This window comes from Aegilops tauschii, chromosome 7, assembly GCF_002575655.3.
Source record: "Aegilops tauschii subsp. strangulata cultivar AL8/78 chromosome 7, Aet v6.0, whole genome shotgun sequence".
In the NCBI taxonomy this organism is placed as follows: domain Eukaryota; kingdom Viridiplantae; phylum Streptophyta; class Magnoliopsida; order Poales; family Poaceae; genus Aegilops; species Aegilops tauschii.
Genome location: NC_053041.3, coordinates 533,878,404 through 533,950,492, shown reverse-complemented (window position 1 = coordinate 533,950,492; position 72,089 = coordinate 533,878,404). Strand labels below are relative to the sequence as shown.

At 47.3% G+C, this 72,089-nt stretch overlaps 1 protein-coding gene and 1 long non-coding RNA gene across 5 annotated transcripts; one reads left to right on the top strand and one right to left on the bottom strand.

The window, feature by feature from the left end:
• The first annotated feature begins 15,293 nt into the window (after positions 1-15,293).
• LOC109753044 (uncharacterized) lies at positions 15,294-24,940 on the top strand. 4 transcript variants are annotated; one of them, XM_073505025.1, is made up of 8 exons: positions 15,294-15,718; positions 15,781-15,900; positions 16,394-16,480; positions 16,583-16,669; positions 16,771-16,860; positions 16,963-17,049; positions 22,054-23,743; positions 24,340-24,940. In XM_073505025.1, exons 6-8 carry the CDS (start codon positions 17,008-17,010, stop codon positions 24,663-24,665), a joined length of 2,058 nt encoding a protein of 685 aa, XP_073361126.1. In that variant the 5' UTR covers positions 15,294-15,718; positions 15,781-15,900; positions 16,394-16,480; positions 16,583-16,669; positions 16,771-16,860; positions 16,963-17,007; the 3' UTR covers positions 24,666-24,940. The 4 variants fall into 4 exon arrangements, with proteins under 4 accessions (XP_073361126.1, XP_040250483.1, XP_073361125.1 ...); XM_040394549.3 differs by lacking the exons at positions 16,394-16,480; positions 16,583-16,669 and having other exon boundaries at positions 15,814-15,900; XM_073505024.1 differs by lacking the exons at positions 16,394-16,480; positions 16,583-16,669.
• Positions 24,663-25,309, bottom strand: LOC120968089 (uncharacterized). Its single transcript, XR_005762183.3, has 2 exons — positions 25,019-25,309; positions 24,663-24,812 (listed from the first exon to the last, which is right to left on the bottom strand). It is a non-coding gene; the product is annotated as an uncharacterized lncRNA (long non-coding RNA).
• Positions 25,310-72,089: the final 46,780 nt, after the last annotated feature.

Here is a 72,089-nt window from a genome sequence, read left to right as displayed (position 1 = left end):
GGAAGAGCTTCACTGCCTCGACCTCGTCGCCATCGTACTCGCACCGGCCCCGGAAATCTTCACTGCGCCGCCGCCGTAGCTGTCTCCCACCGCCAAGTTAGGGCGTGGGAGATCTAAACTGACGAACCTCTCCACTTCCAATCCCAGTTCGCTGTGTTCTTCGTCAAGGGTAATTAAAATCTAATTTTACTGCCCTACTTTGATTCTCATGATTTCCACAAAATCTTCAAAAGGTGTTTATTCTTCAACTTCCCTACCCTTAAACACCTAGTTGCATCTGCTCTTGATTTGTTTCTCTAAGCTATGTTTTTCTTCAAGATTCCTCAATTGTGTGGATTGTCCGCTTAGTGAAATTCCTCAAGACTCCCATGGTCAAATTCCTCAAACTTGATTCATTTGAAAAATTTCTGAGAACGCATATGACCTCTCCAAATTCTTCGCACCTATACTCTGTTCACAGGTACAAAATGTCAGCTGCTGAATCACTAGGTTATCATCAACTTAACTCATTTACAGCATTCCTGGAAGATAAATTGCATACTTCCTCAGAAACACCAATTGTTCAAAATCCTCAAGTGAAGAAAAAGGCTGATGGTAAAAGACCTCAAAAGGGAGGAAAGAGGCCAGAGATAAACGCTGCGTTTGAAATCCCTGAAGACATTTATGCTGAGTATTGCACACTTGATGAAGCCACACATGGCAAAGAAAACAAAATTCAGCGCAAGATGCGCATTCAGAGGATTGAGAGGAGATGGGCAAGGGAATGGAGGGAATATTGATATGTTACTCCAAAGTACATGAAGAAATTCGCTGTACACCCTCCATGCCCAAGACCTCCATTGGTTCCAGGCCAAAAATCTAATCCCACAAGCATTAGGCGAGGTGGTGAATTTCCCAAGGAATTGGCCAAGCGCCAAGCCAAGTTGGCTAAATTGGCAAAGGAAGCAGCGAAGAAATTCAATGAAGATTCTGCTGCTGCTATTGCTGCTGAGGCCTCTGCTAGCAATCCTAAGAAGGCTTTGCCAAAGAAATTAGTTGTGAAGCCGAGTTCCTCAACAGCAATGCTCTCACAGCCAAGTACAAAGCCCTCACGGGCAATTCCTCAGGCAACCTCTTCAAGGGCAACACCAATTCCCTCTGTTGCCACAAAATCCTCAACTGCTGCTGCAAAGTCATCAACACCTATGCATCTTGCAACGTGACAAAGGACCGCATGACTTTCTATTGCTTCAGGAGCATCTGCAAGTTCCTCAGCTCCACCACAGTCCTCAACTGGCCCATCCTTGTTGAAGAAAAAGTCCACTGTTGGACGTGGCTCGAGGCCAAGTCCTCACAAGAAGCAAGTTGTTTTTCAAGTCCCGTCTAATGATGATGAAGCTGATGATGAAGAACTTGCTGAGATTATCATAAACAAGCAAGAAAGGGCCGCTAGAGCCAAAGGCAGTGATGTGCCTCTCATGCTGGATCCGAAGAAGATCCTTGAGTTCATTGATCTATGGCACAAGGATCCGAACACTCCTCTGCCTGACTTGAACCTCACTTTTGGTCAAGGTCACATGTTAACAGCCTTCATCAATGAAGAAAAATGGAAATTTGAGAAGGCCAGACAAGTCAATAAGGCTCAGTACAAGAAGGAGCGTTTTCTGAAGAAAAATGTTGTATACATGTCTCCTGAAGAACTTGTGGCTCTACAAAAGGAGATCAAAGACCTCAGTGATGAATTTGACAGATACCATGCAGATTGGCTAGGTGCCAAAGTCAGATTCGTTAGACTCTCCAAATCCCTCAAGCTCAATGTTGCAAACTCCATTGCAACAAGAAATTCCTCAGACTGTAGCATCTGCTCTCCCTACTGAAGAAAATGCTAGCACAGCTAATGAAAATCAGACTGTTGATGACACTGAGAGTACCAGGGCTGCTGAAGAGATTCTAGTTTCTGAACAAACTGCCAGGGCAACCACCAATGTTGCACCTGGAGAACAACCCAGGCCAGCTGACGAATCTGCTGCTGTGCCTGAAGAAACTGAACAAGACAGGGCAACTGCATCAGTTGTGCCTGAAGAAAATGAACTCACTTCATCTGCTCCTCCTGCCAAACCATCTAAGGTGATGCAAGTCAACCTTCCTTTTGCATCAGAATTGAAGAAAACAAAAGCTGCGGAGAAGGAAGCTGTGAAGAAAAGGAAAGCATCAATGACTGCAGAGTCTTCAGCTCCCAAGAAAGTGAAGACTTTGACAAGTTCCTTCACTAACCCAATTGATGTTGTTCCAATCTCTGTTGTACCTTCCAAGGAACTCATTCCTTATGGTGAGGAATATGTCATACCAGATGACACAGATGAAGAGAATCCTTCTGCTGCTTCTTCAGAGCAGTTGGATGAAGAAATTGAAGTGGATGATATCCCTTCAACTCCACTGATATCATCGCCCATGCCTCAATTCACAATTGAAGAGGCATGCCTTGAAGAATTAGTAGAAGAAGATGAGGATGTGGACATTGGTTCTACTACACCAGTTCTGAATGATGACTATTGGGAAAGACTTCATCCCAATTCACCATTGACCACTCCTCTGCATCAAATTCCTCAGTCCCCTGTGCAAACTGAAGAAATTCATACGGGGTCTGAAGAACGTCAAACTTCACTTCTTTCCATTCCAGAAGAAATTCCAGCTACTGCAGCTGAAGAAATGGAGACCAAGACTACTGCTACTAAAACTGCTGCTGAAATTCCTCAGCCTGTGGCTCCAGAGGTTGTGCGCCAATTGGCTGTGAAGCCTTCAAATGTAAATCTTCAGCCCAAGCCACTAAATCCTCATACAAAGAAGCAGAAATTCAAGGCTGATGATTTCTTTGCTGAGCACCATTTCTTCACGGATTTCAATCCCTATGAATCAGCAAGAATTCGGCGCAAGCGGTTCTGGATAGACAGTCAGATGAACTTCTATTCATCACTCTTATTTGATAAGGACAAAGTATTTTAGCACTGTCAAATTCCTCATGCGGATATGGAGTCTCTCCTATGCTTCCAACCTGTCCTGAGTGTTCTTCATGACACTGGGCTTTTAAAGTTCTGTGCTGACATCTGCAATTGGAATGAAGAGCTAATTCTTCAATTCTATGCTACATTTCACCTCACTGGAAATGTGGATGATGTGAATTCACGGGTGCTTGATTGGATGACTAAGAATACGCATTACAAAGCCCCGGCCTCCGAATTACTTCATGCCATTCCAGTCAGTCCTCCTGCTGAAGGTGGAAGGCTCATATATGAGGAACCTAAACTTTTAAATCATCTGATGCAAGTGTTGATGAAGCCTTTGAAGGCTGGCCAAGCTCCAAGGACCACATTCCTCGTGAAGGAATTGCTATATGTGCCAAGGATAGTATACCGCATTCTGACCAAAACCGTCAGTGCAATCAAGGGCCACAACTCTGATGAAGAAGAGGTTGTTGGCATCATGAAGAATCTGCTGTTCAATATCATACATGGCATTCCTATCAACTACCATGATTTCTTCATGAGGACTTTGGCTAATGCTGCTTGTCACCTTATGAGTTGAAGCCTTATGCTCCCTGGATCATGAAATTCATCAGATCAAGGTCTTCAATTCATTACAAGGTTGATTATCAAAATCATCTCAGCTATTTGCCTCCTATTAAAGTCCTCAAAAGGACTATTTCCTCAGCTGATGAGAAAGGCAAAGCTGCTATTATTGATGAAGGCAATCATCCATTGGATGGACAGTTTCGCAAAGCTGCATCTTATTCCACCAATGATGACTCTACAACTCAAGATTCTGTCGCAAAAGCTTCAAAGCAAAATCCTCAAGCCACTGCTCCACGAGTGATGACTGATTGTGAGCTTCTCTTAAGTCTTCATCAGAAGGTCGATCGAAATCACAAGTGGTTCAAGTGCCAATTTAGCTCAATTCTTCTGAACATGACTGTCACGCAAAACATTGTGAAGAAAAACCATTACTACTTGCATGAAGTCTTTGATCGCACTTGGGCCATATTGTCTCACCTCTACGGTGATGAAGATCTCAAGCAGATGGGCTTCCAACGGGACTTTGACTGGTCTCAGCCTCCTTCGAAGAAATTAAACAAGGTCAAATTTCCTCAGCTCGTCCCCAGTTCCTATTCTTCATCACGCGAGACGGATGAAGCTGAAGACTTGAACGACACTATGGTAGGCCCTACCTCAACGGACGACCCCAACAATGCTGGTGCTCCTCCATCAACATCATGATGGTATTTTTCAGGGGCGTTAGTCCTCATTTTTTGTCCCTTTTGGTCATTCCATGACAAAGGGGGAGAAATTTGAGTTAGTCTTCAAGCGGGTCTTATATATGGGCATTTTTTTGTTAAGTTACAACTCTTGCTCTTCTGAGGTGTTTGCTCGGATGAGTTGTAACCTTAAGTCCTATAGTGGTCTGATACTTTTGAACTGTTTTTCTGCATGCTTATTTCCTCAAGTAACTTAATGCACGCATGCTGAATTAGTCAGACACCATATTTCATCATGCATTTCAAATTCTTCATATTATATGTCAAATGCATGTATGAATTACAAGATATAGAGGGAGATCTCCATGATATTACTCTACAATGTGCATTTGCTATCCAAAGCAAATTCCTCAAATATGCACATCTTCAGGGGGAGTTCTTCTATATCTTGCAATCAAATTACTCAATATCATTATTTACACTACATATGTTTATCCCCATTGAAAACTTAACCTATTTGTCATCAATCACCAAAAAGGGAGGGATTGTAAGTGCATCTAGTGCCCCTTAGTGATTTTGGTGTATTGAAGACTTATAGGTTAAGGGACTAATGTGTTTGTGAGTGTACACAGGTTCTATAAGTCTACGAGGAGTTTGATATTTCCGATGAAAGTCAAACCCTAAAAATGAATGTCTTCAGTTGAAGACTTTGGTTTTCTTGAAGACTTTGAAAGTGAGGAAATTGGTGTGACCTTGAAGACTTCGATATTGATGTGAGGATTATGAAGCGTGAAGACTTTTTGTTTTCATAGTTTCATTTTCTCTTTCTTGGCTCATACAAAACACTGTACTGTTAAAGCGGGTCGAGGTAAAACTAAGGAAAAGTTTCCAAGTGATGCAAATCTCAAAATCCTACACCTACCCAATCCTTTCGTGTGAAGCCATTGGAAATCTCATACAGTTCAGCCAATTTCTTTAGTGACAGAGACGAAGATCTTCTGTTCTCTGAGGGATTTGTTCTAACTGAGGAGTTAGGAATTCGCGAGTGCGGATTGCCTACAAGTGAGGAACATGATAGCCCCGAGGAATTTGAGAGCTCAAATTTCTGACCGTTGTTGTGCTATGCGCTGAAAGTGCGTTATATCGACTAGAGGGGGGTGAATAGGCGATTTTTATGAATTCTTCACTGAGGAATTTGCTAGTGAGGAACTTAGCGAAGAACTACTTGCAGCGGAATAAGTACTCAAAAGTATGCATAGCAGAACACAAGCATGGTCATCATGATGAAATGAAGACAAGCACAGAGTACAGAAAGCGTAAACACAGGATAACACAGGATGAAGACAAACAGACTGAAGAAATTGAACTGAGGAAATTGAGAAAGTCTTCAGTCAAAGTCTTCAAACACAGATATGAATAAGTGCACAACACAGTTATGAGGAAATGAAAGAGTTGAGGAAATAGAACCAGTTGGCTTGGTGAAGACAATGATTTGGTAGACCAGTTCCAACTGCTGTCTCAGTTGTACATCTGGTTGGAGCGGCGAGGTATTTAAACCTGAGGACACACAGTCCTCACCGTATTCTCCTTGAGCTAAGGTCAGACAGACCTCGCCCAATCACTCGTGGTAAGTCTTCAGGTGACTTCCGAACCTTCACAAACTTGGTCACTCGGCGATCCACAATTCCTCTTGGATGCTCTAGACCATGACGCCTAACCATCTGGAAGAAGCACAGTCTTCAAAGGTAACAAGCGTTGGATCCACGCAGGATCAATCTCTTCAGTGATGCTCAATCACTTTGGGTTTGTAGGTGTTTGGGTTTGGGTTTTCCTCACTTGATGATTTTCGCTCAAAGTCCTCGGAGGATGGGATGCTCTCAAATGACAAGTGTCAGTTTCTCTTAGAGCAGCCAACCAGCTAGTGGTTGTAGGGGGCGGCTATTCATAGCCTAGGGAGCAGCCCAACATGATAAGACATAAATGCCCTTCAATGATATGACTATTAGGTGGGTAGATATTTTGGGACAGCTGGCGCATAGCACAGCAACGGTCGGAAATTTGAGTATCAAATTCCTCAGGGCTATCATGTTCCTCACTGTGTAGGCAATCCGCACTGGCGAATTCCTAACTCCTCAGTCAGAACAAATTCCTTAGAGACTAGAAGAACTTCGTCTCTGTCACTGAAGAATATGACTGAACTGTATGAGATTTCCAATGGCTTCACTCGAAGGGATTGGTAGGTGTAGGGTTTTGAGTTGAGCATCACATGGAAATTTTTCCTTAGTATTTCCTCGACCCCCTTTAACAGTATGGTGTTTCCTATGACTCAAGAAAGGGAAAATGAAACTATGAACACAAAAGTCTTCATGCTTCATGTTCCTCAAATGAATACCAAGTCTTCAAGGTCACACCAATTTCTTCACTTCCAAAGTCTTCAAAAAGTCTTCAGAAATCCAAAGTCTTCAGTCGAAGAACTTCATTTTTAGGGGTCGACTTTCTCTATAAATATCAAACTCCTCATAGACTTATAGACCTGTGTACACTCATAAACACATTAGTCCCTTAACCTATAAGTCTTCAATACACCAAAATCACTAAGGGGCACTAGATGCACTTACAATCTCCCCCTTTTTGGTGATTGATGACAATATAGGTTAAGTTTTCAAACGGGATAAACATATGAAGTGTAAATACTGATATTGAGGAATTTGATTGCAAGATATAGAAGAACTCCCCCTGAAGATGTGCATAGTGAGGAATTTCCTTTTGAAGCAATACACACTTGAAGAGTAAAATCATGGAGATCTCCCCCTATATCTTGTAATTCATACATGCATTTGACATAATATATGAAGAATTTCAAATGCATGATGAAATATGGTGACTGATGTAATTCAGCATGCGTGCAATAACATTAACGAGGAATAAGCATGCAGAAGAAACAACAAAAGTATCAGGCCACCATAGAGTTTAAGTTTACAACTCGATCCAACAAAGTCATCAGAAGAACGAGAGTTGTAACTTAGAAAACAAACGCCCATATAGATAGACCCGCTTGAAGACTAACTCAAATTTCTCCCCCTTTGTCATTGAATGACCAAAAGGTTTGAAAATGAGGACTAACGCCCCTGAAGAATATCAAGTTGATGAAGGAGCGCCAGCGTTGTTGGGGTCGTTTGTTGATGTAGGGCCTGCCGCAGTGTCTTCCAAGTCTTCATGCTCGTCGGTGTCACGCAATGAAGAATAGGAGCTGGCCACCAAGGACGGAATCTAGACCTTCTTGTATTTCTTCGGTGGAGGTGCAGACCAGTCAAAGTCCTCCTTGATACCCATTTTCTTCAGATCTTCTGCGCTATAAATGTGCGACAGAACAGCCCAGGTGCGGTTGAGGGTTTCATGAAGGTAGTAATGGTTTTTCTTCACCGCATTGTGGGTTGCAGTCATGTTGTGAAGAATTGAACCAAACTGACGCTTGACCCATTTGTGATTGCGATCAACCTTCTGGTGAAGACTGAGGAGAAGCTCACGCTCAGTCATCACCCTAGGAGCTGTGCCTTGAGGATTTGGCTTGGTTGCGTTGGCGGCAGAGTCATGGGTGGCAGGGTCATCATTGGTGGAGTAGGATGCAGCCTTGCGAAATTGACCATCCAATGGACGAATGCCTTCATCAATAACAGCAGTAGCCTTGCCCTTTTCATCAGCTGAGGAAAATGTCCGTTTGAGGACTTCAATCGGGGGCAAGTAGCTGCAATGGTTCAGTGTATCAGCTTTGTAGTTGAGTGAAGACCTTGTTCTGATGAATCTCATAATCCACGGAGCATAAGGCTTCAACTCAAACGGTGAAATTGCGACATTGGCCAGAATCCTCATGAAGAAATCATGGAAGTTGACGGGAACGCCATGAGTGATATTGAAAAGCAGATTCTTCATGATGCCGACGACTTCTTCTTCATTCGAGTCGTGGCCCTTGATAGGACTCAATGTCTTCGTCAGAATGCGATAGACAGTCTGAGGCACATATAGCTATTCCTTCACAAGGAATTTAGTTCTTGGGGCCTGACCTGGCTTCAATGGCTTCATCAGGACTTGCATATAGTGATCTGTAAGCTTAGGTTCACTGTAGACGCACGAGCAGCTTCAAGGGGAGGACTGAGAGGCAAAGCACGAAGCAATTCAGTAGCTGGTGCTTTGTAGTGAGTATTTTCAGACATCCAGTCCAGCACCCATGAATTCACATCTTCAGAGTCTCCGGTGATGTGCAGAGTTGCATAAAATTGAAGAATGAGCTCTTCATTCCAATCACATATATCAGTGCAGAAATTCAACAGTCCAGCGTCGTAAAGAACACTGAGCACTGGCACGAAGCACGGCAGAGATTCCATATCCACGCGAGGAATGTGCTCATGATCGAAGAATTTGTCTTTGTTGAACAGCACCAAGGAATAAAAAAATTTCTGGCTGGCAGTCCAGAAACGCCTCTTCCTAATGCGAGCAGAGTCATAGGGGTTGTAATCAGTGAAGAATACGTGCTCGCCGAAGAAATCTTTAGCCTTGAATTTTTGCTTCCTTGAGAATGGATCCTTTGGCTTGGGCAGAGGAGTGTCAGTCAGTTGCATTACAACCTCAGGAATCGCAATTGCAGGTTCTTCAGGCTGAGGAATTTCTGGTTCCTCTTCAGTGGCAGCCTGGGTCTTCAATTCTTCATTTTCATTTTCTTCAGCACTAGTGGCTGGAATTTCTTCATGAGCTTCATCAGATCCCATTTCGACTGTAGTTGCTGGGGACTGAGGAATTTGTTGCAATGGTGTGAAGAGTGGAGAGTTGGGGTGCTGACTTTCCCAAAAGTCATCATTCATCACTGGTGTGGTACAGCCAATGTCCACATCTTCATCTTCTATTTCTTCAACGCCGGCCTCTTCAGCAGTAAACTGAGGCATAGGCGAGGAAACTGTGGGGGTTGAAGGGATTTTATCCACTTCAATTTCTTCATCCATCTGCTCTGACGAAGCACCAGAAGGATTTTCTTCATCAGATCTGCTAGGGATCACATATTCTTCATCAAAAGGGACGATTTCCTTTGATGGCATGGAGGAAACAGGAACAACATCAATTGGATTAGCAAATGAGCTTGTCAATTTCTTCATCTTCTTCGGTGCTGAAGAATCTGAAGGAGCTGATGCTTTCCTTTTCTTCACTGCTGCATGCTCTGCAGCCTTGGTCTTCTTCACATCTGATGCAGATGGAAGAATTGGAGTTGGGGTAGGCGCAGGAGGAGCAGAGGAATGTGGTTGATTTTCTTCAGGCACAACTGATGTAGTTTCCCTGACCTCTTCATTTTCTTCAGGCGCACCACTAGTGGATGCCCTGGCAATTTCATCAGCGGCTGGAATGCAGTCATCAACCCTGGAACTCACATTTTCTTCAGTAGCCTGAATGTCATCAGCGGTGCTGGCATGTTCTTCAATTGGCTGAGCAGATGCTTCAGCCTGAGGAATTTCTTGTTGCAATGGGGCTGCAACATTGGAGGTGAACTTCTCACTCAGTTTAACAAACCAGACCTTGGCTCCTTTCCAATCAGCATAGTAAGCATTGAAATCATCGCTGAGGACTTTGATTTCAGACTGGATCTTCACAAGTTCATCAGTTGTCATAGAGACAACGTTGTTCTTCAGGAATTTCTCCTTCCTGTACTGCGCTTTCTTGAGCTGCCTGGCCTTCTCAAATTTCCATTTCTCTTCTTGGATGAAGGCAGTCAGCATATGACTTTCGCCAGGAGTCAACTTGAAGTCAGGCATAGGAGTGTTTGGGTCCTTGTGCCAGAGATCAATGTAATTGAGGATCAACTTTGGCTCTAGCGGCCCTGACTTGCCTATCTCTGATGATTTCAGCAAGTTCTTCATCATCAGCTTCGTCTTCTTCAGAGGACACTTGGAAGGCGACCTGCTTCTTGTGAGGGCTTGGGCGAGAGCCTCGTCCAGCAGTGGTCTTTGTCTTCAGCAGAGAGGGTCATGTTGAAGAATTTGGTGCAGCTAAGGAACTAGCTGAAGCTCCTGAGGCAATAGAGATGCCTGTAGTCCTTTGGCACGTGGCAAGATGCACAGGTGCTGAGGATTTGGTCGGAGCAGCTGAGGACTTTGGAGGAGCAGGAGCAGCGTGAGGAATTGGCCATGAGGACATTGACGGTGAAGCACTTGGCTTACGCGCAGGCTTCTTTGCCATGGATTTCTTCGGCTTGACAGAGACCTCAGCGGCAGCAGCAGCAGCAGAGTCTTCATTGAATTTCCTCACTGCTTCTCTAGCTTGTTTAGCCAGCTTGGCCTGGCGCTTGGCCCATTCATCAGGATAATCTTCGCCACGCTTGAGGCTGGTGAGATCAACTTCTTGGCCAGGTGCCAACGGAGGTCTTGAGCATGGAGGATTGAGTGTGAATTTCTTCATGTACTTGGGAGTCACATATCTGTACTCCCTCCACTCTCTTGCCCATCTCCTCTCTATCTCTGAATGCACACCTTGCACTGATTTTTATCTTCCTCAGGGGGTGTGCAGTACCCAGCATAGATGTCCTCAGGGATTTCAAATGCAGTGTTGATCTTAGGCCTCTTTCCTCCTTTCTGTGGCTTCTTTCCATCAGCCATTTTCTTCAGATGAGGAATTTGAACAATTGAATTCTCTGAAGAAGTATGCAACCTTTCTTCAAGGAACGCTGCAAATGAGTTAAGTTGATGAGAACCTAGTGATTCAGCAGCGGACATGAGTACTTGTGAACAGAGTATAGTTGCGAGGAAGTTGAAGAGGCCATATGCGTTCTCAGAAGATTTTTCAAAAAGAACAAGTTTGAGGAATTTGACCAGATGAGTCTTGAAGAATTTCACTAAGCGTTCTTTGTCTTAGGTTCCAGAGTTGTATAGATCGAAGATCCACACAATTGAGGAATCTTGAAGAAAAATTATTGCTTAGAGAAACGAATCAAGAACAGATGACATGTGAGGTGTTTAGTGTGTGAAGAATTTGAAGAATAAACACCTTTGAAGATTTTGTAGAAATCATTTGAATCAAGGAGGGCAGTAAAAGTAACTTTTAATTACCCTGAACGAAGAACATGACGAATTGTGAGGTAGAGATGAGAACTTCGTCTGTGCAGATCTTCCACTCCCTAACTCGGCGGAGGAAGATGGCTACGGCGGCGGCGGAGTGAAGATTTCCGCGGTTGGTGCTAGTACGGCGGCGACAAGGTCGCGGCAGTGAAGCTCTTCCTCACCGGCGACGATACCAATTGAAAGTGCGTTATATCGACTAGAGGGGGGGTGAATAGGCGATTTTTATGAATTCTTCACTGAGGAATTTGCCAGTGAGGAAATTCCTTAGCGAAGAACTACTTGCAGCGGAATAAGTACTCAAAAGTATGCATAGAAGAACACAAGCATGGCCATCATGATGAAATGAAGACAAGCACAGAGTACAGAAAGCGTAAACACAGGATAACACAGGATGAAGACAAACAGACTGAAGAAATTGAACTGAGGAAATTGAGAAAGTCTTCAGTCAAAGTCTTCAAACACAGATATGAATAAGTGCACAACACAGTTATGAGGAAATGAAAGAGTTGAGGAAATAGAACCAGTTGGCTTGGTGAAGACAATGATTTGGTAGACCAGTTCCAACTGCTGTCTCAGTTGTACATCTGGTTGGAGCGGCTAGGTATTTAAACCTGAGGACACACAGTCCCGGATACACAGTCCTCACCGTATTCTCCTTGAGCTAAGGTCACACAGACCTCGCCCAATCACTCATGGTATGTCTTCAGGTGACTTCCGAACCTTCACAAACTCGGTCACTCGGAGATCCACAATTCCTCTTGGATGCTCTAGACCATGACGCCTAACCGTCTGGAAGAAGCACAGTCTTCAAAGGTAACAAGCGTCGGATCCATGGAGGATCAATCTCTTCAGTGATGCTCAATCACTTTGGGTTTGTAGGTGTTTGGGTTTGGGTTTTCCTCACTTGATGATTTTCTCTCAAAGTCCTCGGAGGATGGGATGCTCTCAAATGACAAGTGTCAGTTTTCTCGGAGCAGCCAACCAGCTAGTGGTTGTAGGGGCGGCTATTTATAGCCTAGGGAGCAGCCCGACATGATAAGACATAAATGCCCTTCAATGATATGACCGTTAGGTGGGTAGATATTTTGGGACAGCTGGCGCATAGCACAGCAACGGTCAGAAATTTGAGTATCAAATTCCTCAGGGCTATCATGTTCCTCACTATGTAGGCAATCCGCACTGGCGAATTCCTTACTCCTCAGTCAGAACAAATTCCTCAGAGACCAGAAGAACTTCTTCTCTGTCACTGAAGAATATGACTAAACTGTATGAGATTTCCAATGGCTTCACTCGAAGGGATTGGTAGGTGTAGGATTTTGAGTTGAGCATCACATGGAAATTTATCCTTAGTATTTCCTCGACCCCCTTTAACAGTACAGTGTTTCCTATGTCTCAAGAAAGGGAAAATGAAACTACGAACACAAAAGTCTTCACGCTTCATGTTCCTCAAATGAATACCAAGTCTTCAAGGTCACACCAATTTCTTCACTTTCAAAGTCTTCAGAAAGTCTTCAGAAATCCAAAGTCTTCAGTCGAAGAACTTCATTTTTAGGGGTCGACTTTCTCTGTAAATATCAAACTCCTCATAGACTTATAGACATGTGTACACTCATAAACACATTAGTTCCTTAACCTATAAGTCTTCAATACACCAAAATCACTAAGGGGCACTAGATGCACTTACATGCGCTAGCTATCCCAAAATATCTTATCCACCTAACGGTCATATAATTGAAGGGCATTTATGTCCTATCATGTCGGACTGCTCCCTAGGCTATATAAATAGCCGCCCCCTACAACCACTAGTCATTGAGAGGATCCCCTCCTCCGAGGACTTTGAGCGAAAATCATCAGTGAGGAAAAACCCAAACCCAAACACCTACAACCCAAAGTGATTGAGCATCACTGAAGAGATTGTTCCTGTGTGGAACCGACGCTTGTTACCTTTGAGGACTGTGCATCCTCCAGACGGTTAGGCGTCATGGTCTAGAGCATCCAAGAGGAATTGTGGATCGCCGAGTGACCGAGTCTGTGAAGGTTTGGAAGTCACCTGAAACTTACCACGAGTAATTGGGCGAGGTCTGTGTGACCTTATCTCAAGGAGAATACGGTGAGGACTGTGTGTCCTCAGGTTTAAATACCTAGCCGCTCCAACCAGACGTACGACTGTCACAGCAGTTGGAACTGGTCTACCAAATCATCGTCTTCACCAAGCTACTGGTTCTATTTCCTCAACCCTTTCATTTCCTCATTCATGTGTTGATGAACTTGACTGTTACTGTTTGAAGACTTTGACTGAAGACTTTCTCAATTTCCTCAATCCTAATTCTTCAGTCATCTTGTCTTCTGCCTGCTTATCCTGTTTACACGCTACCTTTGCTCTATGTATGTTTCATTTCATCATGATGACTATGCTACTGCTTTGTTATGCATGCACCTAAGTACTTATTCCGCTGCTTGTAGTTCCTTATTTAGGAAATTCCTCAAGTTGAATTTCCTAAGTGACGAATTTGTAAAAATCGTCTATTCACCCCCCTCTACTCGATATAACACACTTTCAGGTAGAAACAATGCAATACAAACATAACCATAATCAGACCATTCATGACAAACTTCCTTCAAATAGTTTACTTAACTTCCATTTTATGTTTCATATATCTCACTTAATTTCCGGGCTGCAGTTGGTCTCTGCACCATCAAACAATTCACCTATTTTTTGTTGTATTAGTTGCTTATCTTCTTGGTCTCTTCAAATAGTTCACTTGACTTCCATTCTAGGTTTCGTATAGTTCGCTTAACTTGTAGGTTGGAGTTGGTCTCTAGGCCAATTGGCGCAATGGGTCACCTGGTGGTATTGAAGATCCAAAAAGAGATAGATTCATCTAGCTACTATATGGACCCTAAGGTCCTCATGGAACTACTCACACATAGTCATGGAGGCTGCAAGGTTGATGAAGGAGCCTCCGGCAATGGATTCCCCTTCCGACAGATCTCCGGAATAGGCCTCCAGACTGGATTTTCATCAAACGGGAACTTGCGGTGGCAGAAAAATTCTTCTATAAATATGGTAGAGGGTTTCGTAGGAATTTATAGCGGTGGAATGGACAAAGGGCGATTAAGGTGGGCCCCACACGACCTAGGGCGCGCCCTAGGGCTAAGGCGCGCCAGGTGGTTATGTGCCCCCCTGTTGCTCCTCACGATCTCCCCCAAAGCTTCTTGGGTCCTTTGTTACCCAGAAAATCGAATTAAATCAACAAGTTATTTTGACCTCCGTAGATATTGATTTCCTGTAAAACCAAAATCATGCAGAAACAAGGAACTAACAGTAGGCACTAAATTAATGGGTTAGTCCAGATTAACAATATAAATGGTATAAAAAGTATACAAAATTGATAATATAACATCATAGAACAACAAAAATTATAGATCCGTTTGAGGTCTATCAGCCGCTAGTTGCAAAACACCCCAATATCAATTGAACAGATGGAGTAGCCTTTTTGTTGAGGTGTGTTATACAATACTTGAAAGAAAAGCAGTGATATCAATTGATCATGGAAGATACAGAAATATGCTTTCCAAATTGTTCTAGCAATAACCCAAGTTTACACCTTCGCACTAGTCTCATCACAGGCACACACCTCATGGGCCCACGAACCAGAAATCCATCAGAAAATTTGTGGCGCCGAGCAACGCCGTGCGCAAACACAATCCATCCAAAAACCATTTGGTCCTACCTCTCATCCACCTACCCGAGATGCACGTCCTCCTCACATCACCACACCCCGCCTCACCCTAAAAAATGAAACACACCTCCCCCACCACGTCATGTATCTGCGCAGCCCTTTTTCCCATTCCCCGCCACCCATCTCTCACTCGACGCCCCGCACCCCGCATCACACGGATCGCAGCCGCGCTCCTAGTCCCAAACCGCACAGCTATAAAGCCACCTCGCCCCACATGACACAACCATCAACATTAGACCTAACTATTTTCTCCCCCGCCCGCCGCCGCCACCACTCTCGAGACCTAACTATCTTCTCCTCCAACCTCAACCACCAATATTCTCTAGATCTAACCATCTTCTCCTCCACCCTTCGCCGCCACCACCACTCTTTAGACCAAACAATCTTCTCCTCCACCGCAACCACGAACATTCTCTAGATCTAACTATCTTCTCCTCCACCCACTGCTGCCACCACCACTCTCTTGATATGTTTGCCCTCATAATTGTGATCCATCGTCTATGTTTTCCTCTTAGTTCAGATTTGTGGTATTCCAAGGCACCTACGCACTGCACCATTCGCGTATTCCCGACGAACCACAGTCGCTGCCCAACTATTAGGCCATGCTCCATTTACATCTCGAACTAAGACAACGAGATCCAAAGTCAAAGGTAAGGAAAATTAATTTATTCACTAGGAGAAAAAAGGTTTCTACTCATACCATTTTTTATAGGGAGCAAATTAGAACTAAATGCATGTTACCCAGGATTCTGCGGAAATCTCATTATTCAAGTGCAGTAAGTGCGTTAAGATGCCACTTTTGAAACGGAGAAGGCGAGGTCTAAAATCCAAGGTAAGGAAAAGTAATTTACTCATTAGGAGCATAAAAGGTTTGTCTTGATACCATATTTGTTTTTTCTAGGGAGCATATTAGAACTAAATGCCTATTTTCCAGGCTTCTGTGAAAATCTCATTGTTCAAGTGCAGTAAGTGCGTTAAGATGCCACTTTTGGAACGGAGAACACGAGGTCTAAACTAAAACATAGAAAAAGTAATTTATTCACTAGGAGAATAAAGGTTTCTGTTGATATCATTTTTGTCTTCATACCATATTTGTTTTTTCTAGGGAGCATATTAGAACTAAATGCCTATTTTCCAGGCTTCTGTGAAAATCTCATTGTTCAAGTGCAGTAAGTGCGTTAAGATGCCACTTTTGGAATGGAGAACACGAGGTCTAAAATAAAATATAGAAAAAGAAATTTATTCACTAGGAGCATAAAGGTTTCTGTTGATATCATTTTTGTTTTTCCTAGGGAGCATATTAGAACTAAATGCCTATTTTCCAGGCTTCTACGAAAATCTTTTTGTTCAAGTGCACTAAGTGCATTAAGACTCCACTTTTGGAACGGAGAAGACGAAATCTAAAATCAAAGGTTAGGAAAAGTAATTTATTCAGTACGAGCATAAAAGGTTTCTGTTGATATCATTTTCGTCGTTTCTAGGGAGCGTATTAGAACTAAATTCCTATTTTATAGGCTTCCGTGAAAATATCATTGTTCAAGTGTAGTAAGTCCATTATGATACCACTTTAGGAGCGGAGAAGACGAAATCTAGAATCAAAGGTAAAGAAAAATAATTAGTTCATTAGGTGCATAAAGGTTTCTGTTGATATCATTTTTGTTTTTCCTAGGGATAATATTAGAACTAAATGCCTATTTTCCAGGCTTCTGCGAAAATCTCATTATTGTTCAAGTACAGTAAGTGTGTTAAGGTACCACTTTTGGAACGGAGAAGAAGAGGTCTAAATTCAAAGGTAAGGAAAAGTAATTTATTCAGTAGGAGCATAAAGGTTTTTTGTTGATACCATTTTTGCTTTTTCTAGGGAGCATATAAGAACTAAATTCCTATTTTACAGGCTTTCGTGAAAATCGCATTGTTCAAGTGTAGTAAGTGCTTTAAGATGCCACTTTTGGAATGGAGAATACGATGTCTAAAGTCAAAGGTAAGGGAAAGCAATTTATTTAGTAGGAGCATAAAAGGTTTCTGTTGATACCATATTTGTTTTTTTTCCAAGATCGTATTAGAACTAAATGCCTATTTTCTAGGCTTCTATGCAAATCTTATTGTTCAAGTGTAGTAAGTGCGTTAAGATATTCGACTAGAATTATACCAAGGTGATCTTTTGAATTATGTGTGACTAGAATTATTCCAAGGTGATATTTTGAATTATGTGTCTATGCTGATGAAGTTGTATGAAGTAACCAATCAAGGGCACATCTATCCAACACAACAACCACCTCACTAGGGATTCACTAAAAAATTCAGCCTATTGTTACTAGCTTCTAATTCAGCCTATTATTATTTTTTACTGTAAACTATAGGGAACACCCCCCCCCCCCAGCACTTTAACTTTATTGCCAAAAAGAGTTACAGATTACATGGATTACAAGAGGTAATCAAAGTGGTAAAGTAAAAAACTAGAGAACTAAAAAACTAGTGAACTACAAGACAATACCTTAAGGAGGCAGAAAAGAAATCCATCTCAATAACTCATCTCTAAAGACATGTTTGATTCTATGCTGCATGAGAGTAATATCATGGATGAAAGCACTTCTCCATTTATTAAAGCTAGGCCTTTCATGACTGAACACCTTAGCATTTCTGACTATCCAGATGTTCCAGCAGGCAATAAAAACCACCTCAGTGAAGAAAGCTTTTGCAAAATCTCGTTTAGCTTGCAACACAATGTTGCTCATATCATCTCCTTGTGGCAAACAGATTTGAAGATAATTCCAGACTCTCACACTAAAATTAAAGTGGAAGAAAAGATGGCCTCTGGTTTCCCTTGTCAGCAGAGGACAAAGAACACAATTAACCCCATCATCCATATGCCAATGCCTCATATCGACCATATCTTTAGTGTTAAGCATGTCCATGATCAACATCCAAGCAAACACTTTTATTTTCATTGTGCATGATGATTTCTAGATCCATAGCAGTAGAGGATTAAATGACAAGGTAGAATGCATGAAGGAATAGAATATCTTAGGTTTAAAAGCATTGCATGTCCCCTGCCAGTACCATATATCATTTGCATCCAAATCTCTATTGTGAGTGGTCATCATTGCAAGAATTGCCATATATTCATGATATGCCTATTCAGACAAAGGTAAATGAAACATCTCTGAGATATCATTTGCTTGAAAGGCTTCAGCTACAGTTATCCATTGATCTTACACATAAGAAAATAGCCTTGGAAACCTTGATTGCAATGTTGTCACAGAATCACCAAGCTTCCATCTGTCAGAACAAAACAGAACTGAATCTCTAGAGTTAATTTGCACCCAAGTTGTGTTTCTGAAATGATCCAGCATTTTGCATATATCTTTCCACCAAAAAGATCCACAGCTGGCAGTACCCTCTAGTACCCTCCCATGATAATATGTATTCCAAACAAGAGATACCCATGGCAGATCCATCTTGTTCAAAAACTTATGCGTATGCTTGAGCAATAGAGCAATATTCTGGACCCCAAGTTCAAAATCCCTACCCCCCCCCCCCTTGCTTTTAGGCCTACAGATCAGGTCCCATGCTGCTAAATATGGAGATGGCTCATCTCTATGCTTTCTCCATAGACATTGTCTCTGGATTCTCACCAGTTGTTAAAATTCTAGGGGGGGCTAACAAACTGCCAAGATAGAATATGGGCATAGAGGACAAAGCAGAGTTTAGAAACTGCAATCTTTCACCCTGATTGAGGAAGGAGGAACTTGTTGTCATTCTTCTTTCCAAGCAATCCACCAATGGCATGAAGTCAATCATCTTTGGCCTAGTTACTAGCAATTTTTTTTATGCAATCGTCATGATTTACCTGCCATTTTATTGTTAAGCACTTATTTGCTAAGAATTTAATGACTTACCAAACATAATATGTTTTTATTATGGTAAGTTAAAAAAACATGAGACAATTGATTCTATTTTATGGATGATGGATAGGAGAAAAATCATAGATGAGAGGAAAAAATCAAAGAGGAGAAGGAAAGGGTGGGACGTATATAAGGAATGTTGAACGAAAAAGGGGTGAAATGAGAACCTTATGTTCTTTTTAAGTAAGTAGAGAAGATAGATATTTTATTGTTAAGTACTTATTTGCTAAGAATTTAATGGCTTACCAAACAGAATATGTTTTTTCTTATGGTAAGTTAATAAAACATGAAACGATTGATTCTATTTTTAGGGAGAATTGATAGGATAAAAATCACAAATGGGAGGGAAAAATCAAAGAGGAGAAGAAAAGAGTGAGATGTATATAAAAAAAGTTGGATGAAAAAGAGGTGAAATGGAAATCTTACGTTCTTTTGAAGTAGTTGAGATATACCAATATAAAAGACCCAAAAGGACGTATCAAATCAATCTTGACCATCAAACCAGTTCAATCAATGACCTAGATTGCCCCAATGATGAGCGTTTGACGTGTTCAATGCCCAATTCATATTATACCAAGTATCAACATGAGCGCTAGTCATACAATTAATGCGTATATAATATCCTACCTAATATATGCGCGCAATTAATATCCTGTCTAATTTCAAAGCAATCATGATTTCATGAATATTTGCTGATGTAAGTATTAAAAGTGTATTATTATTATTATTATTATTATTATTATTATTATGGTAAAGAAGAATGAAACATTTTTTTGAATATCAGTATAGACACAAGCGCTCATATACACGCGCATACACTCACCACTATGAACACACACACGCACATCCTACCCCTATGAGCACCTTGAGAGACCGAGCTGGCATATCATCTTGAGATTTACGAAGTCATCGTAGGCTCCTCGTTGTCGATGTGAATGTCTCCTCTGACTGAAAGCGCATCGCCGGAAATCCTAAATTAAATTCAGGAATAATGCGAGCACCAAGACTTGTACCCTGATGAGCTGGAGATACCACTACCTCTAATCATCCAACCACATGTTGGATCACAAAGAATGAAATGTTTTTTAACATCAACACAAGCGCTCATATATACGCGCATGCACTTACCTCTATAAATGCACACATGCACACCCTATCCTTTTGAGCACCTCTGAGAGACTGAGCCGGCATATCATCTTGTGATTTTACGAAGTCATCATAGACGTCTCGTAGTCGACGCGAACATCTCCTCACATTGAACGCGTATCACCGAAAATCCTGAAGCGAGCATTAGGACTTGAACCCTGGTGGGCTGGGGATACCACTGTCCACCTAACCATCCAACCACAGGTTGGTTCGCGAATAATGATATGTTGTTGTCCAACAAAATTTGTTTCGCGAACCAACATGTGGTTGGATAATTAGGAGAACAATAATATCCGCTGTCCAACAGAGTTTAAGTCTCAGACTTGAGAGTGGTGCTTGCATTTTCATGGATTTATTTCAAACCTTCCGGTGATTTGCGTTAGGTGGGAGGTGACGTTCCCGATAATTAGGTGCTCATACGAGTAAGTTGTGCATGCATGTTTTGATAAGGATGAATGTACTCCCACCGTTCCTAAATATAAGTCTTTTTAGAGATTTTAAATTGGCTATCACATACGGATGTATATAGACATATTTTAGAATATAGACTCACCGTATATACGTTATGTACGAAGAAAATAAAATTGTTGCCCACCCACCCACTCACCCACTAGTGTGAATGTCCAGCGATTGAAACGCGTCGTCTCGTCAGTTTCCAGAAACGGCATACAGTCATAGTCTTTTCCATCTCTCCCCAAAAACCTGAGTTCCCTCCTCGCCCTCGCCGCCTCCTCCCTCCTCTCTGCCACCCGCTGATCATAAAAGCAAAAGCCAGAGCGCAGCAGAGACCACGACGCGCAGCGCAGCAAGGAGAGGAGGCGGGGCGCGAGATCGGGCTCATCACCGTCAAACCCCCGCTACTCCGTCGACGACGCCCCCAGCGCCTCGGAGGCAGGTCGAGGTGCTGCGCGGCGCGGCGGCGGCCTGCTGCGAACCCCTCCTTGTTCTCGCGCCGGAGGGGACAAAAATGGTAAGTAATGGAAATTCCTCACGATCTTCTATTCTGGAATGAAGCCGGCGAGAGGGAAATAGGCAGTGGGCTGTGACCCGCGATGCTGCTCAGGGCTTTCTGCTGAGGAAGAATCCCCCTTTCTCCGCTTTAGGTTTTGTCTGATTTTGGGAGTTGGGTAGCGTCATGTTGGATTTCGAAAGGCGTTGAAGCCGATTCGAAGGAATTGCTAAAACTTTGAGGGGAGGCGCTATGATTTTGTCGGATTTTAGTATCGGGAAAAAAGAGTCGCTGCTCGCCATTGGTCTCAGAGGGGGTAAGATCATCATGCAGTCTTATGTTTATACCATATCACTGATCTTTGAAAAAGTAAATATTGCTCCAATTGTCCTGTGGGATAGTACCGAAATAGTTAACCTTCTACTTGCACCGAACTATATTTCGTATGGTTCATTCGAATCGTTCAGGATTGTAAGCATCGAATTTTAGTCTGTTTGTGAGGAACAACTGTCTAATCTAGTTACAGTTACATGTTTCTGGAGTGTACCATGGTGAAAATGGCCAATTGTTGACTGCCCTGTTGAAGTTGTTGTTAATTCATTGCATGGGTGCCCAGAGATTTGTTGCCCTGAACTTGTAATTTGTGAACAAGCTCATGCCTCCAGTCTGTTGGTAAATATACTATGAGCCATTGACCACGCCTCTCTGTGCTCTTCTTGAAGAGTTATACAGACAAACTGTTCTTTATCGGAAAAAAATACAGAACAAACTGTTTCACCCAGTGACACTATGTTTAACAGTGTTTAGTTGGATCACAGTCTTCTCTGTTCACATGTGGTAAATTCATCAATAGCAGTACATTATGTGATGTCATTAACAGGAAGCAGATGAAATCTCATCATTGGTGAAATGTTGCACTCATGTTTTGGGAATTTGACATTTTAATTTTTGCACTACTGAAATATCTCTCATTGCTTTTCTTGAGGTTTTTTCCGCACAAGGTCCTCAGACAAGTAATCATGGAAAAGAAAGGCATGGCAAAACCATTGATGAGGAAGGCAGCAGAATGAGCTGCAATTACTGCGGTGAGGTGGTTTGTAGTTACAGCCGTCTAGAGGAACATTTAGCAGGCATCAGGGGCAATGTTCGTCCATGCAACCTAGTACCGGACAGTGTCAGGACAAGCTTAAGGAGTTCACTTGTGGATCGCAAGAAAGATCAGATGCTCGGAAAAACGAAGAGACTGAAGCAAGAACATGATGAGGTTCCTCACACAAACCCAGCCCTTCCATCTCCTCAAGTCCAGCAACCACAGCTACAACCAACTGTGTCCAATAACAACCGCTGCTTTGTTCATTATCAACCGGATCTGACACAGGCCAAGGAAATCACATATAGTTCTTGTCAACCGAAACCCAAGGTTGAGACAAGTGATTACTTCGATTCTCAGTTGGCAAAGTCAATAGGCAAGTTCTTCTCCGAAGCTGCACCTGAGCCTGGTGTTCTCCATTCATCATCTTTGAAGGAGATGGTTGTGTTTTCCCATGGGCCTGGGGCTGTAATGCCTACGTACGAAGCTATTCTGCAGGAGCAACTAAGAGAAACTGAGAACCGCGCAAAGGAACTCAAGCAAGAGTGGCAAACAAGTGGCTGCACTGTAATTGTGCATAGTTGGAAGAGCAAGTGTACCAAAAGCTTCGTAAGTGTCCTGGTGCACTGCAGCAAAGTTACGCTGTTCCTGAGATCCATTGACGTCTCTGAAATCACTGAGGACTTTGATGAGCTAGAATCAATGCTTTCTCGCGTGGTTGAAGATGTTGGTGCTCATAACATTGTTCAGATTGTCATGAATGACGTGTCACCCCATATGCAGATGGCACGGGAGTATGTGCTAAATAAATATGATAGTTTTTTCTTCACACTATGTGCTGACCATTGCATCAACCTTCTGCTTGAGAAAATAGCAGCGCTCAAGCATGTCAGTGAAGTCCTAATGAAGGCAAGGGAAATTACAAGGTTTTTATATGACCATGCACTGCCAATGAAACTGAAAGGAAGGTATGTTCAGGAGGAGATTTTGAGCAGTTCTTATTTAAAATTTGTGGCAATGTTCATCACATTAGAGAGGTTAGTTTCTGCAAGAGTAGATCTGGTGCAGATGTTAAACTCGCCTAAATGGATTTCCTCTGGTTGGGCTTGTCTTGATTTGTTCGAGCGTATCCAGAGCATAGTAAAGACAGACGATGAATTTTGGCATGCTGCTGCAAAAGTCATCAAGGTTACACACCCACTTGTCAGTGTGTTGTATAAACTGGAATATGATATCTGTCCGATGGGTATCTTGTATGAAGCCATGGATAGGGCAAAAGAAGAGATATCTCTCAATATCGGAGATGAAAGTGACTTTTATTGGTGTATGATTGATCGGATATGGGATGATTACTTGCATAGTCCTCTCCATGCTGCTGGTCAGATGCTAAACCCAAGGATCTTTTACACAGCTGGATTCAAGCCTGATACTGAGATCAGCAGCGGCATCGCGGCCTGTACAATCCAACTGGGCAAGGCTCATTACAATGCCAGAAAAGCATCTGCACAATTGAAAGTGTATGAGAAGAAGTTGGGCTATTTTGACACAGATCCAGCAATGCAGCAAATCATGGAATTACCACAAGGTGAGCTACACCCTAACCTCTTGCAAAATGCCCACTCCCTAACAAGCCACTGACAGTAGTGCCTTTGTGTGTCATATGTACTTGTATTCAATCTTTAGAGCGAGCTGGAATAGTGTCACGAGGCCCTCCAAGTAATCTGATATGCGCATTTGTGCACTGTAACATACAGTGCGCCAAACATATTTAGTTAGTATGTGAACATGGCACAAACATATCATGTCACAATGCACTTGTATGCAAACTCAACATGTGTAGAATGTTCGACTTATCTGCATTAGACTAACTCTTATCAACATGGTTGTTTAAATAATAGTAGCATGGAAGTTAAAAGGTTAACAGATGAATGTGTGGAACGATTACTTCTCTGCAATAGCCTAGCTTCTCAACTGCATTTCTATAGCATAGGAGTATGTTGCAAGTTGCAAACTGGCGTCTATGGTCTGCTTAAACTGTACATGAGCCTTCTTTTCTTCTGTTTTCACTTCAACTTTCAAACCCAAGCTTACCCTCACTGAGATCATCACCATTTCATTCATCAGTTCACAACATACTACATGAATTACTATCTTCTTACCACGTTTCTCACCCCATTGCAGTTCAATGGTGGTCGACGCACGGGGCTCGCGTGCCCGACCTGCAGACCCTGGCGAGGCGCGTCCTGAGCCAGACGTGCTTCGGCGCCACCAGGTACAACATCGACTGGAGCCTGTCGGAGAAGCTGCACGCCGAGTGGGACGAGATGACGCTGCCCGAGCAAGAGACGTTCCGGCAGAAGGAGTACGTCCACTACAACAGCGTCCTCGCGCGCGCCTCCCCACTCCTGCATGGCTCCTCCATGAAGCAACACGGCAGGGTCACCTTGGTGCTGCACGACTGGATCAGGCCGCAGAAACAAGCCGCTGGGTCGCCACTGACTGAGTGACGGCCTTCAGTTGTGCCTGGAGTGATGCTTTCGCCTCTCCTCCGTTAATGCAGAGTATGAATTTCTCGGCAGACAAAAAAGGCTTTGCAGATTCAGTATAGTTGACACAAACAAAATGCAGTACCTGCTTTCCTCAAGAACCCGTGTCTGAAAGATGTGGAGAGAAAATTGCAAAATATGAGCATTAGTACTTCTTAGGTATCACAGAAATTCAATGCAACTTCAACAAGACCAGCGCTTGCTTTTCACACTATTGAAAATTCACGTCTTCCATATTTGATCCACCTTTCCGCTGGGCAAAACAACAAATATGTGGGGGCAAAATATCTATTTATGTTCAGAAAAGAAATTACCAAATATCCGGCCACGAGCGCGTGTGTGAGAGGACCGAGGAGAGAGTGTGCGTGACAGCGAGAGAGGATGAAGGCAAGGACGTGGGGGCTGATTTCTCGGGTGGATGGACGGCAGCGCGAAAGCCGGACGGAGCTGGCCGTCTCTGCAGCCCACACTCCTCTTGCCGACGATGGCGCCGTGGACCACCGCTGCGACTCGAGCTCCTCCCGGGGTTGCTGTTGCACGCGTGGAGATGGAGGCGGTGTGCAGCCTTCCGTGCATCGCGCAGGAGCCCCGGCCTCCTCGCAGCTCCCGATCCAGGAAGGGGTCGAGCCGCCGCCAACCGTCTGGTCGTGCCCGACCTCGCCGGCGCAGGCCGACGCCGGCCGGTGACCCTCTGCCGTCAGCCGCCACACCTCACTCTCCTCTTCCCTCTCTCTTTCTCCCTCCTCTCCTTCCTTCTCTCTCTGCCGGGGTTCGTGCAGGAGGAGGGGATTGGGAAGGCGGCGCAAAGGAGAGGGAGGAAGGAGAGGAGGCAGTGCGGATATTTTCTAGGGCTCGGCTCACTCCACCCAGAACGAGGTACACCTTAGTCATGATAAAAAGCAACTAATTACTGGGCCCATGGCTCAAGAGGCCCATTCGACAGCCACTTCCAAACCAAACATGTATGTACAAAAGAACGAACGGTTGACCTCACGCCAGCGGCCAAAACAGAGCTACAGGAAAAGAATGAAGGGCCCAACGAGCGTGGCACGCGTGGATGCCTCAGAATGGCGAGTTGTCTAGCGTGATTTATATGTTCAATGTGTATGTGTGTGTATGCTGCTGTAATGGTGTGCAGCAGTAATCTGTCGGATGCTCACTAGTGTCATTCCCTTTGGTACTGTCGTGGTCTGCTGAATCTCCAGGGTTTATTATTTCTTGAACTCCTGCTGGAACCAAGTTTGTTATGTTGTTGAAACCCTGCTGAATTTCCAAGTCATTGTCTGTATGTGTGGAGAAACCCTGATGAATTTCCAAGTTATTATAACTATGTTTGGAAAACATAATGTCGCTCTGTTAGTAAGCTATGCGGGTGTGCAGTGAGCCCACCTAGGTTCAAGTCTCGCACTCAAGTTGTTTCTTCTATAAAAATATGTCGCCAAGGTGAGTAGTATATTCTACTGTAAATTAGTTTTATTTTCAGGCAGTACATAGTGGATTAGGGTTTTTCTTCACTGTAATGTGGATGACAAAATTTCACCAGCGATCTCTAAACTTGCGCTGGAACCCACTTTGGTACTTGTACTTCAAAATACCCGAAATATGATCGCTAAACTTGTTAAATGATGGTCCCGTGTATGATTTGTGTACGTTTTTGGTTGACTGGTCAATCGCCACGCGACGATGACTGTGTGCACAGCGTGGCATCGCATTTTGCAAAAAATCCTTGCACACAAGGGCCTATCTGTCAGCTGGCTGCTGGAGTGGGAGAAATAAAAGGATGTCCTCGGCTCCAGCGCCGCGGAGCCCGCACGCGTGTGAGTCGCCGATGGCGAGCCTGTGGGGGTCGAGGTCGCTCTGTGGGAGCACGCACGCGCCCGAGCTGGAGCAGAGCACCAAGCAGACACCATGCCGCACGCTCGGGAGCCCCCCGCGGCAAGGGACGAGACAGAGGCGTTGGCGAAGGCCGCCTGCATGGCGCTACCACGCGGCCCCATGTCACGCCTGGCCACTTGGCCGCCACTTGTTCAGCGTGACGTGGCAAGGATCGGGTCCCACCTGTAAGTGGAGCGAGTGGGTGAGAGGAGAGGAGAGGGGAGTGTTTAAATAGGAACCAGCCGGCTGTGGCTTGGGGCATGTGATGTGACTAGCTGTAAACCTCATCCCCCAATCATTCCTCTTAACGCAGTTCTTCTTCCTCCCCAAGTCTCTCTCGCTCTCCCTCACCTACCCGATCCCCTTTCTCTTCCTGGTGTGTTACAGTTGGTACTCAGAGCCAAAATCGCCCAAAAAAATTTCTCCTCGTCGAACTGGTTGAAGATCGGTAACATCCACCGCGCCGGTGTGTGCTGCTCCGGCAAGCGCACCCGAAATCCGTCGCGGGGTTCGATCTCTTCCAAGCAAGGCGACGGCGCCCTCCAGAGCTTCGGCGGCGACGCGTCAGGTGCTGGCCGCCATGGACGAGGGCAACAGCAACATCACCAAGATGCTCGAGTCTCTCCTCGCCAAGATGGACGAACAGAAGGAGGTCCACGACAAGCAGATCAAGATTCAGGCCGCCTTCAACGCGCAGATCTCGCAGGACGTGCGCGGACTCGCCAGACAAATCAATCTGACTCAGGCAGACGTCGACGCGACCCGCAAGATGGTGGAAGGCTCTGCATCGCCATCGGGGTCGGTCACCACCGTGCTTCACCAGCCCGCCGCTCCGCAACAACCCCCACCACTGCCCCCGCCGCCTCCACACTCGCCGCGCGTGGCCGCCGACCCAGGCCGCCCGGCGACCGCCCACGCGCGTCTCGGAGACCATCGACCTTCATTGATTCCAGTGGCTCCTCAGGGCAGATTCGCCGCTCCGGCTGCCGTTCCCTCTCCAACAGCGGGCTACTACGGCAACGACTACCACAAGCCACCAAAGCATGATTTCCCTCGATTCGATGGCTCCGCCCCGTACCTTTGGCTGGATCGCTGCCTGGCGTACTTCGAGCTATACAAGGTCACACCACACAACTGGGTGGCCACCGCGGCGCTGTACATCGAAGGCCAAGCCGCGCACTGGCTGTAGTAATTTCGTCAAACACATCGCGGCATCACCTGGGAAGTGTTCACGTCCGCCGTGCTTGAGGAGTTCGGTGCCGACAAGTTTGAGGTGGTCATGCACAAGCTGCTGCAACTTCGCTAGACTACCACTGTCGCCGAGTACCGCGCGGCGTTCGACGAGCAAATGTACCATCTGCTCGCGCTCGACCCGTCCATCAACACCAAGTTCTTCGTCACCCAGTTCATCCTGGGCTTCAAGGACGAGCTACGCGCCCCGGTTCGGCTGCAGGCGCCCTCGAGCATCACTAGGGCGTCGGTGTTGGCGCGCATTCAAGAGGAGGAACTGGGCACGACGCGCGCGCGCCCACGCATCACGCCAGTGGGACGGCCTCCACCGGCGACGACTCCACCACAGCCACGGGCGGCCGTGCCCAACCGCGCTCCCACGGACGACTACGCACGCGAGCGGCAACTTCGCGACTACCGACGCGCTAATAACTTGTGCTTCAAGTGCGGCGACCGTTACTCGCGTGAACAGCGGTGCGCCCAGCCCGCCCAGCTGCTCACCATCAGCATCGGTGATCTTGGAGAGGTGCTCTCTGACGACACCATCCACGCCCTACAACTGCTCGACGACCCTGGACAAGTCACGCAGCCGCCCGCTTCTGCTAGGGATGCTCCCGAGTGCTGCCTCCTCTCGTCGCATGCCTTGGACGGCACGGACTCGGCGACCACGATCCGCCTGCGTGTGCTGGTGGGCAACCAGGTCATGTTACTTCTCCTCGATTCGGGCAGTTCACACAGCTTCGTCAACAAGTCCTTCGTCGATCGCCTCGGGCTAGCAACGGAAGAGATGCCGCGGGTGGACGTGCGCGTTGCCAACGGTGACCGTCTAACCTGCAACCGTATCGTGCCCGAGCTCAAGTGGTGGATGCATGGGCACACGTTCGCCACACCGATGTGCGAGCTGGACATTGGCGCCTACGACGGCATCCTGGGCATGGACTGGCTCGCCCAGCATAGCCCCATGACGTGTCACTGGCAGGACAAGTGGGTCAAGTTCACCCACGACAGCGAAGAGGTCACGCTCCGTGGCGTGCCCACAAAGACGTCCACCACCCTCAAGGCGATCAAACCCGACGAGCTGTGCAAGATGATCGCGGGCAACGAAGTCTGGGCGATGGCCATGGTGGACACGTGCGGGCGCGCACTGCCACCATGTCGTAAGTGTGCCAGCCAGACACCGCTCGCTGATCTTCTGGAGGAGTTCGCCGACGTGTTCGCGGCGCCGCAAGGGCTCCCTCCACACCGCCAGTACGACCACACCGTCACACTGGTCGAGGGCGCGGTCCCCGCGAACACGCGCCCATACCGTTACTCACCGCTCCAGAAGGACGAGATCGGGCACCAGGTCAAGGAAATGCTGGACGCCGGCATGATCACGCATAGTGTGAGCCCGTATGCCGCGCCGCTCCTGCTGGTCAAGAAGAAGGACGGCACCTGGCGGTTCTACGTCGACTATCGCCGCCTCAACGATGGGACAATAAAAAACAAGTTTCCTCTGCCCATCATCGATGAGCTGCTCGACGAATTGGTCGGCGCTGCGGTCTTCTCCAAGCTAGACTTGCGCGCCGGCTACCACCAGATCAGGATGCGCGAGGAGGACGAGTACAAGACGGCGTTCAAGACGCACCACGGACAATTCCAGTTCAGGGTCATGCCGTTCGGCCTCACGAACGCGCCGGCCACGTTCCAGTGCCTGCTGAATGCCATCTTTGGTAAGTATGTGCGCAAGTTTGTGATCATCTTTCTGGATGACATTCTCGTCTTCAGTGAGACCATGGAGGAGCACCTGGAGCACCTGCGCATCGTCTTAGAGCTCCTTCGTGCACACCAGCTCTACGTCAAGGAGTACAAGTGCATGTTCGCCGCCGATCACATCGACTACCTGGGCCACGTGATCTCCAAGGAGGGTGTGGCCACGGACAAGGAGAAAACGAGTGCGATGGAACAGTGGCCGACGCCGACAAATGCCACCGAGCTGCGCGGTTTTCTGGGCCTCACCGGCTACTACAGAAAATTCATGCCGCACTACAGCATCATCGCCAAGCCACCGACACAACTGCTCACCAAGAAAGGCTTTGCCTGGACGGAGCAAGCTCAAGCGGCCTTCGATCGGCCCAAGACGGCGATGGTCAGCACGCTAGTGCTCGCGCTCCCCGACTTCGACAAGCCGTTCTCGATCGAGACGGACGCGTGCGACACAGGGGTGGGCGAGGTGCTCGTCCAGGAAGGCCACCCGGTCGCCTACTTCAGCAAAGCCCTGGGAGTGCGCAACCAGCAACTCTCTACCGACGAGAAGAAATTTCTGGCGGTGATGATGGCCATCGACAAATGGCGCCCGTACTTGCAGCGCGGCCCCTTCGACATCCTCATGGACCACAAGTCCCTCTGCAACCTGGGCAAACAACATTTGGAGACCGAGCTCCAACGCAAGGCCATGGCGAAATTGGTGGGACTGCAATTCAGGTTTCAGTACAAGCGCGGACTGGACAACGGAGCGGCTGATGCCTTGTCGCGCGTCGGCATGCAACTCGACTTGGCCGCGCTCTCGACGTGCCAGCCGGCCTAGCGGTAGGAAGTGCTCAACTCCTACTCCACGGACCCCGACGCACAAGAGCGACTGCAAAAACTGGCCATCACCAGCCCGGACGATGATGGCTACGAGCTGCACCAAGGCGTTATCCGCCGCAGCGGCTGGCTCTGGATTGGTGCCAATGCCGCGCTTCGCACCAAGCTCATTGCCGCGCTCCACAACAACGCGGTCGGCGGCCACTCTGGCGCGACCGCAACGTACCAGCGGGTGCGTAAGCATTTCGAGTGGCGTGGCCTCAAGCGCGACACGGAGGAATTCGTGCAGCAATGCACCACCTGCCAGCAAGCCAAACACGAGCTCTCCAAGCCGGCCGGGCTGCTGGCACCTCTGCCTGTTCCTACGGCGCCCTGGGTGGATCTCACGATGGATTTTGTCGCAGGGCTGCCGCCATCAGAGGGCTTCGACACGATCATGGTCGTCGTCGATCGCTTCATCAAGTTCGCCCACTTCATCCCGCTGCGCCATCCCTTCCATGCGTCGCAGGTGGCACGCGCGTTCTGGTACAATGTGGTCAAACTCCACGGCGTGCCGGCGTCGATCGTCTCCGACCGCGACAAGGTGTTCACCAGCAATCTGTGGCGGGAGCTGCTCGCGGGCGCTGGCACGAAGTTGCTCTACTCCACCGCCTACCACCCGCAGACCGATGGGCAAAGCGAGTGCGTGAACCAGTGCATGGAGATGTATCTCCGGTGCACCATGCACGACACTCCCAGCAAGTGGCGTCACTGGCTGCCCATGGAGAAGTTCTGGTACAACTCCACCTTCCACTCATCGCTCGGCTGCACCCCATTCAAGGCGTTGTACGGCAAGGAGGCCAACTTGGGGGCAACCACGGCATGGCCTAGTGACGCCATGACCTGCGACGACATGAACTGGGCGGCGCACACGGCGCACATCCGCGCCCAACTCGAACGCGCCCAGCACCGCTTCAAGAAGCAGGCCGACCGCAACCGCACCGAGCGCCAGTTTCAAGTGGGTGAGTAGGTCCTCCTGAAGCTGCAACCATATGTGCAGCAGTCCGTCGTCGGCCGCCCCTGTGCCAAGCTCACCTACAAGTTCTTCGGGCCGTACACCATCGTCGAGAAAATCGGGCTCCTGGGGTACAAGCTCGACCTCTCCGCGTCCAGCCGCGTCCACCCAGTCTTCCACGTCTCCCAATTGAAGCCATTCACGCCAGACTACACTCCAGTGTACGCCGAGCTGCCACGAGTGCCAGACCTGTCCGTGTCCAGCGCAGCCCCGACGTGCATTCTGGAGCGACGCATGATGAAGAGGGGCAATGCACCAGTCGTTCAGATCAAGGTGCAGTGGGGTGACAGTTCACCTCTCGCAGTCACCTGGGAGGATTTCGACGTCTTGCTCCGGCGCTTTCTAGACGCGAGCATTTGGGAGGACGACGACGCAAGCTCTCAGGAGGAGGCACAGTCTCAAGGAGGGGAGAATGTCACGCCTGGCCACTTGGCCGCCATTTGTCCAGCGTGACGTGGCAAGGATCGGGTCCCACCTGTAAGTCGAGCGAGTGGGTGAGAGGAGAGGAGAAGGGAGTGTTTAAATAGGAACCAGCCGGCTGTGGCTTGGGGCATGTGATGTGACTAGCCGTAAACCTCATGCCCCAATCATTCCTCTTAACGCAGTTCTTCTTCCTCCCCAAGTCTCTCTCGCTCTCCCTCAGCTACCCGATCCCCTTTCTCTTCCTGGTGTGTTACACCCCAGCAGCGGCCGTGGAGGAGGAGTCGGTCTCGAGCGGGTAGGTGAAGCTGTGGCCAAGACGAGGGAGCCGAACGCGCCCTGGAGCAGGTCGGACCCCCTCCGTGGCGTTTGCGTGCTCGGCGATGTGAATGCGCACGGACGGGGAATTCGGTCAAGAACCTAGCATGCATGCAGGACGAGGCAAGTGGAAGAGGAGTTGCGGATACCTTTGATCCTGAAGAGCTTGCAGTGGATGCGGGGCATGTAGCCGGCGCAGTGGAGGCCGGCGGTGAGCACCACCGTGACGATCACCGGCTGCCATGAACCAAATCGAACGATCGGTCGAGCAGAGCAATCTCATCAGCAAAACACTGCAACAAATGGGAGCGGGACATGATGCGAGTCGACTGAAGAGAATAGATAGGATTCAAGGGCAAACCATGGTCGGCTTGTTCTTGTCCTTGCCGCCCTTCCCCTTCCCGACATTGCCGCCGCACTTGTTGTCCTGCTCCTTCTCCTCCTCCTACTTGTCCGGCACCTGCTTGCCCTCGCCGTCGGTGCACTTATTCTTGTCCCCACCATCGCCACCGTCACCCTTGTTGTCTTTGTCGCCGAGGCGACGCGGTCCCTAAGCTTCTTGGCGTCGAAGCGGCCGACGATAGTCATGGATCCCTTGTCCACCTCCACAGCCATGCCCTCCACCCCTACATGTCGACACGCACACTCACCGAGCCGATCATCGTCAGAAAATTAAGGGAGAAAGCATGCACATGCACGCGTGGAGAGAACCGAACCGAACCAACAGGGGGAGCCGGCGGCGTGTGCCGGCGTCCGGGTGGCTGGTGTATGGTATTGTGTCTGTGTCACGGGGAGGAGCGCCCATAGTCAGGCCCCGGGGATGTAGCCATATCGCTGAAACTCGTTAACAAATCTCGATGCCGTGTTGGTGTGATTGCTTGGTCCTTGGTAATACCTCGGTTTTATTCTAACAAGTGGTATCAAAGCTAGGTATGAGGCGTTCGTCTAGAGGAGGAGATTCGATGTCATGATTATTGTCAACATGGTCGTGACAGACCGAAGTGATCCGGAGACGTCGTCCGTACAACGGAAATCTTCGATACGTTCGACTTCCGTCGAGATCGGATCGGTAGCGTACGGGCGGCGGCAAAGGGAGCTCCTATTGGACGCTCTCTGTGTCAAAACTGGCATTGCCACGCACAAGGAAGCAGCCTGACTGGGCCGGCCCATTGTGCTGTACCGTTGTAAGGAAAAGAAAGCAAAAAGAAAGGCATGCGCGATGGCAGGGCTCGAACCAGTGACCAACGACTTACGAACGCGTGCAACCAGCCACTCCAACTGACAAGCATTGCTTGCAGTAGAACATCGCACATCTGAAATAATTTGTATTTTCTAAAGGTTCAAAAAGAAGGTATTTCAAAAGGGCTTTGGCAAAGGAGGTTCTAGCACACCCGACAACCGAACATGTCTGCTGTATTGAATCAAAATTAGTTACTTTAGAGGGGAACATCTTTAAAAAAGTGCACATTTTTTCTGAAGGTGTATATTTTGAAAAAGTGTGAACATTTTTTGAATTTCTGAACAATTTTTCGTAGAAGGGAACATTTTCTTGGATATGCGAACAAAAAATTTGAAACCGCAGAAAATGTTTTTGAAAAACGTGAACCATTCTTTGAAGTAACGAACAAATTATGAAATTCCGAACAAAATTTTAAACGCATTTTTTCTTCATTTTTAAACAAAGATTTAAAAATAGAACATTTCATGATAAAAAATGGAAATCTTGAACACTTTTTGAATTTTTGAACAAAAAGTTGAAAATGGAACTTCATGGAATATCTAACAAAAAATTGAAACCATGAACATTTTCAAAAATTCCTGAACAAGTTTTCAAACGCGCACATTTTTAAAATTTCAGACCAAATTTTGCAACCGCAAAATTTTTTTTGCAATTCCAGAAGTTTTTTTTTAAATATGATCATTTTCTAAATTTGTGAATAAATTTTGGAATACATGAACATTTTTTGAAAGTCCTGTACATTTTTTGAACTTCATGAAATATCTAACAATAAATTTAAACGACAAACATTTTTAAAAATTCCTGAACAAGTTTCCAAACGCAAACATATTTGAAATTTTAGGCCAAATTTTGTAACCGCAAACATTTTTTACAATTCCAGAAGTTTTTTTGAAATATGAACATTTTGTTAATTTCTGAACAAATTTTGAAATACATGAACATTTTTTGAAAATCTTGTACATTTTTTGAATATGTGAACATATTTTAAAAGGTGAACATTTTTCAAAATCAAAAAATAAAATAAAAAACAAATATCAACTTGAAAATGAAAAAAATGGAAGAAATGAAAAAATAAAGAAAAATAAGAAAGAAACAGCAAAAGGAAAAGAAAAGAAAGAAGAATAAATAGAAAAACTAAAAAGAAAAAATAATAATAAAAAAGAAACTAAAAAACCGGTTCGGAGAACCTTCTAGAAGGTTCCCCAAACCAGAAAAACCGGCTGGGAAACTCTAGAAGGTTCCCAAAACTAGAATCGCTGCAACGCTTTAATGGGCCGGCCCAAGTCATCGCTCAAACACTAGGTCTCTGTGCGAAAGGTCGACACTTTGACGTAACGTGCGTCCAATAGGGAATTCCGGCGGTAAACCCTGTACAGGCGACTGGCATGCGTAGCGTGGCAGGCCACGCGGAGGTCAAACAGGGCGCTGGTGCAGGGTGGGCAACGCCCATGTTTGGCTGGCGCTATAGAGCAGCGGTCCGGGCAAGCAGCCCATCTGGCAAGCTGGCCCAGGTGGGGCTAGCCGTACCACACTAGTGGAAAAACGGCTAGCCACAAGTTCCGTTTGTGTTGCGCCATTTCTCATCAACGCGAGCACTATTTTTTCCAAATATTGCTGGCGTATGCCAAATTGGTACACCAGCTATAAGCTACTATTGCTGACGCTGGCAATACATACTGTGCCACTACTATGTAGGCCCAGTTGTCGTGACCAGTTGCAGCATATTGTTGTCGTGCGATTTATAAACACGCCATAGATACTTTACATTATGCTGTCGTGTCTTTGCCCGGATCGCCAGCACTGAGTTGTGCGTATATATAGATGTGTTGGCCCTTCTTATCACATTCACTTCCATTCTCCACAAAATTCTACTCCCTCTTAGTCAGCTGCTTTGGTAACAATGGACCCACTGGAGCTTGTCGAATCGGCACGAGCCGCCAGCTCGAGCCCACGTCAGCGTGGCTCGCAACTTTGGGACTCCGCCGCCTTGGCCGAGCTCTCATCTGGCCCCGTTGGCGCCGACATGCGCTCTCCACGGCCAATGCAGCCAGCCCTGTCTGGCGAACCATCCCGCTGCAGTGGGATGTCCCTTCGACGATTCGGCAGCTATGCCACCAGCGCCGAAGCTGCCAGGAATCGAGCGAGGGCACTTGTGTTGCTTTTTTGCGGTTGTGGATGACCTGCTGATAAGCATATGTTGCACACACAAAGTAATACAGAGCGAGAGTTCTACAACTGCGGTAACCATGGAAAGGTACGTAATATGATAGAAAATACCTCGATATTCTGCTAATTTGCACAATTCGCGATCATTAATATATGTGTGTGTATATTGTGACCCATAGGCGTTAGGGACAAAATATTGGTACACATGGATATGGGTTGATCTCGTGTAGAAGTACGTGAGCGAGTTGTTCTAGTACTCCATTGGTGAACTAAGACAACAGATAGATAAGATGCAGCTGAAGACTAATGTGATGCGTGGCCAAATCCAAAAATTCAAGATGCTTCAATATGCCCTTTTAGGTGGTGTTATGCTTGGCCGCGTTCTCTCTGCTGGATCGGTGCCAGCTTTTTTTCTCATGGGAATCATTACACTGATGATGTTCTTAGTCTAGATCAAGAGTGTGTAGTACTAGAAGTTATATATATATATATATATATATATATATATATATATATATATATATATATATATATATATATATATATATATATATATATATATATATATATATATATATGTTATTATTTTAATCCTTCAACTATTATGTATCTATGCTAGATTAATGAGATCGATCGATGTTGGAAAATAAAACAATAAAATAATAAACAATAGGAAATAAAATAATAAAATAATTAGTAAAAATAACAATACAATAAACAATAGGAAAATAAAACAATAAACTAAACATATATATTAATAAACTAAACAATAAGATAGCAATGGTGTTGGCTGCGTAGGCCAACGCCAGCAATTACCCCACCGCCCCCCGCAGGAGATATTGATTAAATTAACCCCCCAACCCACAACCGACGATCCTCATTAAATCGGCGCCCCTCCCCCCGTCGCCCTCGCCTCCGCTGCTTCCACCGCCGCCGCCTTCGCCTCGACCGCTGAAGTCGCCGTCGCCGTCCCCTCCGCCTCCACCGCCGAAGCACCCGTCGCCGTCGCCCCCGCCTCCACCGTCGAAGTCCCCGCCCCCGTCGTCGCCTCCGCATCCACCCCGGCCACCGCCCCCGTCCCCGCCGCCGTCGCCTCCGCATCCACCCCTGCCACCGCCCCCGGCCCTATCGCCCGCAACGCCTCCTCGCTGTCTACTGCCGCCGTGGGTGAGTTCTACTTAGTGTAGTGTAATAGTAGTGTAGAAAAATATAGAATTTTGTGTATACGAGTAGTGTAAAATTTTAGTGTAGTTGTAGACTGATTTTAGGTAGTGTAATTTTATTAAATTTCTAGTAGTGTACTTGTGGTGAAATAATGTAGTGTAGTTGTAGACTATGATTTTAGATAGTGTAATTTTATTAAATTTCTAGTAGTGTATTTGTGGTGAAATAATGTAGTGTACTTGTAGACTATGATTTTAGATAGTGTAATTTTATTGTATTTCTAGTAGTGTACTTGTGGTGAAAGAATCTATAGTGTGTAGTTGTAGACTATTGTATTTCTCGTTAATATGCCCATTTTTACTAACTTGTTTAGTTATATATGTATATGCATCGTCACAGATGGCCCCGAAGTTTCGTGGTGTGCGACAGAAGGGAAATAAGTACTATGCCACCATTAGGAAGGACAATGTGGTCCATGAACTTGGACATTGGGACAACCCGCAGTTAGCGGCGCGCGCTTATGATGCCATGGCAGTAGAGTTCTTTTAGGAAGGGGGAATCTGAACTTCCCTGAGTGTCGTGAGTTCATGCTGTTCCTCGCGCCTGAGGACATGAGGATATGCACTAGGTTTGAGGAGAAGGAGAGTAGAGAGGCCGAGATACAGTTCTTCGACCCATTGGTGAGCGAGCTTGCGAGAGATAACAAACTCGTGGAGGCCAACAAGATGATGTTACTTCAGTATGTAGCCAGGAAGAGCGCAGAGGAGGATCCCATAGACTGGGATGCCTTGGAGCGTGAGGAGCAGGGTCAGCAGGGGTGTCGTCGTAGGTCGACTAGGCACGACCACGAGGCCGGTCCCTCTGGCCACTAGCTTAGCGCGCTACCTATTTCATATGAACTGTTTAACTTTATGCATGTTTTATGTTTGAACTACGCATGGTTTGTAGAATTGTTTTATTACAAGTACGTACGTATGTGTTAATAACTAGTGGGTGGATAGCGCTAGTTCGTACTAACTGCTTATTATGTTGCATTATATTTATGTGCATCTTATGTATGCTTATTTTTCTCAACTTCTTGCATGAAAGCAGTAAATGGATGCCCCATGTGAGACCTGTGGTTCGGTGAGATGCCAAAGGGATAAGAAGTTCTTCATAGATCTGCCGAATGACTCCCTCACTAGGACGGTATGTTTTTGTTTGAACATGTTTTGATTGATTTTCATGCATGACAAGACAATTGTGTAACTAGCTAGCTACTTCTTTCTTTCAATTTTGCTCAGGTCATCCCTTGCGGGGCAAGGCGTGACTTCTTAGAGAAGTTTAAAGTTCCAGTTGATGCCACCATCACATTTCAGTGCACCCTCATGAAGATGCTGACGACCCAAAAATTCAATTGTCTTGTCATCAACGATGCAAACCACACCTACTTCGGTTGCCCTGGTTGGAAAGCCCTTGCAGATGCTTACGAGATGGAAGCTGGGGAGATAGCCACGTTCTACCTCGACTACGATCGTGACGAGATCATGGTCTACTACAAGCCTGTTGACAGCGATGATGGTGCACTTACTCCGGACTATGACCCTGACTCCGCCCGTCGAAAAGTCGTAGTAAGCTAGTTGGCTTGCATGGAAGATATATATCATGTCACTATCACCTCTATTTATTTGAACTTGTACATTCATATGTGTGCTACTTTGCCTACTTTGTTGAACTATATCAACAAGTGCATTGTTGAACTTAAATGCTGTCATTGGGACTATTTATGTATAGTGGATTTAGGTGACTATTCTGAAACTAGATTATGCTGTCATTGTGGCTGAAATCGCTGATGTAGAGCTTTTATTTCAAATTTGTAAATCAAAATACTAGCGTCGAGAAAACATGGAACGTCACAACTGATGACTAATACTGATGGCGTGGAAAACAGGCCACGCCATTACCGTCCAAAATACTGATGGCGTAGGTGCCAACGCCGGTGCTAATTTTTAACACTGGCGCCATATTGGTGGCGTCGGGTGTCCACGCCACCAATGTTGTTTTTGGCACGCTGTAGCTAGGCTTTTCTCCACTAGTGCCAGGCCGAAGCGCGAGGCAGGGTTGTACATACGAAGTGAGATTTGTTTGGAAGAAAAAAAGAGGACCAAGTCGTTGTCAGTGTTAAAACCGGCAGATCTCGGGTAGCGGGCCCCGAACTGTGCATGTAAGGATCGAAGGTAACAGGAGGCAGGGGACACGATGTTTATCCAGGTTCGGGCCCTCTTAATGGAGTTAATACCCTACTTCCTGCTTGATTGACTTTGATGAGTATAGGGGTTACAGGAGTTGATCTACCTCGAGATCGTAATGGCTAAACCCTAGATGTCTAGCCTGTATGATTATGATTGGCTCTATGGACTAAACCCCCTAGTTTATATAGACACCGGAGGGGGCTAGGGTTGTATAGAGTTGGTTTACAGAGAAAGGAAGCTTCATATCCGAATGCCAAGCTTGCCTTCCATGTCAAGGAGAGTCCCATCCGGACTCAGGGGAAGCCTTCTATTCTGTATCTTCACGGCCCACCAGTCCGGCCCATGTCACATAGCCCGAATGCCCGAGGACCCCATAATCCAGGACTCCCTCAGTAGCCCCCGAACTAGGCTTCAATGACGATGTGTCCGGCGCGCAGATTGTCTTCGGCATTGCAAGGCGGGTTCCTCCTCCGAACACTTCAAAGTAGTTTGACCAAAAGAACTATATCCGACTTTGTACAATAGTGATAATCCTGAACCACAAGGGCGAAATAGTTAGACAAAAATGGGTCGTGTCTTCTGACAACTTTTTTGGCGAGACATTATGTCTGGCCACTTCATTATTTCAAATCATTTTTCAACCTCCCATTTCGCGTTTCGAGACGCAACTTCCAGTGACACGTCTTGTCAAGGCAGAGATCATGTCCCCTTATTGCGGGATTTTCATCAATGAGGGCTTGGGTAATCCAACTGTGCCATCCACCCGACCCCTTGGGAATAGGCAAATTTTAAGGCTTGTGCGAGGTCGCTTGATATTCGTTGCCATTATAAAGGGATAAGGACCCGTCTTTTACCCCACGCCTTCTCCCTCCTTAGCCCTCTCATCTTTGAGCTCTAGCGCCCAAGTCTCAATCTTTCTCCATTGCCACCACGTTCTTCGACCATGTCCGGATCCGGCTCTCAGGGCAAGTGGGTGGCCTCTTCCGTGACGAAGAAGGATATCCAGGGACTCCGGGAGGCGAGGTACTTAACCACGGAAATCGCACACAGGCTCTCGACTAACGGGCAAGTCATCCCTACTCCAGAGCCTGGCGAGAGGGTTGTGTTCATCCCTCACTTCCTCCGCGGGTTAGGGTTTCCCCTTCACCCCTTTGTTCGTGGCCTCATGTTCTATTATGGGCAAGATTTTCATGATCTAGCCCCGAACTCCTTCCTCCACATCTCGGCTTTCATCATCATGTGCGAGGCATTTCTCCGCATCCCCCCACACTTCGGCCTATGGCTCAAGGTCTTCAACGTGAAGCCGAAGGTGGTCAACGGGGAGCACGCGGATTGCGGCGGGGCCATGGTGAGCAAGCTTCCTCACGCTATCTGGCCTAAAGGGGCCTTTGTGGATACCGTCAAGACATAGCAGCATGAGTGGTTCTATATCACCGAACCCCGTGGTACCAAGTGGGCGGCCACTCCTGCATCAGGTCCAGACCCCCTCTATGACTCGCGTCATGGACCAACAAGGGTCCAGACTGGGGATCGATCGATGAGGTGCTGATGCTGCAAAAGCGCATCAAAAGTATCATAGAGAAGAACACCCGCCTCACTGATGTGGTTCAGGTGATGCTCATCTGCCGAACTCTTCGCTGCCAGCGACGGCCTCTTCGTTTGTGGGAGTTTAATCCGGAAGGACCGCGAACTCTGCAACGATTCTTCGGCACGACGCACAAAGAGATCTGGAAATTGCTCTTTAAATCTCAAAAGTCATGGCCGGAGACGTCTGAAGACATTGGCCTTGACTGCAACCATCCGGCCCCCCCGGTAAGGGCTAAGCTTCCGCCTATAGCTTGGTTCGTTAATCCAAGGGGATACACTAACAATTCCACCCTTTAAACAGGTCTGGACAAAGAAGGCGGAGCAGATTAGGTGTCCGGCCTCCCTTCCCGAAGACTCAGCCGATCCTCTCCTAATGAGGATGCTGGTCCCGGCGCCATACCAGGTGCCGGTAAAGAAGGACAAGAAGAAGAACAAGGAGGCAGAAAGTGGCCTCCACCATGAAGGTACCTCAGACGCTATGTCCGGAGGGTCCGAGGCTCCCTCCTCTCACGAGGGAGATGAAAACGAGGACGAGGAGGAGGAGGAAGAAGGTAACCCTCCTCTCAAATGGAAAAAGAGGGTGGCCTCCGCAGACCCGGAGGCGAGGGCACCCAAGAGGGGAAAGCTATCCCTTTCGGATGACTCGGATTCGGACGCCGAGGATATCCCCAAGCCCCGCCCCCGGATCAAGCCCCTTGCCGAATCGTAAGTACCTGAGGATGCTTTACATACATCCACTCCTTTATGAATTGTGGGAATAACATTAAATCATGTGTTTCAGTCCGGCCCGCGATCTCCCTCGACAATCCTCCTCGTCAGGGGATTTGCCACCGGAGAAGATAGAGAGCGAGACGCCTCCGCAAGTTTCCTCGAGGTGTCATCCCAGAGGATTTCTCTGGATCGTCGAGAGGTGCAGGGGACCATGAATACGGCGCCAGAGGGTAATACCTCAGCCATTGGGGACACGGGGGCGCGACCCCCGTGAAGACCGGGAATGGGAGTCCTGGGTTGTTCGGCCCCCAGCCAAATACCACTCCGGAGACGGATCCGGAGTCGGGTGAGCGGCCCCCTTCAAGGGAGGGGGAGCGCCTATTCCTACGGCGACCTCCATGAATCCGGAGGCGCCGGACACTCTGATGGACGTACTGCAAAGTGCGTCCGTCTTGGAGGAGCACCATACCTTGATGGGTACGGTGGTTGAGAAGATTCAGTCCGCTAAAAGTGGGCTAACTGAAGCCTTCACGAGCCTACTAACGGGCTTCTAGGTATGCGATGTAATGTCTTTAGCTGCTTTCCACATGAACAATACGCCTGTATATAGATAGTAGCCCCTGAGACTCTGGTCGGCCCATGAAGAAGGGCGAACAGAGGATCTATAGATATCCGCAGGAAGTAACATACTTACTTGATTGAAAAAACAGGCTTAACTGTTAGCGGCAACCGCCTAGGCCGCGGAGGTTTCTGAACTAAAGCAGAAACTGAAGCTGGCCGATGAGGACATTGTCCTCATTAACAAGCGGCTCAACGAGGCGCAAGGTATGTTTCGAACATACCGTTTGTGCCTATATGAATGTGTGAACACTAGGTTGAAACTTAGACATTGTTATGTGCATAATTGCAGATGGCGCTGCCGAGGTCGAGACCCTCACGGGTGAACTTGCCCGGGCCAAGGAGCAGGCCAGGGTGAGCAATGTGGCCTCTGATAAGGCGGCTGCAGATTTGAAGGCCGAACAGGCCACCCAGCACCAGTTCGAGGAGCAGATATCTGCAGTAGAGCAAGAGCTCAAGGACGCCGCCCGCAAGTGCGAGTCCCTCGAGAAGGAGAATAGAGCCAATGCAGCCGAACTCGCCAAAGCCCTTCAGGAGGCCAAAGACGCGTGGTCCAAATCCAGATTGGCTCGCGAGGAGATCCGTCAGGCCGGACAGATAGCGGCTGGTAAGCCCTTTCTTTTACAGACTAAGTTTGGCGATCAGAGATATGCCTTGCTTAATCGACTATGGAGTTCTCTAGACGCTTTTGCGGATCTTCCGAAGAGTGCCGCCGACGCCGCGCAATTCTTCCAGGCTCAGGAGCGACATGCGACGGAGAAGCCATTCTGGTCACAGTTCGCGGCGTAGGAGCACCCGACGCTGCTAAACGTCCAAATGGCGTAGTGGGCCGAGCTACATAAGATGTCCAGAGTGGCCATGAAGGACGTCATAGTTCGGCTATGGCCAGCCAAACCCATTCCGAGCAGCTATTTCGGCCTGGTGCGGCGACTTGTCGATGTAGTGCTCCGAATCGATGCATTCAAGCGGTCAATGTGCATAGAAGGTGCACGGATGGCCTTCACCCGCGTCAAGATGCACTGGACGAAGATGAAGGCCGCCGATATTGCAGTTGTAGGCCCTCCCAGAGGCAAGGACCACTGCACGCCGGAGCGCTACTTAGAAGACGTCCTAGAGGGCGCCCGCTTGATAGAGGGTCAATGCTCAAAGGACATTATGTTCGAATGAATGTACCCGAACTGCCCGGATGGTTTCATTATATATTAAGGCTTTGTGATAGATTTGTGCCATTGTCTGAAAGTTCTTCCCTCCTGTGCGGCCGTTTTTGTATTCCTGAGAGTTTTCCAGTCCTCGGCTTCGGCCCCCATGTATATAATACGGGGGTGTTTAGAATAGCACATGATCACACTTGACCCAATGTCTTGGTCCGTGAAGGAGGTGTCAGTGCGGTGAACCAGGCAATCGGACTATGTGGCTTTACCACTCTCACTTAGCCATAGGAGTTTGATGATGGGGCTAGAAGATAGCCCCTGGTATGTACGCGGCTATCCGGATGCAGATGCGTTACGTATGTGACCGGAAAAACAGTCCTTCGTGTAATACGGAAACAATTGCTAAAGATTTTAATAAGTCGCCGAGTGGCTGACCAGCTCTCGCCGCATCATGACAGTCAGTGTTCGGCTTTCTCTACTGAGGTGCTTGACCTGACGAACCAGAAATACAATCGTAGTAGTTCTCCCTTTACTACGCTAGCCGAACAAACGGAACGTAAGGTAGCAAACACAGGAGCCAGGCAACCCAACTATTGACCAAAGACATGATTCGGAGCCGATGCATATAATGCCAAGCTCGGGACGCCGAATTGTGCTATAAAGCTATTCGGGATTTTGATTGGCAACACATGTGTGGTCATATAGAGCCCCTGGCACTTTGTGCCGAGGTGTGTGTGTGAGACAACTGAGGAGACGGAATACAATCCATGAATAAAGGCAATACTGAATAAAAATTGTTTTCACTGGAATCTGATTGATACGTCAAAACATGATCTTACAGAGGGCACCATAATCACCAAGGCCATTTTACATGCCGGGGGTCTAAGAAGAAGAGGAAAAGCTCTATACAGGTTCTTGAATAAAGTTTTGGTCTACAAAATCCTTTGGACCTCCTCCCGCACGTCTGCGCCGCTTTCGCCTTGGAGAGAGAGATTCCTTGAGAGGAATGGTCTTCGGCTATTTATACGAAACCGGGCTCGAAAAGAGTTCTTGTAAGTCTGTAGGATGAATAGGTTTTAATTCACCTGTGGTAAAAGAGAAAAAATAATCAAAGAAAAGGGGAAGGCCATATAGGGTCGAACCGTACTATGGGCCCATCCGTATTGTGCCTCCGCTGATGCTCAAGGTATTTTGAGTGCATAATTATGCACGCGCGGTACGAATTTCATGGATGTGTGTGGCGATCGACGGAGGCGAAACTGCTAGTCCAGCTCTAGAATTACCGAGCTTTCAGCATGCGGAACTGACCGGACTTGTTTAATAAAGTCCGGAGGCTTGATGGCCGATGAGGTGTGCGGCTTGACTGGGCCGCTCTGTACTTCGGCCGCGATGGCCGCGGTATGCTTCTCAGTACGGAGGGAGCGTTCCCTGTTTCCATTGATTGTAATGACACCACGTGGGCCAGGCATCTTGAGCTTTAAATAAGCATAGTGCGGGACCGCATTAAAACAGGCAAAAGTGGTTCGTCCGAGCAGTGCGTGATATCCGCCGCGGAAGGGGACGATATCGAAGATCAAGTCTTCACTTCCGAAGTTGTCTGGCGAACCGAAGTCGACTTCCAATGTTATTGAGCCTGTGCAGCGGGCCTCTACACGAGGTATTACTCCTTTAAAGGTAGTTTTAGTGGGCTTGATTCTTGACGAATCAATGCCCATTTTGCGGACAGTGTCCTGGTAAAGCAGGTTGAGACAGCTGCCACCGTCCATAAGGACTCGCGTAAGGTGGATCCATCGATGATTGGATCAAGGACCAGAGCTGCCGAACCTCCATGACGGATACTGGTTGGGTGGTCCTTTCGATCGAAGGTGATCGGACAAGCCGACCATGGGTTGAATTTTGGGGCGACTGGCTCTATGGCGTAGACATCCCGTAATGCGCGCTTGCGCTCCCGCTTAGGGATATGTGTGACATATACCATATTTACCGTTTTTACCTCGGGGGGAAATTTCTTCTGCCCCCCTGTGCTCGGTTGACGAGGCTCTTCGTCATCGTCCTTGCTGGGCGGCCCTTTCCCCTTGTGTTCGGCGTTGAGTTTGCTGGCCTATTTAAAAACCCAACAGTTTCTATTGGTATGATTGGCAGGCTTATCGGGGTGCCGTGAATCTGGCAAGGCTGATCGAGTATTCTGTCCAAACAGGATGGACCATCTCTGTTTCGTTTGAATGGCTTCTTCCGTTAACCGGATTTAGGGCCACTGAATCCGGCGTTGACTGCCGTGTCTTCGGTACCGTCATTATTGATTCGACGTTTGTGCTTGTTGCGTCGTGGCTCGCCATTGCTGTCCCTGGCTTCGGAGGTGCTGGGGTCGCTGGTGCTATTGCTTCTACGGGCTAGCCAGCTATCTTCTCCCGCGCAAAAGAGGGTCATGAGTGCGGTAAGGGCTGCCATGGACTTCGGCTTTTCTTGGTCGAGGTGTCTGGCAAGCCATTCGTCGCGGACGCTGTGTTTAAAGGCCGCGAGGGCTTCGACGTCCGGACAATCTACAATTTGGTTCTTTTTAATTAAGAACCTAGTCCAGAGTTTCCGGGCTGACTCTCTGGGTTGCTGGACTATGTGACTAAGGTCATCGGTGTTTGGGGGCCGTACATAGGTACCTTGGAAGTTGTCCCTATAGGCATCTTCCAAATCTTCCCATCTGCCGATAGAGTTTTCTGGAAGGCTGTTTAACCAATGCCGTGCTGGTCCCTTAAGTTTTAGGGGGGGATATTTGATGGAATGTAGATCATCGCTGCAAGCCATGTGAATGTGGAGAAGAAAATCTTCGATCCAGACTGCAGGATCCATCGTACCATCGTATCATTCGATGTTCGTGGGTTTAAACCCTTCTGGGAACTGGTGCTCCATCACCGCATCAGTGAAGCATAGGGGGTGTGCAGCGCCTCTGTATCGGGCAACGTCACGACGCAGTTCAGATGAAGTTCGTATGCGGTTTTCTGCCCAGGCGAGGTTGTGCTTGTCGTGCTAGGCCTGATGGTCGTCTTCTCGCGCTGGGGCACGCCCCCTTGATCCGTAGATTGATCTGGTCTGACCGGCTCTATTGTTCAGGTCCTGTCGTAGGTCATAGGTGTATCCTGGAGCCGTTGTTTCTCTGCCTCTACGGCGAGGTGGTGCGGGCTGGTGTTCGGCTTGAGTTGTCGCTCTGTCCCGACCACGTGGTGGTCGGTCAGGTCTGTCAGTAGCATCACGCATTGGCGGTATGGGCTCCAGGGCTTCGTCGTCAAATTGTGGTAGTAGCTTGCGCTTCGGGTAACTCTTAGTTGGGCGTTCAAGGCCGTATTCCTTGGCTTCCAGAACATTAGTCCATCTGTCATTGAGTAAATCCTGATCAACTTGAAGCTGCTGCTGCTGCTTCTTTTTCAGGCTTCTTGCAGTGGCGATTAGCCGGCGCTTAAAGCGCTCTTGTTCGAGGGGTTCCTCCGGCACGATGAAATCTTCATCGCCGAGGCTCACATCCTCTTCAGAGATCGGTAGGTAGTTAATGTCCTCCGAGCCCTCGTTCCCGGCAGTATCCTCGGGGTTAACTTGCCCAACCTCCCAATCATCCTGTTCGGATGTTGGCTCGACAGGGGCTTCGGGGTCTTCGGCATTCTCTAGAGTATTATTGTCTCCGGTGCCGGTATTGCTGTCTTTGTCGCGACTAATACGTCCCCAACGTATCTATAATTTTTATTGTTCCATGTAATTATATTATCTGTTTTGGATGTTTAATGGGCTTTAATATGCTCTTTTATATTATTTTTGGGACTAACCTATTAACCGGAGGCCCAGTGCCAGTTTTTGTTTTTTTGCCTATTTCGATGTTTCGTAGAAAAGAAATATCAAACGGAATCCAAACAGAATGAAACCTTCGCGAGGATCTTTCTTGGAACAAACGCAACCCAGGAGACTTGGAGTGGAAGTCAGAGACGCAACAAGGCGGCCACGAGGCAGGAGGGCGCGCCCAGGGGGTAGGCGCGCCCCCACCCTCGTGGGCCCCTCGTTGCTCCACCGACGTACTTCTTTTGCCTATATATACCCTTATACCCTAAAAACATCCAGGAGAGCCACGAAACCACTTTTCCACCGCCGCAACCTTCTGTACCCGTGAGAACCCATCTTGGGGCCTTTTTCAGCGCTCCGCCGGAGGGGGAATCGATCACGGAGGGCTTCTACGTCAACACCATAGCCTCTCCGATGATGTGTGAGTAGTTTACCACAGACCTTCGGGTCCATAGTTATTAGCTAGATGGCTTCTTCTCTCTCTTTGGTTCTCAATACAAAGTTCTCCTCGATGTTCTTGGAGATTTATTCGATGTAATACTCTTTTGCGGTGTGTTGCCGAGATCCGATGAATTGTGGATTTATGATCAAGTTTATCTATGAATAATATTTGGTTCTTCTCTGAATTCTTATATGCATGATTTGTTATCTTTGCAAGTCTCTTCGAATTATCGGTTTAGTTTGGCCTACTAGATTGATCTTTCTTGCAATGGGAGAAGTGCTTAGCTTTGGGTTCAATCTTGTGGTGTCCTTTCCCAGTGACAGTAGGGGCAGCAAGGCACATATTGTATTGTTGCTATCGAGGATAAAATGATGGGGTTTATATCATATTGCTTGAGTTTATCCCTCTACAACATGTCATCTTGCCTAATGTGTTACTCTGTTCTTATGAACTTAATACTCTAGATGCATGCTGGATAGCGGTCGATGTGTGGAGTAATAGTAGTAGATGCAGAATCGTTTCGGTCTACTTGACACGGACGTGATGCCTATATTCATGATCATGCCTAGATATTCTCATAATTATACGCTTTTATATCAATTGCTTGGCAGTAATTTGTTCACCCACCGTAATATATGCTATCATTAGAGAAGCCACTAGTGAAACCTATGGCCCCCGGGTCTATTTTCCATCATATAAGTTTCCGATCTACAATTCTTGTTTACTATTTTGCAATCTTCACTTTTCAATCTATACAACAAAAATACCAAAAATATTTATCTTACTATCTTTATCAGATCTCACTTTTGCGATTGGCCTTGAAGGGATTGACAACCCCTTTATCGTGTTGGTTGCAAGGTTCTTGATTGTTTGTGTAGGTACTAGGTGACTTGCGTGTTATCTCCTACTGGATTGATACCTGGTTCTCAAAAACTGAGGGAAATACTTACGCTACTTTGCTGCATCACCCTTTCCTCTTCAAGGGAAAACCAACACATGCTCGCAGCGACGTGATTTTGAGCGGCGCCGCTGACGTCGACGCTTCGGAGTTGCTTCAGCGGGCTTGTCCTCAACCGGATCCTTCTCGCCGTCGCCGTCGTCCTCTTTGGGTGTGTCCACCATATACACATCATATGTGGAGGTGGTCGTCCAGCGTCTGGTGAACGGTGGGTTTTGGCCTTGCTCGTCTCTGGCATCGTCATCCATACCGTCGATGTCTTCGGAGGCATAGTCGAGCATGTAGGTTAAATCCTCGACAGTGGCTATGAAGTGGGTGGTGGGTGGGGTGTAAAATTCCCCGCTCTCAGCCCCTAGTATGGGCTGGGCGTAGTTCAGCGATGATTCCTCTGCAATGGATCGCATTAGGTCTAGGGCCTCGTTCAGGAGCGAGGTTTGGGCAGGGAAATGAGAGTCCGCGGGGCCTTCCGGAGTTGGAGCCTCCTGGCGCGCCTGCTTGACATGGACCTCGAGAGTTCGGACTTAGAGTCCGGCGGAGTGTCCGGCGCTTCAGTGACAGGGGGGGTTCGGTTCGTCTTTGGGTTCGCTAATGACGCCGTCCCCTCCGAATCTCTGGTAGCGAGTTCCATAATTGCAGGGAGTCCGGTGGGATCTAAATTCCCGTCTCCGGACCCGGTGGTCCGCTCTGCATCTAAGGCCAGAGCGGCGGTCGGGGCCGTGAATCCTTCGAAGATCAAGTCTCCTCGGATATCGGCGACGTAGTTTAGGTTCCCGAAACTGATATGATGAACAGGGGCGTAGCTGTCGATCTACTCAAGGTGGCCAATCGAGTTGGCACGCAATGCGAAGCCGCCGAATACAAAGATTTGGCCGGGGAGGAAAATCTCCTCCGAAACAGCATCATTACAGATGATCAAACGAGGCATTGAACCTTCAGTCGACAACACAGAGGAACTCTCAATGAAAGCACTAATGTCGGTGTCAAAACCGGCAAATCTAGGGTAGGGGGTCCCGAACTGTGCGTCTAAGGATCAAAGGTAACAAGAGGCAGGGGACATGATGTTTACCCAGGTTCGGGCCCTCTTAGTGGAGGTAATACCCTACTTCCTGCTTGATTGACTTTGATGAGTATAGGGGTTACATGAGTTGATCTACCTCGAGATCATAATGGCTAAACCCTAGATGTCTAGCCTGTATGATTATGATTGGCTCTACGGACTAAACCCCCCGGTTTATATAGACACTGGAGGGGGCTAGGGTTGTACAGAGTCGGTTTACAGAGAAAGGAAACTTCATATCCGAACGCCAAGCTTGCCTTCCACATTAAGGAGAGTCCCATCCGGACTCAGGGGGAAGCCTTCTATTCTGTATCTTCACGGCCCACCAGTCCGGCCCATGTCACATAGCCCGAATGCCCGATGACCCCATAATCCAGGACTCCCCCAGTCGTCATGTACGTTACAAGGCAACAGATTGATTTGAGAAGTTGCCGGATTGGTGCGCGGTATTTGGGATGCCAGGGCACCTTCACAAAGAGAACGATATAGGAATCCATCCTCCCTGCTTTGCACTGATTTTTAAGGAATTGAGAGCTTCTTGGTTTATGAGGACTGGTTGTGGCCCTGGAGGAGGTCGAGGCCGCCGGGGTGGTCGCAGAGGAGGCCAAAACGGAGGACGCCGTTATGCAGCAGCTGATTCTCGTGAGTCTTTTGACGACGTGGAAGACCCCCGGGTTGATGCAACCATGGTAGATGCTAAGAAAAATAGGAAAAGGGGAGCTCCTCCGGTAGCCCAAACAACGTCACAAGGCACCACTCAACAGGTGAATGAGCAGGGGGAAACGGTGCTAGCTCTCCCTTCCCCGGGAGTACCTGCAAGTCTGTCATCTACGCAGGAACAGAAGATAGAAAAACCTTACCAGTGAGCGGTGCAAAAAACCCTAGTGAGGAACAGTAGCTTACAAAAGAATCAAGATGCACGTTTGGCGGGCCCCAAGTGGGGTCACGCCTAGCGCAATGAGACTGCTATGCTGGAACTGCCATCGGGCTAGAAACCCGCGACAGTTCGTGAGCTTCGTGATCTCACGAGGCAACTTGCCCCCTCTATCACTTGTATCGGCGAAACTGACATAGAGAGATCTCGATTACATAATTTGAAAGAAACACTACGGTACAATAAAAGTTTTGCAGTCAATAGCTCTGGTAGAAGTTGTGGTTTAGGTGTTTTCTAGAACGATGAAATAAAGCTTGAAATTCAAGGTTATTCTGAATATCATATTGATTTTATTGTTGATGAGTTTAGTTGATGTCAAGACAAGAATCACCTTTGTGTATGATGAGGCGCAAGTGAATGAAAGGTATAAAACATGGGATATGCTGCGGGGAATAGTAGGAGGAAATAATCTACCATGGGTGGTCATGGGTGACTTCAACGAAGTATTGCATGCACATGAACACGATGGTGTGGGGAATAGAAGCCAAGCGCAAATGGATGGTTTTAGAGATGCTTTGGATACTTGTGGCCTTACTGATCTGGGCTACATAGGAAACAAATGGGCCTTTGAGCAGAGAGTGGCTAGAGGGACATATACATGCGTCCAGCTGGACAGGTGCATAACAAATCCCGCATGGTCCTTGGCCTTCGCAACGGCTGTAGTGCAACACAAAAACACTACCACATTCGATCATGTACCAGTGCTCCTGAGGATAAATGAAGTGCAGCCATGCGCACGTGGTCCAAGATAGTTTAAATATGAATTATATTGGGAAAAGACCCAACGCATGCACATGTGATAGCGCAGGATGGGTTATACGTCTCCAACGTATCTACTTTTCCTAAGGCTTTTCCTCTTGTTTTAGACTCTAATTTGCATGATTTCAATGAAACTAACCTGGACTGACGCTGTTTTCAGTAGAACTACCATGGTATTGTTTTGTGCAGAAATAAAAGTTCTCGGATTGGCACGAAACTTTGCGAGGATTTTTTATTCAATAAATAAGAATTTCTAGAGCCAAGAACCACCGGAGGGGGGCACCTGGGTGGGCACAACCCACTAGGGCGCCCCCCCTCCAGGCACGCCCAGGTGGGTTGTCCCCACCTAGTGGCCCCGCAGACTCCAACCCTGATATTGTCGGGGGGATGGACCCCGGGTAGCCTCACCCGCACCTAATGAAGTTTCAAGACACCGGGGCTAGCAAAGCCCCTCATGCCTTCCAGACACGCGGCCGGTTCCTTGGGCCAGCTAGGACCAAGCGGCCGGCTTCCACAAGACAGCGCACTCTTAGAAGGCGTCTTTGGGGGAGGCCGGCTCCCAGCAGACGGGCCCTCCTCACCTCGGGAGTCTGCGTTCACCTACTCCGACAGGACGGGGCGTGGCTACAGAGCCACCTGCTCCCCCGAATCCCGGAGGAGCGTGGCTACAGTATGAATTGACCAAGCGACCACCTACTTGCCTGGCGCGGTACTGTAGCCATGCGACTCATGAGACGGCCCTCGCCAGTAAGGGTCATGCTACTGCCAAGGGCAATCAGTAGGGCCCGTAGGCGGCGGGCCATACCTGTTCACCGGCTCCCAGAAGACGGCGCACCCCTAGAAGGCGGCTTCGGGGGCGGGCTGGCTTCCAGCAGCCGACCCTTCCCTCCCCTCGAAGTCCGCACTCACCCACTACGACAAGACAGAGCATGGCTACAGTGTGCACTGACCAAGCGGCCACCAACCCGCCTGATGCGGGACTGTAGCCATACGACTCCTGACGCGGCCTCCGTCATCAAGGACAGAGCTACATCAAAAGGCAATCAGCGTGGCCCACAGGCTGCGGGCCCTACCTGCCGGCCGGATTCTCGGTAGCCAGCGGGCCCCTCCAGAGGCTGGCCCCAGCAGCCAGCGGGGAACCCGGCGACCCTAGGCACTGACATCCGGGTCCTACACCCGGCCGTATTAGCATTGTACCCCTGGGGTATTGGCCTATAATTAAAACTGCCCAGGGCTCACCCATGCAAAGGGTTCAACCCTCATTCCTCACAAGCACACCGTAGCTAGGACAAGAGAGGTGGCTCTGACCTTCTTCCTCCTCTAGCGACACAGCTCAAGGAGCAACTTGGTACACTCTCGATCATAGTCATCATAGTAGGACTAGGGGTGTTATCTCTCCGGAGAGCCCCGAACCTAGGTATGTCTCGTGTGCTATCGAGCTCGTGCTCACTCTCGCTTCCAGAACCAGACGACGTCCTCATGGCTCCACCCGCGATAAGCCACCCCCTGGCATCTGACGTGAGATTACTACAACAGTTGGTGCCCACCGTGGTGAAGGAAATATGCCCTAGAGGCAATAATAAAGTTGTTGTTTTATATTTCCTTATATCATGATAAATGTTTATTATTCATGCTAGAATTGTATTAACCGGAAACTTGATGCATGTGTGGATACATAGACAAAACACGGTGTCCCTTGTAAGCCTCTACTAGACTAGCTCGTTAATCAAAGATGGTTAAGTTTCCTAACCATACCCATGTGTTGTCATTTGATGAACGGGATCACATCATTAGGAGAATGATGTTATGGACAAGACCCATCCGTTAGCTTAGCATAATGATCATTAAGTTTTATTGCTATTGCTTTCTTCATGACTTATACATATTCCTTTGACTATGAGATTATGCAACTCCCGGATACCGGAGGAATACATTGTGTGCTATCAAACGTCACAACATAACTGGGTGATTATAAAGATACTCTACAGGTATCTCCGAAGGTATTTGTTGGGTTGGCATAGATCGAGATTAGGATTTGTCACTCCGAGTATCGGAGAGGTATCTCTGGGCCCTCTCGGTAATGCACATCATAATAAGCCTTGCAAGCAATGTAACTAATGAGTTAGTTACGGGATGATGCATTACGGAACGAGTAAAGAGACTTGCCAGTAATGAGATTGAACTAGGTATGAAGATACCGACGATCGAATCTCGGCAAGTAACATACCGATGACAAAAGGGAATAACGTATGTTGTCATAACGGTTCGATTGATAAAGACCTTTGTAGAATATGTGGGAGCCAATATGAGCATCCAGGTTCCGCCATTGGTTATTGACCGGAGAGGTGTCTCGGTCATGTCCACATAGTTCTCCAACCCGTAGGGTCCGCACGCTTAACGTTCGATGACGGTTTTGTATTATACGAGTTATGTGATTTGGTGACCGAATGTTGTTCGGAGTCCCGGATGAGAGCACAGACATGAGGAGGAGTCTCGAAATGGTCGAGAGGTAAAGATTCATATATATAGGACGATAGTATTCGGACACCGGAAGTGTTCTGGGGTTACCGGGTACATATCGGATCACCGGACGGGGTTCCGGGCTACCCCCGGCAAACTATATGGGCCTTATGGGCCAAGAGGGGAAACAGACCAGCCACAAAGGGGCTGGTGCGCCCCCCATATTGCCTGGCCAAATTGGAGAAGAAAAGGGGAAGGAGGGAATATGATTCCCCCTTCCCCCTCTTCCCTTCCTACTCCGAATAGGAATAGGAAAGGGGGAGGCCGAATTGGGAGGTGCCCAAGTAGGATTCCTCCTACTTGGGGCGCCCCCTTGGCTGCCTCTGCTCCCCTCCAACCTATATATATATGAGGGGGGGCACCGCTAGAACACACAAAAAACATTGTTAGCCATGTGCGGCGCCCCCCTCCACAGTTTACGCCTCTGGTCATATTCACGTAGTGCTTAGGTGAAGCCCTATGCGGATCACTTCACCATCACCGTCACCACGCCGTCGTGCTGACGGAACTCTCCCTCGACACTTTGCTGGATCAAGAGTTCGAGGGACGTCATCAAGCTGAACGTGTGCAGAACTCAGAGGTTCTGTACATTTGCTGCTTGATCGGTCGGAACGAGAAGTAGTTTGACTAAATGCTTCCCCTTTCGGTCTACGAGGGTACGTGGACACACTCTCCCCTTCTTGTTGTTGTGCATCTCCTAGATAGATCTTGCGTGATCGTAGGAATTTTTTTGAAATTGCATGCTACGATCCCCAACACGTGGGGCCATCCGTGGCGTCGGCCAGGGTTGTGTTCCGTATGGGAACCAACCTTCCCTTCGGCGAGCGCGTCGCGTCTGGCCTGATCAGCCAACCCGATGTGTTCGTTTGCGCATGTGACCAGACCTCAAACAGTCTGATCTTTGTGCATAAGTGTCATCCCTGGATCGGTAATGCTGACACGCACAGTACTTGAAGGATTTATAACAGAGTAGCAATCACACACTTATTACGTCGAATGTCTCAAAAGAGAACTTATTACAATAAATATGGCTTAAGGCCATCTAATACGATAACAACGGAAGGCTTGGAAGATAAAGTGAGTCCATCAACTCCAACGGCATCACTGAGTGAAAGACCACGACCTAAGGCTCCTTACTCGTCGTCTGAAAAGTCTGCAACATGATACGTTGCAGCCCGAAAATGGGTCAGCACATGGAATATGCTGGCAATGTAACACAAGAGAGTAATGAACAGAATAATGCTATCACTACATGCATATTGGCTGGTGGAGGCTGTATGGTTAATATGTTTTGCGAAAAGCCAATTTTTCCCTACAAGAAAGGAATATATTTTATTGAACTATCATGGTGGTTGTTAAACATTGAGAATGGCAAACCCCATCTCAATCCCAATTAAAAAGTAATCAGTAACCCAATCAAATTTTATAATTAAGAGTGATGAGATCCACATGATAATTCAAGAACCAGATACTCAAGATGTCCATAACCGGGGACACGGCTAACCATGATTAGTTTGTACACTCTGCAGAGGTTTGTGCACTTTTCCCCACAAGACTCGATCTCCTCCGTTGGATTTCTCGCACTACATAATGTTTGAGAAACGGATGACCGAGACACAGTCTTTTCGAAGAGGCCCCCTTAACCGATAGATAGGCCGGTACACCTACAATCCCCTACATCTGCTAGCCCATCATGGAAAGGTTTCCCACAACTTACTCAACTATGCCAGAGCCCATAATGGCATGTGGCTGCACACGAAAGTTTTTAGCATGAATAATCTTATGATCCCTTTGAGCCTGGGTGGTAGTCCATAGGAGAATCACATGGTACCCCGGGATTTCCAAAAATACAGGCAATCACTGGATTCCACAGGTGCCTCAATCCACCCAGATGTGTATTAAAGTTGCCACCTTAAGTTGAACCATTAATTAAGAATCTCACATATGTCATGGATACACTCAAACCCAATCCACGTCTACGAGCATAACATAGCAGTATAAGCAACGTAGAAGTAACTCCCAAATGTTTGATAATAAAAAGGTGAATAGGTACTACCTCATCTACTTCCCAAAACCCACAATTTAATCAGATTCTAACCATGCAATTGTTTGAGGATTGATCTAATGCAATAAAACTGGGTAGTAAGAGGTATGATCAAAGTGTTACTTGCCTTGCTGATGATCCGCGAAACCAAGAGACTCGTAGTAGCACGCTTCGCACTCCGGGTACTCTATCGCAAACAAATAAGCATGCAATAAGCAATCAAGCAAGGGCACAAGTAAAACTCAAATAAGAGATCTAACCAGAAAGTTCAACTTAAGAACCCCGGTTTGCAAAAAGAATCAAATCAAACGAAGCAACAAAACTCAAACGGCGAAAGAAACAAGCTTCGTTTACTAATCAGGACTAAAGTCAAATTTTACAGTAGCAAAATCTTGTTTAAGTTGGTTAAACAGAAAGAGGATTTCTAGACAAAACTGTAGGCGCTACTAGAACGAAAATCGGATTAGAAATCGTGATCGAAAATAATCGCGGAAAATCCGAGAAAAAGAAAAACTGACGAACAGGCTATCGAACGAACGTTCGCTGTCTGCGGCTAAACGGTGAAAACCGTTCGTTAAAACGAACGAACGAATGGGCGTTCGCTATATAGCTAAATCGAAAAAAATAAACCGATCTAAAAAATAAACCGTGGGTCTTAAAAAAAGCGTACGGTTTTCCGAAGAAAACCGGTGGCGGCGGGCGGCTACCTCCGGCAAGTCCGGTGAGGGCGGCGGCGGCGGCGGGGCGGCTCCGGCAAGGCGGCGGCGCGCTGCGGCGGCAGCGGGCTAGGGTTAGGGTTTCGGGGCGCGGCGCGGGTTGGGCTAGCGGCTCGGGGTGGCGGCTTATAAAGGACCCCCGGGCGGTGTCCCGCTCGGGTACGGCCCGGAGTCGGTTTGATTTTTTTTAATAATTCTGACGTGCAGAAAAAGAAAGAAAAGAAATACTAAACGGACTCCAAAAATCCCGAAATAAATTTTCCCCGTCCTCTAAAAATAGGCCGGACAAGGTGAACATTTATTTGCGCCTAAAATGCAATTTTGTAGAACACATATTTTTCCTAATTCAAATAAAATAGCGATAAAACTCCGAATAAAAATCTTATTTCATTTTAATATTAAATCTCCGATATTTATTTATTTTGAGGAAGTCATTTTATCCTCTTTCTTTTATTTTAATAAAAGAAATACTCAAAGAGAAAATAATTAAAATCAAATGATCCTCTTTTCAAAATTCGAGAAAGACTCGAATATGAAAATAATGAAATCCCCAACTCTCTCCGTGGGTCCTTGAGTTGCGTAGAATTTCTAGGATCAACCAAAATGCAATAAAATATGATATGCAATGATGATCTAATGTATAACATTCCAAATTGAAAATAGGTGAGAGTGATCCTTCCAAGGTCTTCCTCTCGTTCCCAGGTGGCTTCATCTTCGGTATGGTGACTCCATTGAACTTTGCAGAACCTAATTACTTTGTTGCATGTAACTCAGCTGGCAAACTCGAGTATCTTGACTGGTTTCTCCTCATATGTCAAGTCACTATCCAACTGTATCGCTTCCAGTGACACTGTATCTCTCAGAGGAATATCAGCCATCTCTGCGTGGCACTTCTTCAACTGAGAAACGTGGAACACATCGTGAACTCCGGACAATCCTTCGGGCAATTCCAACTTGTAAGCAACTTCTCCCATACGTTCCAAAACTCTGTATGGTCCCACAAAACGTGGTGCTAATTTTCCCTTAACTCCAAAACGCTTCACTCCTCGAAGTGGGGATACACGAAGATACACTCTCTCTCCAACTTCGTAAACTGTCTCCTTGCGTTTAGAATCCGCATAACTCTTCTGCCTGGACTGGGCTACCTTGAGTCTACCGCGAATCAACTTAACCTTCTCTTCAGACTCTTTAATCAAATCTGGTCCAAACAACTGTCTGTCTCCAACTTCGTCCCACAACAACGGTGTTCTGCACCTCCTTCTGTACAGTGCTTCGAAAGGGGCCATCTTCAAACTGGCTTGATAACTGTTGTTGTATGAGAACTCTGCATACTATAGTCAAAAAAGAACTCTGCATACGGCAAATTATCGTCCCAACTAGATCCATAGTCTAGCACACAAGCTCTCAACATGTCCTCCAGAATCTGATTGACTCTTTCAGTCTGTCCATCGGTCTACGGGTGAAAAGCTGTACTGAACTCTAGCCTGGTTCCCAAAGTTTCATGCAACTGAGTCCAAAACTTTGAAGTAAATTGGGTTCCTCTATCTGATACAATGGTCCTCGGAACTCCATGCAGACATACGATCCTGGTCATGTATATCTTTGCCAACTTAGCACTGGTGTAAGTGGTCTTCACTGGGATGAAATGAGCTGCTTTCGTCAAATGATCGACTACAACCCATATCGAGTCATAGCCTGAATGAGTCCTGGGTAATCCCATGATAAAGTCCATGCCTAGTTTATCCCACTTCCATTCGGGTATTGGCAATGGTTGTAGCAATCCCGCTGGCTTCCGATGCTCTGCCTTCACTCTCTGACATACATCACAAACTGCTACATACTCTGCAATATCCTTCTTCATTCCGGTCCACCAGAAACTATCCTTCAAATCCAGATACATCTTGGTATTTCCTAGGTGAATCGAATATGGCGAATCATGGGCCTCTTGCAGAATCAACTTCCTGATCTCCTGATCATTTGGCACATATACGCGGTCCTCAAACCATAAGGTATCATGCTCATCCTCACGAAATCTTTTAGCCTTTCCTTTACTCATTCTTTCCTTTATTTCGGCAATCTCCTTGTCCATCTTCTGAGCTTCTCTGATCTTATCCATCAAAGTACACTAAATCTCCAATGCTGCTACATAACCTCTCGGAACTATCTCCAAACATAGCTCGCGAAGGTCATCTGCTAACTCCTTGGGTAACTCTCCGGTCATGAGTGTATTGACATGACTTTTGCGGCTCAACGCATCAGCTACTACGTTAGCCTTTCTGGGATGATAATGCAATCTCATATCATAATCCTTAATGAGCTCTAACCATCTCCTCTACCTGAGATTCAGCTCCTTCTGCGTGAAGATATACTTCAAACTCTTGTGATCTGTGTATACCTCATGATGGTCTCCGATGAGAAAATGTCTTCATGTCTTCAGCGCATGCACTACGGCTGCTAACTCCAAATCATGCGTAGCGTAATTCATCTCATGGGGTTTAAGCTGTCGTGAAGCATATGAAACAACTCTTCCTTCCTGCATAAGTACTGCTCCAAGTGCTCGACGAGAAGCGTCGCAGTATACTTCATAATCCTTGCGCTGATCTGGCAGAATCAACACTGGTGATGTAACCAAGCGTCTCTTCAACTCCTGAAAACTGGCCTCACATTCCTCAGTCCATTTGAATTTGGTGTCCTTCTTCAACAACTCCGTCATAGGCTTTGCAATCTTTGAGAAATTCTCAATGAACCTCCGGTAGTATCCTGTGAGTCCAAGAAAACTCCGGATCTCTCCAACTGTCGTGGGTGACTCCCAATTTGTCACAGTGACAACCTTGGTGGGGTCTACCGCTATTCCTTCTTCGGATATAACATGTCCAAGAAATCCAACTTCCTTCAGCCAAAACTCACACTTGCTGAACTTGGCGTATAGCTGATGTTCTCTGAGCTTCCCAAGTACTAAATGCAAATGCTCCTTATGTTCCTCTTCGTTCTTCGAGTAGACCAGAATGTCATCAATGAACACCACGACGAACTTATCCAAAAACTCCATAAACACTTTGTTCATCATGTTCATGAAATAGGCAGGTGCGTTAGTCAGGCCAAATGACATAATGGTATACTCATATAGCCCGTACCTCATGGTAAAAGCTGTCTTAGGTATATCCTGCTCTCGAATCTTCAGCTGGTGATACCCTGATCGCAAATCGATCTTGGAAAACACCTTAGCTCCTTGCAGCTGGTCAAACAAATCATTGATCATCGGCAGTGGGTACTTGTTCTTGATCGTCACCTCATTCAGTCCTCGATAATCAAGAACCATCCTTAACGATCCATCCTTCTTCTCCACTAGAAGTACTGGTGATCCCCAAGGTGACGAACTTGGGCGTATATAACCTTTATCCAGTAACTCCTTAATTTGCTTCTTAATTTCCTCCAAATCCTTTGCATGCATTCTGTACGGTCTCTTAGATATTGGCCCTGTGCCTGGCAAAAGCTCAATTAAAAACTCAATGTCTCTATCCGGTGGCATGCATGGCAACTCTTCTGGAAATACATCCGGAAGATCCTTCACCACTGGTACTTCCTCCTGTACAACTCCTGATAAGGAATTTACTTGAGTCCTATTCGGAACATGCCGGGATACATACTTGATCCTTCTTCCCTCTAGGGTGGTGAGCAAAATCGTCTTACTGGCGCAATCGATGTTTCCTCCATACATCGATAGCCAATCCATACCCAGAATCACATCCAAACCTTGCGACCCCAAAATTATCAGATCTGAGGGGAAAACATGTCTACCTATGGTTAATGGCATCTGAAAACATCCATGGCTTGCCATATACTCTGCTCCGGGTGAGGTTACTAGCATGGGTGTCTTAAGAACTCTAGTGGGCAACTTATACTTATCCACAAATCCCCTTGATATGTATGAATGCGATGCACCAGTATCGAAAAGAACAACTGCAGTAAATGACTTAACCATAAACTTACCTATTACTGCATCTGGTTGGGCTTCAACCTCCTCCACGTTAACGTGGTTCACTTGTCCCCTGTTGAAAGGGTTGGGCTTCTTCCGAGAGCTTCCATTGCCGTTTCCATTCTTGGCTTCAGGACATTCATTGACGTAATGTCCGGTCTTCTGGCACTTGTAGCAAGTAACATGGCTTAGATCTTTCTTGGCGGGTGTTGCCGGGTTGGAACGGTTCTGTCCGCTACTTCCTCCATTACCATTACCGTTCTTGGGGCCACTATGATTGTGCGAACTTCCTCCAATATGAGTGTGGCCTCCATGGTTATGAACAAGTCCTCCCGAGTTCGGGGTGAAACGGGGTCTCTGCTGGGCTCCAGAATTATACTTCCCTTGTCCATACTTCCTCCTTCGGCTGTCAATCTGCTGCTGCTTCCCTTCAAGCATGAGAGCTCTATCCACCAATCCTGGTAGTTATTGAAATTTGCCACCATCAACTGCATGCTCAGCTCATCATTCAGTCCTTCCAGAAACTTCTCCTTAGCTGCATCTGTAGCAACGTCATCTGGGGCATAACGTGCTAGCTTACTAAATTCATCCACATACTGGCCAAGAGTGCGCCCTCCTTGGCGTAAGTTGCGAAACTCACGCTTCTTCATGGCCATAGCTCCTGCTGATACATGGGCAGTACGAAAAGCATGCTGGAACTGGTCCCATGTCACAGTGTCAATAGGGTAAGTGACTATGAAATTCTCCCACCATGATGCTGCGGGTCCATCAAGATGATGTGCGGCAAAACGCACTCTCTCCGCATCTGTGCATCCTGCAGTAGTCAACTCCCTTTCAATCTTATGGAGCCAATCATCTGCAACAATCGGCTCGGTGCTACTGGAGAACACCGGCGGATTCAGCCTAAGAAAACGGGCTAAGTGATCAACTGGTGGTGGTGGTGGGTTGTTGTTGTTGTTGTTGTTGTTGTTGTTGTTGTTGTTGTTGTTGTTATTGTTCCCCTGGTTCTGATTCTGGACTAGTATCTGCATCAATGCATTCTGCTGCTGGATCAACTGAGTGAGCTCCGGTGGGAAAGCAAATCCATTGTCGCGTCTCAGAGGCATCTGCTGGGTTTAGAAAAGATGAGAAAACAGAAATAGAGTGAGGTCTAGGGGGAAAACACTACCCATATGCACATGAGGCAAACACAAACATATCACTCAATCATTCAAACAAAGGGCATACAATCGGTCTAGAACTATCGTTACAAAAGTGCTTGGACTATACTATATACATGGTGGAATACTACTACTGATATGGTGGTCGACTAGAAAAATTTATCGGTCGAAGACTCCATGATATCTGCTCCAGCTTCATCAACATAGTCATCATCGCTATCGTCAGGATCCGAGTCGGTGTCATTGATGATGATGTAGTTCTCCAGGAAAGTGGAAACGTCATCTTCTCCTCCTGGCGCGGGGTCTCCCATGAGAACTCCTAGCTTCCTTGTCAGGTCATCATTCTTCTCCACTAGTATGACTATTTCCTCGATATAATCTTCGCGTGTAGCCTTGAGTTCTTCCTCCAGCTCTGTGATCCTTGTCATCGCCTTCTTCAAATCTGTCATGCCTGCGCACATCTGGTTCTCCTGGCGTCGAATGTGCTGGTTTAACTTCTGGATGAAAGAGGCAATCGATCTATCCTTCCTAGTGCTGATCATCTCCCATTTCTCATCTCGGCGACCACAAATCTGGTAGATAGTGTCCTTGAGATCATTGTGGTAAACTTCTCCAATGCGTCCCATGGTAATGTGAGCTCCCATACTCTTTCCTAGACTCCAGGTTGGTGCATCAAAAGAAGACTCTATGGGCTCAGTGACTGGCGTGAATGTCCTTCCTAGTACTTGAACTTGAATCATCCAACGCTCCTCTTCTGGTAAAGTGGCGTTGTAAGTCCCGGTGAAGCTCGGTATTCTAATGTTCAGGTACCTAGTTACTTCCTTCAAGTGGCATCCAAAAGGGGTGTCTTCATCCGGTTGCGTGAACTTGATCCTTGCATCCGCCATCCTAAAGAGTAGAAAATGGAGAGGAGTTAGAAATGAGAAGAGAGTAGTGATCTAGGGCTTTAGCTTAGTGGTCGTGTCCTACAGTCAGCGTGTGCTCTGATACCATCTTTGTAGCGGCCAGACCTCAAACAGTCTGATCTCTGTGCATAAGTGTCATCCCTAGATCGGTAATGCTAACATGCACAGTACTTGAAGGATTTATATCAGAGTAGCAATCACACACTTATTACATCGAATGTCTCAAAAGAGAACTTATTACAATAAATATGGCTTAAGGCCATCTAATACGATAACAGCGGAAGGCTTGGAAGATAAAGTGAGTTCATCAACTCCAACGGCATCACTGAGTGAAAGACCACGACCTAAGGCTCCTTACTCGTCGTCTGAAAAGTCTGCAACATGATACGTTGCAGCCCGAAAACGGGTCAGCACATGGAATATGCTGGCAATGTAACACAAGAGAGTAATGAACAGAATAATGCTATCACTACATGCATATTTGGCTGGTGGAGGCTGTATGGTTAATATGTTTTGCGAAAAGCCAATTTTTCCCTACAACAAAGGAATATATTTTATTTAACTATCATGGTGGTTGTTAAACATTGAGAATGGTAAACCCCATCTCAAATTAAAAAGTAATCAGTAACCCAATCAAATTTTATAATTAAGAGTGATGAGGTCCACATGATAATCCAAGAACCAGATACTCAAGATGTCCATAACCGGGGACACGGCTAACCATGATTAGTTTGTACACTCTGCAGAGGTTTGTGCACTTTTCCCCACAAGACTCGATCTCCTCCATTGGATTTCTCGCACTACATAATATTTGAGAAACGGATGACCGAGACACAGTCTTTCCGAAGAGGTCCCCTTAACCGATAGATAGGCCGGTACACCTACAATCCCCTACATCTGCTAGCCCATCATGGAAAGGTTTCCCACAACTTACTCAACTATGCCAGAGCCCATAATGGCATGTGGCTGCACATGGAAGTTTCTAGCATGAAAAATCTTATGATCCCTTTGAGCCTGGGTGGCAGTCCATAGGAGAATCACATGGTACCCCGGGATTTCCAAAAATACAAGCAATCACGGGATTCCCCAGGTGCCTCAATCCACCCAGATGTGTATTAAAGTTGCCACCTTAAGTTGAACCATTAATTAACAATCTCACATCTGTCATGGATACAGTCAAACCCAATCCACGTCTACGAGCATAGCATAGCAATATAAGCAACGTAGAAGTAACTCCCAAATGTTTGATATATAATAACCAGGTGAATAGGTACTACCTCATCGACTTCCCAAAACCCACAATTTAATCAGATCCTAACCATGCAATTGTTTGAGGATTGATCTAATGCAATAAAACTGGGTAGTAAGAGGTATGATCAAAGTGTTACTTGCCTTGGTGATGATCCGCGAAACCTAGAGACTCGTATTATCAAGCTTCGCACTCCGGGTACTCTATCGCAAACAAACAAGCATGCAATAAGCAATCAAGCAAGGGCACGGGTAAAAATCAAATGATATCTAACCAGAAGGTTCAACTTAAGAACTCCGGTTTGCAAAAAGAATCAAATCAAACGAAGCAACAAAACTCAAACGATGAAAGAAACAAGCTTCATTTACTAATCTGTACTAAAGTCAAATTTTACAGTAGCAAAATCTTGTTTAATTTGGTTAAACAGAAAGAGGATTTCGAGACGAAACTCTAGGCGCTTGAATCGGCTGATTCTGATAAACGAGCGAAAAGTTATACTAGAACGAAAATCGGATCAGAAATCGCGATCGAAAATAATCACGGAAAATCCGAGAAAAAGAAAAACTGACGAACAGGCTAACGAACGAACGTTCGCTGTCTGCGGCTAAATGGTGAAAACCGTTCGTTAAAACGAATGAACGAACGGGCGTTCGCTATATAACTAAACCGAAAAAAGAAAATAAACCGATGTAAAAAAATAAACCGCGGGTCTTTAAAAGAATCGTACGGTTTTCCAAAGAAAACCGGCGGCGGCGGGCGGCTACCTCCGGCATGTCCGGCGAGGGCGGCGGCGGCGGCGGGGTGGCTCCGGCGAGGCAGCGCGGGGCGGCTGCGGTGGTGAGGCGGCGAGGCGCGGCGGCGGCGGGCTAGGGTTAGGGTTTCGGGGCGCGGCGCGAGTTGGGCTGGCGGCTCGGGGTGGCAGCTTATAAAGGCCCCCCGGGCGGTGTCCCGTCGGGTATGGCCCGGAGTCGGTTTGATTCTTTTTAAATAATTCCGACATGCAGAAAAAGAAAGAAAAGAAATACTAAACGGACTCCAAAAATCCCGAAATAAATTTTCCCCGTCCTCTAAAAATAGGCCGGACAAGGTGAACATTTATTTGGGCTTAAAATGCAATAAAATATGATATACAATGATGATCTAATGTATAACATTCCAAATTGAAAATTTGGGATGTCACAGCCTGACGCGGGAGCCGTTTGCCCCACGAGCTGCCTCGTCGACCTCTTTAGGAAGCTCAGCCTCTCTGACGCGGTCGCCACCGATGCAGAAGCCATCTGCTCTGTGGACTGCCTCACCGACCTCTTCGAGAAGCTCACCCTCTTCGATGCAGCCACCGCCGACGGTTTCCCCGCTGACATGGTGGTCATCGACGACCCGCTCCCTCCTGTCGCCAGCAGCGCCTCCGCCAGCGTCTTCATGGAAGTGATGGTCACTGGCAACAGCCAGGACACCAGCGGGGCTGCCAGGACCCATTGCGAGCGGCAATGAAGGACCTGGCTACTCTCGTCGATGCTAACGCCGACCCAGTGGAGCTAGAGGAGATCCGTGTCAAGCTCCTTGACAGCACCAGCAAGATGGCGGCCATGAAGCGCCGCGCGGAGGCCAACCAGCGCGAGATCGACCGCATAGCGGGTGGCACGCCGGCTGTGGGCGAGCCCAGCCGAGCCAGCGCCATACAACAACGCGACGCAGCCATCACCAGCATGCTGGGAGTTGGACGCCCAATCTACAGCACCCAAGTGCAGAACCTGCGCGCCGCATAAGCGGCGGCAGAAGAACTCGAGAATCTGTAGGGCGAGGAATGGCGCAGCCAGCTAAGCCACCTCCAGGAGCTCCTCAACGTGGCAAACACGCAACAAGACGCGTGCGACCGCGCAGTGGAAGCCGGCAAGCAGGCCAAAAACCAACCCCCTACCGAGGGAACAGAGTGACCTCCCGGTCCCCAAGTGGCGGCGGCCGTGGCCAACGGAAACCGGAGCCGGCTGCTAGCCCCGGGTTGTGAACAGCCGGCAGATCCCTCCAAGGGCGTAGTACCAGCGCTAGTAGGACGAGCGTCCGCCTCCCCCTCCCCCACAGGGGACGCTGGCCTCTCCACCGCTGGTTGATCACCTGACTCTGGGGGGCCGGCTAGGCCCCCGTGAAGCAGTCGGCGTGAATGACGCTCGTCACTGGATCGAGCGGCTGGCTCAGTCCTTGGCAATAGATGCGGAGGGTACAGTTGGCCCGGCCTGCTTCGGCTCCCGCTTCCGCGATGAGCCCTTCCCCAAAGGTTTCACGCTCCCTCGCGACACTCCCAAGTACACCGGCTCCATGAAGCCGGAGGGCTGGTTGACCGACTACGCCACAACAGTCAGCATAACAGATGGCAACAAGCGTGTCACCGTGAAGTATGTTCCGCTCATGCTTCTGGGCACGGCCCAGACATGGCTGAACAACCTCAAGCCCAACAGCATCAATAGCTCGTTGGAATTCAGTGACGTCTTCGTCCGCAACTTCACCAACACCTACAAGCGGCTCCCAAGCCTTGCCAGCTCTCCATGTGCATTCAGGGTCCGACTGAGTCCACTCGTGACTACCTGACGTGTTGGGCCGAGTTGCGCAACTCCTGCGAGGGGGTCCAAGAGGTGCATTCCATCGAGTACTTCACCGCCGGGTGTAGAGAGGGCACCCTGCTCAAGCACAAGCTTCTCTGCGATGAGTCAGCTACCTTGGACGAGCTCCTGGTTGTGGCGGACAAGTAAGCCATGGCCGACTCCTCCATGAAGTCGGAGATCCGGGTTGACGCCTCCGGCAAGGTGATCCAGGTGGCTTCTCAAGCGTCGGCTGGTGACTCCAACCAGCGCCACCAACCGAACGACAACAAGCGCAAGGCCCAGTAGCCGACTTCCAAGAACCGACAAGTGGCCACTATCGAGGATCAGCAGCCAGCCGGGCAACCCGGCCCCAAGCGTCAGCGGGGCGGCAAGGGTGCCTGGCATCCTGCCTTCTCCTTTGAGCAAGCCCTCGATGCCCCGTGCAAGTTCCACAGGGGCGCGAAGCCATCCAACCACACGACTTGGCAGTGCAGCTGGCTCACCCAAATCACTAAGGGTGAGGGCTTGCCGCCTCCTCCAGCCGGCCCGGCGGATCTGGCTCCTCAGCAGCCGGCCCGCCCTGCCGGCATGCTCGAAGATGAATTTTCCAACGAGAATGCCACTTACGTCGTCTTCACCAGTGAAGCCGACGACAAGAACAGTTGGCGCCAGCAGCACCTCAAGGTGAATGCTGTTGCTTCAGAGGTCCTCCAATTTATGCACTGGTCCGAGAGGCCCATCACCTGGAGCCGTGATAACCATCCGACCGTGATGCCTTCGCCGGGTGCTTATGCCATGGTGTCGGACTCCACCTTCTCAACGGAGAGGTGGGCGTGCCACTTCTCCCGAGTCCTAATAGATGGCGGCAACAACATCAACATCCTCTACCGTGACACCATTAAAAAGCTAGGCATCAAGGAGAAGCAACTCCTGCCCAGCCGAACCGTGTTCCATGGCATTGTCCCTGGGCTTTCATGCTCTCTAATCGGCAAGATCAAGATCGAAGTCCTGTTCGGCGACAAGACCCACTTCTGCCGCGAGCCCATCTGGTTTGAGGTGGTCGACTTGGACAGTCCCTACCATGTGCTCTTGGGCCGGCCTGCACTGGCCAAATTCATCGAGGTCCCACATTACGCGTACATGAAGATGAAGATGTCGGGTCCCAAGGGCATCATCACCATTGTCGGCGACTACAAGAAGTCGCTCACGTGCACTGCTGCCAGCTCCCGGCTGGCCGAGTCCCTCGTCATCGCCGAAGAGAAGCGCCTCCCTGATCGGGCTGTGGCCATGGCCAGCAAGCAGCCGGCCTTGCCATCTGACCCCAAGGAGGTTGAGGCCGAGGGATCCTTCCAGCCGGCCAAGGAAACCAAGAAGATCAGCTTGGACCCGGCGCACCTGGAGAGGTACACTGTCATGGGGGCCAACCTGAACAACAAATAGGAAATATAGCTCGTCGACTTCCTCTGTGAGAATCGGGACATCTTCGCATGATTTGCAAAGGACATGTCGGGTGTTCTGAGGGAGTACCCCGAGCACAAGCTGCATGTGCAATCGGATGCTAAGCTGGTCAAACAACCCCTCCGCCGCCTACCAGAAGAGAAGAGAAGGATTGTTGGTGAAGAAATCGCTCGGCTTCATCATGGAAGTGTTCTACCCGGACTGGCTTGCTAACCCAGTCCTCGTTTTGAATAAAAACAACAAGTGGCGCATGTGTATCGTCTACACAAGCCTCAACAAAGCCTGCCCCAAGGATCCATTTGCCTTGCCCCGGATTGATCAAGTGATCGACTCCATGGTCGGCTGCGAGCTGCTGTCCTTTTTGGACGCCTACTCCGGCTACCATCGGATCAAGCTAGACCCGGCCGATCGACTTAAGACCACCTTCATCACCCCTTTCAGCGCCTTCTGCTACATCACCATGACATTCGGCTTGAGGAACACCGGCGCCACCTTTCAACGATGCATTCAGAAGTGCCTCCTGAAGCAACTCGGTAGGAACACCCACGTCTATGTGGACGACATAGTAGTGAAGACGAAGAAGTGCGGCACCCTTTTGGAGGATCTCAAGGAGACCTTCGCCAACCTGCGCCATTTTCAGATCAAGCTCAACCCGGAGAAGTGTGTCTTCGGAGTACCAGTCGGCCAGCTCCTTGGCTTCCTTGTTTCTGAGCGTGGGATCGAGTGAAACCCCGTGAAGATCAAGGCCACACTACTAGGCAAAACATTATACACAGAACTTTAGCAGTACCGCTGGGTAAAATGGGGCGCTACTGCTATTTAGCAGTAGCGCGGGGCAAAGGAACATGCTACTGCTATGAACATAGCACTAGCGCTGCCACGACAAGGAGCGCTACTACTAAAATTACCCCACCATTTCCGCCAAGGTAAGTTTAGTAGTAGCGCTTTCCTATGAAACGCGCTACTGCTAGCTAGTTTAGCAGTAGCGTTTTCTCCTAAACCGCGCTACTGCTAATCCAGCCTTATCCCCCAGTGCGCCCGCCCGTTCCTCACTCGATCTACGGTGTCGCGGTCGTCGTCCTCCTCCTGCGCCATCGCCCCCATCGCCGCATTGCCGCCGCCGCCATCCTCCAGCCTCGGTATGCCTCATCCTTCTCATCTTCCTCCTCCCTCCTCCGCCCACTCCTCCTCCCCTCGTCCCCCCTGCTCCTCCCTCCTCTAGCGCCCCTCCATCAACAGCACCTCCTCCCTCCATAGCCCCTCCTCCCTCCACAGCCCCTACTCCCTCCCCCTCCTCCATCCACAACCCCTCCTCCCTCCATAGATTTAGTTGATAGTATAGATAGGTAGAATGTAGGTCTTTTTCAATAGTATAGACAGGTAGAATTTTGTAGAATGTACATAGAATTTAAATGGTTAATAGAACCTAGTTTATTTATAGTAAGTGCTTAATAGAATTAGTTGAATTAGTAAGAAAAATAATTATTTTTATTTATAGTAAGTGCATAGTTGAACTAGTTGAATTAGTAAGAAAATTAATTATTTTCATTTATAGTAAGTGCTTAGTTGAACTAGTTGAATTAATAGAACTAGTTTATTTTTAGTAAGAAATTTAGGTATGGAAAATTTAATTATTCTTATGTCATTATCACTTTGTCATCAAAGAATGCTATATGAGATTTGATGATCTAAAATTTTACTTGGTGGAATATGCAGGCTTTGTAGAGTCGTGTCTCCTTGGAGTGATCGTCATCCGAGCTACCTCTACTTCCTCTACACCCGAGTCGGTGAGCTAAAAGTCCACCTCCTCCATCTCCACTCCTCGGTGTGTTGAATAGAGTAGAACTAGGGTTTTTAGTCGGTGAGCTCATGTGTGAATGCTTATGATAATTGATCCAGATGGAATTGCAAGTTTAATCATTGTTGTATGTGTATGAGCATCTTTGTATCAAAGGGAAAATCTGAGTGGCCTATGTTTTGCCGGAGTGTTGATTCATTTCCGTTCCGGCAAATTTCAGGCGCTTGATATGTCCTATTTTAGCAAAGTTCATGCCGGATTTTTCCGTGAATTTAAGCATGACTTGTGTAGAATATGTAGGAAATATCGAGTGCCCCGGATTTGTGTGTTGAGTTTCCTGGTAGTTGCCTTCGATCGATTTTCAATTAATGTTTCAACTATGAACATAGGAAATGTCTGACGATGAAAATGATTTCAGTATGTGTGAATACTGCGAAGACGAGCACGGCCTGTGACAGAAATTTCCTAGTTGATGGTAGGCACTTCAGCATCAAACTAGATGAGACCTTCGAAGTGGACGCAGTAAGTCACAACGACAAGTCTTTTTTCGTAATTAAGCATGACTTCTGCTTCTTTTGCTTCAACTTATAATTTTAATTTTTTACTATTGTACTAGCGTATCCCCTACCATTCAAGAATTTTTGTCTTGGATAAGATTGGTTTCAGTCCTATGAAAACTATGGAGGTAAAGAGAGTTCACTTGATGACCGAGCATGGTTATACTTTTGCCGCAAAATTATACAATGCGGACACCTACACCTACTTGGAATCCAAAAATCGGAGAGCACTATGCAAGGCTTATGCATTTGAGCCTGATATGCTTATCACCATTGATATTCGCCCGAAAGATGATATTGAAGATAATATCGACATCTGGGTCGATGTGCAGACGCTTCCAGTTCTACCATTATGTGAGTTTCTCAACCATATTTATGTCTTCGATATTATTTATTAAAAAATAGTTGACAACTAATTTCTATTGACAGCTTATTTTCCATTCAACAAAACATGTACGGCGCTTGGTAGACATGACGTACCGCTGTCCCAGGGCTGAACTAAACTGCGAGGAGATAAGTCATTATGTTTCATGGCTTGAGGATCTTGATACTGTTAAGACAAATTATTTTCCTGGACTTGAAAATCTTAGTACTCAAAAAGTGCGACCAATAGTGTTCGTATTGAACTATGGTCACATCTATTTAGGAAAGATGGTAAGAGTTTACTATTTTTCCTCAGTGCATCTTTTGCATACATTATTTTTTAAGCTAAACTTCATTGCTAAGTATGTTACTACGATGTTCTTCAACAGGGACTCCCGATGATAGTTGTGCCTCATTGGATCGAGACTAAAGGTCGCATGGCAATGGTTAGCTTACAACCAAGACATCCTACATTGCACATGAGTGCATTCAGGATTTCTAAAAGCGAGCAAGTCTTAATAGTCAAAGACTGGAGCAAAATTGTGAAGGAACGCAGAGAAGTACTAGGGGGCAGCAATCAGAAGCGCATCCCACAATTAGGAGACAGGTTCATCTGCATGCTCCAATATGATGAATCAGGAGTGCTACACATGTTCTATGCTATTTTACCTAAGAGAGAGAGAGAGCAGCGGGAGTGATTAGCTAGCTAGAATGAGTTTGAAGATGATGATGCACTACACTATGGCTATGATGATTAAATAGCTAGTGTTGGTGGTAGTGACTATGATGATTATTATTAGCTAGTGTTGGTGGTGATTAGATAGCTACACTATGACTATGATGATTAAATAGTGTTGGTGGTAATGACTATGATGATTATTAGGTAGTGTTGTTGGTGATGATATGATGCAAGAGTTTTTATATTAATATGACGATGATGAATTATTATATCATTGGGTGAAAGAACCGCGGATTAGTTTCAAGTGGATGGATCCGATGTGATCAAGTCATGGATTATCGTGATAATCCATGACTTGGTCACTTAGGATCCATCCATTTGAAACTAATCCACGATTCACCTAGTGATTTAATAACTCATTATAATGTAAACAATCTCTAAATTGCTACTGTATGAAAACTTGCATAAAGGTGTATGAATACGACATAAAATAAAAAAGAAATAGAATAGGGAATAATAGTAGTAGCGCGGGCAGTGAGATGCAATACTAGTAATTACCAGTAGCGCTTGTTGAAGGACGCGCTGCTACTAAGTATATATAGAAGTAGCGTGTGGTTAACAAACACTACTGCTAACCTTTAGCTGTAGCGTCGTATCAGTAGCGTGGTTAGCCGCGCTACTGATAGGCCAAAAACCCGCGCTACTGCTAGGCTTTTCCCTAGTAGTGCCATTGAGCGGATGAAGAAACCAACCCGACTGCGGGACGTCCAGAAGTTCACCTGGTGCCTAGCATCTCTCGGCCGGTTCGTCAGCCGGCTGGGCGAGAAGGCCCTCCTCTGTACCAGCTGATGAAGAAGACCACATGCTTAAAGTGGACCGCCAGGCGGATGAGGCGTTCCTCTAGCTCAAGCGGATGTTGTCCACGCCGCCTGTTCTGGCTGCTCCGGCTGCTAAAGAGCCCATGATCCTCTACATCGCCGCTACCAACCGGGTCATCAGCATAGTAATTGTTGTCGAGTGCCCAGAAGCTGGCAGGGAGCAGCCGCTCCAGAGGCCGGTCTACTACTTGAGAGAGGTGTTGTCCG

Coding starts and splice junctions, on each gene's coding strand:
- LOC109753044 (XM_040394549.3), top strand. CDS start 15,671: ATGCTCCATTTACATCTCGAACTAAGACAACGAGATCCAAAGTCAAAG. Junction 17,050..22,053: donor TACGATGTCTAAAGTCAAAG/GTAAGGGAAAGC, acceptor GCTTTTCTTGAG/GTTTTTTCCGCACAAGGTCC. Junction 23,744..24,339: donor AATCATGGAATTACCACAAG/GTGAGCTACACC, acceptor ACCCCATTGCAG/TTCAATGGTGGTCGACGCAC.